Source organism: Sorghum bicolor, chromosome 9, assembly GCF_000003195.3.
Source record: "Sorghum bicolor cultivar BTx623 chromosome 9, Sorghum_bicolor_NCBIv3, whole genome shotgun sequence".
Taxonomy (NCBI): Eukaryota; Viridiplantae; Streptophyta; class Magnoliopsida; order Poales; family Poaceae; genus Sorghum; species Sorghum bicolor.
In genome coordinates, this window is record NC_012878.2 from 9,288,815 (window position 1) to 9,360,903 (window position 72,089).

General features: G+C 40.8%; 1 protein-coding gene and 1 long non-coding RNA gene across 23 annotated transcripts in view; both read left to right on the top strand.

Annotated features, from left to right (window-relative positions):
- LOC110430026 lies at positions 33,749 to 37,827 on the top strand. 22 transcript variants are annotated; one of them, XR_002447199.1, is made up of 8 exons: positions 33,749 to 34,345; positions 34,446 to 34,503; positions 35,409 to 35,481; positions 35,572 to 35,727; positions 35,809 to 35,889; positions 36,050 to 36,347; positions 36,641 to 36,924; positions 37,521 to 37,827. It is a non-coding gene; the product is annotated as an uncharacterized LOC110430026 (long non-coding RNA). The 22 variants fall into 22 exon arrangements; XR_002447207.1 differs by having other exon boundaries at positions 35,590 to 35,727; XR_002447212.1 differs by having other exon boundaries at positions 35,605 to 35,727.
- Positions 69,862 to 72,089, top strand: part of LOC8055723 (cytochrome P450 90D2) — a 4,942-nt gene continuing 2,714 nt past the window's right edge. The window contains exons 1-2 of the mRNA XM_002439382.2: positions 69,862 to 70,388; positions 70,509 to 70,872. Coding sequence (XP_002439427.1) covers positions 70,102 to 70,388; positions 70,509 to 70,872 — 651 coding nt within the window. The 5' untranslated portion in view covers positions 69,862 to 70,101. The remainder of the gene's footprint in view (positions 70,389 to 70,508; positions 70,873 to 72,089) is intronic.

Here is a 72,089-nt window from a genome sequence, read left to right on the forward strand (position 1 = left end):
AGTTCATAGGAGAGTTAATCAGCACTAGAGCAACCATTCCCCTCACCACCCTCTCCCACTCTCCCCCCTCTATAATCCAAGGAGTGGAGAGGGGCATGAAGAAGATGAAAGGGGAAGTAGGGAGAAGAAGCGCAATGCAAGACATGGGGAAAATAAAACCCTTCCTTAACCCCATCGTAGAGTGCGCTAAAGCACACATGTATATTTTATATTTCTAAAGCCCTTCATTAACATCTATATCACACTCACTAGATGACACATACATATTTTACATTTCTAGCAATCAAATAGAAGTAGCTAAAGCATTGTCATGCATTGACGAACTGTCATAAAATTATGCAATTAGCTATTGTTTTGTTCATTTGAACAGGAAGTTGTATAGTGTTATGTCTAGGTGCATAGTAAACATTATATATGTAAAAAATAAAAATGGCTTATAATTTGGAATTAAGGAAGTATAATTTTCTTCTATTATCTCATATAAGGTAATAGGTGATTGTGACCATCCGGATCTAAATGAATGGGTGGTCCAATTTATTCCAAATAGTGTAGAAAAGCCTTTAGTTCTATCTCTTGGAATCTACTTCTTCCTAGTCGCTATAGGAACTGTGCTGGTCAAAAATTTTTACTATATTTGTAGAAAATATGTGCAACATTTATATTTTCAAATAATGTAATACCCAATTTTAAGAACAAAATCAGATATGCACCATATGTGAATCTTAGAAGCCAAATCTCACATATAGCTACAAATAAGGGGTAATATCAAAAGACAATGCATAAATATATAACGTATTTAATATAAAAGAGATAACATTTAATAGCAAACAACGGATAGACAACTCCAACTTCGGGCATTAACTCCACTCTACAGGATCCAACTGACTGGTTGATCACAAGCCTAAACTCCTCCTGAGGTGTGGGGAAATAGCAAGAGTGAGTCCATGTCGAACTCCACAAGTATAGCAACTAGATTGTATAGATCCCACAATCTCATGATCAGTATGACATAAATAATATAGAGCATTAAACAATAAATAATGAGTATTTTAACACAACAAGGATCATCACTCTTAATGCAAGAATCTCCAAGGCCGCTCGTGATCATGAGCACGGCTAGTATACCAGTTTTTAATACTCTACAGAGGTTGTACATCTTTACCCATGAGTCATGATTTACCCTTTCGCCCGAGGTAATCAGCCTCTTAACCCACTACCAAGGAAGGTCGGCAGGGATCACTATGAAGTCTTTCAAAGGTTCGTCTAATAAGTTAGGGCCGCTTGGTTTCATTAGTCAGTCCGTGTGATCCACCCGCATGAATCCAAGGTCTGCTATTCCCCAATTGCGCCACATGGGTAACCGCTAACGAGCTAGAAAAATTACTCATACTTGACTAAAGCCAGAGCCATTATAGCCCTCATGGTTGCACTGTTGTCCCGATTATCACTTACAGATAAATCATCAAGTGGCTAAAAAGTCATTTTTATCATTTATTACTTAACATTAATCTAGTCACAAGATCATGGTCACAGAAATAAAACTCAAATGCTATACTTGCCTTGATCCAATTGCTCCTGCTAATCTTGTTGATTCTTCTGGTCTTACTTGTTACCAAGACTCTGATCTTGATCACCAAACTACTGCTCACCGTCTAATCCCGATCATCGATCAACAACACACAAACAATCGGAACCAACATACACGAAGCAAACAAAGCTACAATTAGAACAGTACACCAATCATATAAAAACGGTATGAAAAGTTTATAAAATGATTCTACACAGTGCTACTATCACACGGATATAAAGATCACGAAAATCGGAGCTAAAACAGAGAAGATATGAATTTTCTAAGATTTTATATAAAAAAGTAATTAATTAAATAATATCACGAAAATAAAAAGTTTCAAACTGAGTGGACAATATTACTAATATGTAGAGCTCGTGATTACAAAACCAACACAGTTTGAATGGGTCAATTCGAAGTTAAAATGAATGTTTTATGACCAAAAGAAAATCAGTGGCAAACTTGTAATTTGCTGAAAACGTATTTTGAACCAAATCCGAGGTGAATTACGTTTTTCAAGTCAGATAGCGTATTTTGGATTTAAACCGAACTGAGTTACGCTTTTAAAACCGAAAGGCGTATTTTAGAAAGGCGCCAAGGGACCGCGGGTTCTATATTTAAAAAGTTGAGGGGCTCTTTAACAAGATTGACACCGAACCGTTACCTTCTATTTCTGGCCGCTGGATCTCGATCTAACGGCTCCCAGCGCTCCAGGGTGTCATAGTGGGAGCCAGCCGCCGGAGCAGGCTCCTCCACGGCGGTGCGCCATGGCCAGAGGAGGGAGGAGCTCGCCGGAGAAGATGAACCTCGTGATTCCTAGCCTCTCTACACGAAGGGAAACCACCAGGGGAGAGAGGAGCTTACCCCGAACTCGCGTAGGCGATCTTCTTGGGCTGAGAAGGGGCAGAGAACGCACGCAACGACGACGACTTGGATTGAGTTTCGACGAGATCTAAAACCGAGGATGCTAGGACGCAAAAGGGGACCTGCTGGGCTGATTTGGGAGCTTTATAGGGCTCGGTTGGCACGTGGAAGGGAGAATCCCGAGGAAACCGGGATTGGGCTCGGTTCCGTCTAGGTGGGAGTCCTGCTTGGCCACGTCCAAGGAAGAAGAAAAGGAGAGGAGACTGGCTGGTGGGGTCACGGTGTCAGCCGAAAAAGAAAGAAAGGGAGGGAGGCGCACCGGCTTGGGCCGAGAACGGGGACTGGGCCAAGCTGCTGCTGCTACGCTGGGCTGTAGGAGCGGGCCTTCGGCTGCTGGGCCACCAGGCCGAGGGAGAAGAAAAGGGGAGGGGGAAGAGGGCCTCCGGGCCAAAAGCAGTGGTGGGAGAGTTTTTGTTTTTCTTTTGTTTTTTTATTCCAAGACCATTTTCACATCATTTCAAAACATTTCGAATCATTTGGATTTTTGACAAAGCCACATATCTCAATAAAATAAATGCACAAGCATGAATGCACAACAGTTTTGCTAAGTCTTATGATAAATTTTATTTTAATGAAAAATATTATTTCCTTATATTTTTATGAGCACAAAAATACCAAATTAAATTCAATTTTCATCTATTCCAAAAGGAGCAAATTTTTTTGGGTGTTACCAATAAGCTTTCTATAAAAATGTTCAATGATCTATCTAATGGTACTAATTATATATCATAAATATTAATATTTTGTTAAATATATTTGATCAAAGTTTAAAGTTGCTGACTTTTTGGAAGCTAGAATGACACTTTTTGGGGGGACTGAGGCAAGAGGGAGTTGAGGTGTAGTTGGTTGCATTGCACAATGTCTGTCTCTGTGTACTGGAAAATATGAGTCAGTATGTGTGCAATTGTGTACACCTAGTGGATCACAACGCACAAGACACATATCTTCGCATGTGTTCACTTGGCTAAAAAATCATAGCTGAAAGTACCTTGATTTGTTAAGACACATATGTTCAGATCTGTTCACTTGGCTAAAAAGCCATAGCTAAAAGTACCTTGATTTGTTATGAGAGAAAAATATAAACGAATGATTGACTGCTGAATGACTAACAGATTCCATAGATTCCTGTTCACTTTGAGTTTGACCATGCATGCATGTAACTAGTCTTGAGAACGTGTTTGTATAACCATTTCGCAAGTGAAAATAAATGAGGCCAAATTGGTTTCAGCTGATCACTCCAAAACATATAATAATTTCTTAATTTGACAAATAATCTACAGCATGTCATTCGAAGTACGCATATTTAATGATCTATTTAAGTACATTTTATTTCCGAGCAAGTGCACCAAGACGAAGAACACCGTACCGGCATTCCACTAATAACCAGAAGGTCGATGCGGAGGAAGGACGGAGCTGGTGGTGCTAGCAGTTTATGGAGGGCGGCAGCTCGGCCGCGGAGCACCGCCCTACCTCCTCGTCGATGCTATCCATGGGGAGGCGCAGCACGGCGTGGACCAAGACGAGCAGGAGCCCGACGGGGAGTGAGACGAGGACGCTCGCCGTGGCGCCGACGAGCACGAGCAACAAGAGCGTGAGCGCCAGTTGCACGAGGAAGGCCTTGGCACTGGCACGCACGGTGAAGAAGCAGGGGAGGACGATGGACAGGCGGAACCGCGGAAGGGCGGCCATAACAGAAGCGACACCGAGAGGACGGCGAGGAAGACGAGCTTGTAGTTGCCGGCGAAGTGCGCGAGGTTGGCCCGCGCGCGGTGGTAGGCATCGGTGAAACCCGCCGGGACGGAGAGCGCGCTCGGGTCCGCGAGCTCGCGCCACGGACGGCACCTGCTGGGCCTGGCTGCACACGAGCCGGGGAGGTCGTTGGCGCGGCAGGTGAAGGCGAGCGCTGTGGAGCCGCCGCCATCGGGTGTCGGGGCCGACGAGGAGGCGGCGGGGATAGTTTCCGTACTTGGACATGCCTGACTGGACCCTGGAGGCCTGGATCGGAGCTGAGGAGGCCGGCGAGGTGGTAGTGGTCGCGAGCGCCACGCGGTGGGGGGAGTCAACAACCTTGACGGTTCGACGGGGATTCGGATTCGTATACGCAGGTGCAGTTGCGTGAACCATTCGTGTTAAAAAAAGAAGAAGAAATGTTTGCGTGGCCCGTCAAGTATGACCAGAAATGGTTGACGCCATCGGTCCATCCCGACAGTGATTCGCTGATCGGTGGGTGTCATTGGGCTTGGGCTGGGGATTTCGTGGGGGTCGAATTGCAGACATGCACACCGGCCCGCTGGAGCTACTGGCTACTGCCCCATCTCCAACTCCAACGGAGTGCAGTAGCGACCCACACGGCCACACACCCAGCGAAGTTCACCAAGAGCCCAGGATGGCGCAAGCTTTCTTTTATATATATATATATATATATATATATATATATATATATATATATATACATACTACTCCCTCCATCTCAAATTGTAAGTCATTTCAACAATTTTGGAGAGTCAAACTTAAGAATCAAACTTTTGTAAGTTTGACCAAATTTATATGATAAAATAATTATTATTATGATACTAACTAAGTATCATTAGATTCTTCCTTAATTATATTTTCATAGTATACTCACTTTACGTTACAAATCTTAGTATTTTTTCTATAATTTTGGTCAAACGTGAAAATGCTTTGACTCTTCAAGATTCTTGGAATGACTTACAATTTGGGATGGAGGGAGTAGCAAATATGTCTCTATATTGCTATCACTAAATATTCATGTCAAACGATAACATAAATAGTACATATCTAGTTATGTTTTATGCTTTTATAATTTATTTTATGTTGACCGTCACATCCATAACATAAGTTATTGCTGACAATAATTCATAATGTCCTATTAAACCTGTATCGCATTAAAATACACTTTGGTATAATTTTCCTTGCACTGCAAAGTGCATAATTATTTACATATAAATATATCATTTCTTTGTAGCTTTTTTTATACTACCCATGTGTTTCTATGACTCAATGTCGATCTTTGTAGCTTTTTTAATGCATCATATCAAGCTCCATAACTTTTTTATCGATGTGTTAGGATTTGTCTGTCCGCCAATGATTATGACGAAAGATCTCTCTTGATTTTTCACATAGTAGTCTTGTAAATAAATACATTTGTTTAGATTTTGTTAGACACGGTTCACGAAATAATTTGTTGTACCATTAACTAATCCATATTTTGATAAAAATAAGTTTTGTTTTTTTACCAAAGCTACATTAGATAATGTAAATCTTTCCCTTCAAAACTTAATGTGCAAACAAACATAATAAGTGTCAAAAAGTAGGAATTATGTACCAGGGCGTGCCTTGGCAGGAACCAAACAACAGAGAGTTAGTGAAGGCTTCTGGAACACCGACGACAAGGACATCATCCATGTATTCTGTGTCTGCCTTTGACACATTCTCACATTCTCAGTCATCGCCGAACCTAGATGCATGCAGATTTAACACACCTATAGATAAAGTATACATAACATCTATGGATAGATTACATTTTTATGAAACTAAAACTGGTTTGGTATTTTTTTTATTTTTCTATTTTTTTGTGAATTTTGCAAGACCTTTGTTTTTATAGAAGAAGAGAGAAACAAAAGAAAAAGGAAAAAGATATATATAATATACAAAGATATAAGGTTTGTATTTAAATCATAAATATAAATAGTTTACAAAGATCCACACAGATTGTAGTTCTATTAAAAATGCTATAGTGTTACTTGTACAGTGGCATGTGAAGTGGTATGATTAATAGCCTAACATCAAACCAAACGAGGCGTGTTGATATCTGCCATTCTTGCTTGTCAGGCTAAGTATCTTGGAGCAACTTAAGCAGATTCACAAAAACAATCCAAAGTTTACCTAAAAACTGATATATAGGAAAATAAGATGACAAACTGCTCTAGCAGATCACCTTTCTTAATCCCCTTTTCTAACAGTTTTTCTTAATGTCTTAAAAACTCCCCTCTCAATCCCTTAAATAGAGGAAATATCAGCCACTACTTTTTTCTTAATCCGATTTCTTCCTCCTCTAGTCACTAACTTCTTAGGGCCACAAGTGGAGAGCCGTGCTCTAGGCATGCGAGCAAGCGGGCTGGCCCGTCGCTGTGCTGGACAGGTGAGTGCACAAGCTGCCAGCTACGCCCCTTGCTGGTCACAGGAGAGAAGAGCAAGGAGAGAGAAACATAGGAGAGACCGAGAGAGAAGAGAAACTAAAATGAATCCATATAGGTGGGCTCTGCATGTAAGGAAGTTTAAGTGGTTGTGATTTTTTTTATTCTGCTGAAGTAACCCTCTATTAAAATTAGAATCATGTTTTCTCAATCCCCTATAGCAACTTTTAATGGAAACGAGAAAGGAGATCTAGTGGAGCTGCTCTTACCTCTTGTTTGTACTCTTACCTCTTGTTTGTAGTTTTTTATCTTCATTCATCACCACATGTGGTATAGTTATATTGGTTTGTTGGAATTCATGCAGCACAGGCCGCAAGCTCCAATAAAATTTGACTAATGACTTCAATAGATTTTGTTCTATTTTTTTTAAAAAAGTTCAAAATTATGTTTCAAAAACTACTTTTAAAAATGAGTCCAACTTTCAAAAGTGTTTACAAATGAATTTTAAATAGGTTTCAGATTATGTTATTTAAAAATTGATTTAAATTTCCTCAAAAAATTGATTTAAATTCTCAAATAGTTTAAAACGTGTTTCAGAATAAAGCTTAAATAATGTTCGAAACTTACTTTTGAAAAATATAACTCAAAGATAGTTTATTTGGCTTCCGAAATGGCATCAAAATAATTTAAAATTGTTTCCAAAATATAGTTTAACAATTTTTAAAATAAGGCTCAAGAGTTTCTGAAATATGTTTGAAAAGTTTGAAAAGATAAAACCTTGTTCTATTTAAATCAAGTTTTGAGTTTTAGAGTTTTCAAATTTCAAACAATTTACATAAGTTTGAAAATAAAATTTGAAAAACTCAAAAGATTAAACATGTCATAGGCTAAAATCTTCCTTAAAATCAGCTAAAAATTTATTTGTTTGATGTATTTTTCTTTCCATTTTAACCTTCTTGGGCTGAATCTAGCCGAGCTCAGCACCTTCCCATGCCTCTCTCCTCCTTGATGGGTTGGCGTTCCATTCTGGCTCCACCAACCCATGTAACTCATATTCTCCACTAGAATGTCAGGCGCGCTTTGCGCGCCCTATCGTAAATGCAACAATAGAAATTTCTATGTATTTCAATAAACATGGCCACACTAGTACACAGATGCTCTAAGCCGGCGGGGGAAAAAAATTTTCACAGGCGGTTATACTTGTAACACGCCTGTGTTGTAAATTTGTACGGCAAGATTTAAAAACCGCCTGTGTAAACAGGTCTTTACAGGCGGTTCACATAAGAAAACCGCCTGTGTTAATGCTCCATTTACACAGGCGGTTTCCTTATGTGAACCGCCTGTGTTAATGGATTTGCACAGGCGGTTCACATAAAGAAACCGTCTGTGTAAATGGAGCATTAACACAGGCGGTTTTCTTATGTGAACCGCCTGTGTTAAAAGATTTACACAGGCGGTTTTCTAAGCAAACCGCCTGTGCTATTCTTTATATAAATACCCCACCCCTTCTTCCTCCTCGGGCAGAACTGTAGGTAGCAGCCACATTCCATTGGAGCACATCTTGGAGGTCCAGTTTTTCCAAAATACAAGGGGGAAGGTTTTGATCTTCATTTCTTGGAAGGAGGTGGCTAAGAAAGGTTAGTTGATGCCTCTAAAGGCTCTTTTTGTGCCCTCTTGCTCAATTAGAGCTACTTTTTGGATCTAGGGTTTCACCATGAGAGAGAGAGAGAGTAGAATAGGTAGGTATGGACTATATTTGCTCAAATGAGGTTGCTTAAGATGGTTAGATGATGTCTCTCCTCTCTTTTTTTCTATGTTTTCTTCTCTAATTAGTGAATCCAAGAAATATATATGTAGTGCTTTCCATGAATGGTGTTTACATGCTTGGGAAGAAAGAGAAAGATAAGTTTTCTATTGTTTAGGATGTTCATTTTTATGTAAATTTGATTTCATTATGCAATATGTATTTTTATATATTTCCATGTTTCCTTATCAAATTTATTATAGTGAATCAAGGTATATATTTAGTTGAATCTATCAATGGTGTTTTTCTACCTTGTCAATTTGATTTAGTTGTTAGTTTTTTATTATTACTTAGGGTTTTGTCTTTATTTTTAATGTTAGCTTCGAGGTTTTCATCTTCACAAGTTGTTGTTTGAAAGGTTAGATGACAATTTTCGTAAACTACTTGTTTTGCATTGAGATCAATTAATCCTCCTCGGGCAGAACTGTAGGTAGCAGCCACATTCCATTGGAGCACATCTTGGAGGTCCAGTTTTCCCAAAATATAAGGGGGGAGGTTTTGATCTTCATTTCTTGGAAGGAGGTGGCTAAGAAAGGTTAGTTGATGCCTCTTAAGGCTCTTTTTGTGCCCTCTTGCTCAATTAGAGCTACTTTTTGGATCTAGGGTTTCACCATGAGAGAGAGAGAGTAGAATAGCTAGGTATGGACTATATTTGCTCAAATGAGGTTGCTTAAGATGGTTAGATGAAGTCTCTCCTCTCTTTTTTTCTATGTTTTCTTCTCTAATTAGTGAATCCAAGAAATATATATGTAGTGCTTTCCATGAATGGTGTTTCCATGCTTGGGAAGAAAGAGAAAGATAAGTTTTCTATTGTTTAGGATGTTCATTTTTATGTAAATTTGATTTCATTATGCAATATGTATTTTTATATATTTCCATGTTTCCTTATCAAATTTATTATAGTGAATCAAGGTATATATTTAGTTGAATCCATCAATGGTGTTTTTCTACCTTGTCAATTTGATTTAGTTGTTAGTTTTTTATTATTAGTTAGGGTTTTGTCTTTATTTTTAATGTTAGCTCCGAGGTTTTCATCTTCACAAGTTGTTGTTTGAAAGGTTAGATGACAATTTTCCTAAACTACCTGTTTTGCATTGAGATCAATTAATTTACTAATTTTTGCACAGCTCATGATGGAGCGGTCCTTCTGGATGTATAACTTATCAAGACTAGATCCATCATACATACCTGAGGTCCATAGGTTTGTTGATGCTGCTAAGAACCATGCTTTGAGAACAAAGACGAAGCACATATATTGTCCATGCATCGACTGCAGAAATATTAATATTTTTGAAGATACTGAAGCAATCATTTCTCATCTGGTATGCCGAGGATTTATGAAGGATTACTTGATTTGGACAAAGCATGGAGAGGGTAGCTCGGCACCTTATACAATTGGGGACCCTGCGAATATTGATGTCGACGGTCCAGACATGCCTGATGAAGGATTTCAGTTTTTGCACGACACACACCGAAGTGAACATGTTGTGCCAAATGTCACTGCTGGTGGTTTTGCTGGGAGAAATGCTGATGACAGAACTCATGTCTTACCAAATGATACAGCCGCGGAAGATTTTAAATTCTTAGAGGCAATGTTGCATCGTCATACTGAACCATCAATGTTATTAATGAAAGGGATGGAGGCCTTGAAGAAGGTGGCTGAAGAGCCTCTGTATGATGAGTCCAAGGGTTGTACCAAAGAGTTCACGACGCTGAGATCTGTGCTAAAACTACTGATGACAAAAGCCAGGTATGGTCTGTCTGATGTTGGATTCGATACGTTCTTAAGTATTATCGGAGACATGCTTCCCAAGGAGAACAAATTGCCTGCTAACACGTACCATGCAAAGAAGCTGATCAGTCCGCTCACTATGGGTGTCGAGAAGATCCATGCGTGCAGGAATCATTGTATCCTATATCGCGATGATGAATACAAGGACTTGGATAAGTGTCCAAAGTGTGGTGCAAGTCGGTATAAGACAAATAAAGACTATCGACATGAGGATTGTGTTGCCTCCATGTGTACAGCAGGGAAGAAGCGAAAGAAGACCCAAAAGAAGACCCAGCAGAGTTCAAAACCCACCAGCAAAGATAAAGAAGAGGTTGATTATTATGCGCAGAAAAAGATTCCTGCTTTAGTGATGTGGTACCTTCCAGTGATAGATTGGCTGAGGAGTTTGTTTGCTAACCCTGACGATGCAAAACTAATGAGTTGGCATGCTTCGGATGAGCACAAAAATGATGGCAAGCTTCGCCATCCAGCCGATGGAAAGCAGTGGCAAGATTTTAATGAGAACCATCAAGACTTTGCCAGCGAACCAAGAAATGTTAGGTTTGCACTGAGTACCGACGGAATGAATCCATTTGCTGAGAGGAGCAGCAAACACAGCACATGGCCGGTGATTCTCACCATCTACAACCTTCCTCCATGGTTGATGCAGAAGCGAAAATACCTTTTGCTAACCATACTTATCTCTGGACCAGTCCAACCTGGAGTTGACATGGATGTTTTCTTGGAGCCCTTAATGGAGGAGATGAAAATGTTATGGATACAAGGTGTTTAAATGGTGGACGAGTATCGCAAAGATTCATTCACACTAAGAGCAATTATTTTTGTTACGATCAATGATTACCCTGCTCTCTTCACATTGTCAGGGCAATTCAAGGGAAAGGTTGGTTGTGTGGTGTGCATAGATGGAACCCATTATGTGTCCCTTAATGCATCTAAGAAAATAGTGTACATGAGGCATAGACGCTTCTTATCAAAAGGGCACAGGTACCGCCTAAAAAAGATGGATAAGTACTTCAACAATAATGATGAAAGGAACTCAGATGCACCATCAGGTAATAGCAAAGGCCAGAGAGTTTTCAAAATAGTGAGCAACATCAACTTTGTGTTCGGAAAGAAGACAAAGGATGGAAAACCAAGAAAGGATCTCAAACCAACTCCAGGGGCAACATTCAAGAAGAAGTCCATTTTCTTTGAGTATTTGCCATACTGGAAAGAATTGGACATACGACACGCGATCGATGGTATGCACGTCCAGAAGAACGTGTTTGAAAGCCTAATTGGCACATTGCTAGATATCAAGACAAAGACAAAGGAAGGACTCAATTCACGCTTCGACATGGTACAGTTAGGTATAAAAAAAGAGCTTCATCCTGTTCTTCAAGAAAATGGAAAGTACCATCTCCCAGCAGCAAGCTACACCCTCAGCATAGATGAGAAACATGTGATGTGTGAGTGGTTGAAGAATTTGAAAGTCCCCTCTGGATTCTGCTCTAGTATACGAAGTATTGTGTCAATGGAAGACCTTACACTCACCAACTACAACTCACATGATTGTCATTGTTGATATTTGGGAACGCAATAAGGTATTGATCCGCAAGCGCACGGATATCGGTGAGCACTTCACCCGGGAGATTATCCAGAGTATCGTATTTATTTTTTTTACCACTAGGAGAAAGAGTGCATCTGACTAACCGGTCTATTACTATTAACCTTTAGGCACAAAGAATGTCTTTCGATGTGAGTGATAAATAGAGAAGACTGCAACCGTAGTCTCCTTCTAACCTTGGTAAGGATGATCTACTGTTCTAATGGGGAGGCTAACGGAATCTAGACACCACAAAGGATGTTCAACCCGCACCTATAAACCCTATCCTTCCTGCTAACGAGATGTGATCTACAAAGGTAACTCGGAATTGTCACGTTCCTCGCTACTACCACGGTCCAGCTAGTCAGGGAATATCTATGAGTACCCCAGCCTAAACACCACGTTTACGCCAGTAATGATTACTCTAAACTCTACGCGAAGAGATTAAAGTAAACTCATAAACCATAAGAACAATAAAACAAGAACTTACTAGAATTTAGAAGTCGAAATACTGAAGAATCCTAGGAGCAAGCTTCGGGTTAGGAGAACTTGATCCCGCAGGTACAGGCTTGGAGTAGACACCGACAGGCCGGGCTTCCTCCACTCTACACCTCCACTCTATCTCTCTCAATCTAGTAGAAACTAAAAGATCTATTTCTACCTTACATTGATTGCTAAGCCTAAAAAGAAATATTAATTAGAGAAGAGGTTTTCCTTCGAGGGCACCCCTCAGTCTCTATGATAATTTCTTCATGTCTTCTCCAGAGGCCAGGGGGGCCTTGCTTATATAGTCCTCCCCTTCTATGCGTTTCTGGGTCGATAGGCGAGGTGGTACTATGTTTTTCTTGATCCAATAGGTCGGTGGAATATCCCGAGCGAAGGAGTCCTAAATTGGCTCCAACAGGGGGGCGGGCGCCCAGGCTACCAGGGCGGGCGCCCTGGGCCTGGCCCAGTTTTGCCTCCGCTTCGGTCTCGTGGCTTCTGGAGTCTTCTAGATGATGTAAAATCGTGCGGTGCGTTGATATCTCTATGTGATCCCGACATGTGGGCCTTTCTTCCTTATTTCCTGATAACCCCCTGCAGAAATAGATAAACAACAAAACTCGTGGAATTCTGTCAGATCAAACCCTAATTTTAGGTGTGAGTTGCATATTGGTCCTTTCTCTTGTTTATTTGATAATTAAAATTGATACTTAAGAACCGTCAACAAATACCCCCATACTTAGGCTTTTACTCGTCCTCGAGAAAAGGATGGTTAAGAACAATATCTGGGGTAAACATTTAAAACATTCTCTCTTTATATAATTGCAGGGTGTTAAAATTCCACTGTGTACCATAGTCAGGAAGTATATGGTTAAGAGTTAAGATCCTTTCTTCTCAATCCTGTCACTTGGAGTTTTTGTATATTTTTGAAAGAAAGTTAGCATACCTTTTTATCCTCATAGGTTCTCTCAGATCACTCATTATCTTTTATATATATATATATATATCTCACTAAGGCTGTTTTAATTTTGCAAAAATTCTCAAGCATACTTACTTTGCATTTATTGCCTGATCAGAACGGGATCTGAGGAGGGAAATGTCATACTCTTAGATCGAAGAGTTTGGAAATTAAAATCTTTGTCAACTCTTGCTGGCATATTGCTTATTAGAGGGACCATGGGCTATCATTTTTTTTTCTCTCTCTTTTTTTAAGTGGATACCGAGGTACCCCTAATTCTACTGCCGGACACTTGTCCATTTTTTCTGCGAGGTTGTCGAGCACTTGCTCCTTTTTATTTCCTCGAAATATTTCTATTTTTGCATAGCCCATGCCTCTAATGCAATAATACTTCGGAAGAGTGAATCTTACTGAAATAAATGTCTTGATCTTGGGAGCATGATAAATCTCTCAACAAGGGTCTAACTCATTTTGAACAAACTCGATACAGAGTAGATAGCTTTATAATCATAATTTATATTTTCAGTTTTATCAGGCATATAAAACACTGAGGATGGTAGCTAGAATTTTGAATATTTTGAAATAAATTCTCCAAGCAACAATGATATCAAGAATAAGAAACTCATACTCTACCATCACATATTCCATAATGACTTAAGTAACATAGGGTTTTAAAATGATTTTATAATAATTGCAAGTTTTCAGGAAATATCCAGAGTGAGATTAATCATGATTAGAAATGTTTTAATCTTTTTATTTTATCATGTCGGAAACAATATTCTGCATAATCCAAGATATATGTATGTGTAAAGTAAAGTGTGCAGAGTGTGTACCTGAATCGTGGAGTGGTGTAGTCGGAGTGTGTTTAGCATGTCGAGGGATCTCCCCCATACTTGTTTTCTGCTTTCTTGCACAAAAATAAAGTAGAGACACATGAGACATAATAATAATAATACTCTTTATTAATCTTGAGGCATTTATTACAAAAGACTAGTAGCAAACTGATAATAGCAAACTGATGATAATAGTAAACCTAAACACGAATTTAAGGATAGATAACTAAGATGTATTGCCTCAAGGTCTAATCTAGATAACTCAGCGGCGCTCTAATTCCCTAATCTTCTGGTTGGCACTGGCAAGATCCTGCCTAAGGCCTAGTATAATGGTGTTGTGGTTAGAGAGCTGCCTAGTGAGGGAATTAATCGAGGACTGGAGGTCTATGATAACTCTATCTAGCCTGTGAACTTCCTCATCAATATCCATTATAGTCTTGCGACGCTTGGGAGGTGTCTCAAAAGCATTGAGAGAGTGCTTCGGGGCTGCCTTTGGAGGGATGAAACGGACTTTGGCTGCTCTAATCCCTTCAAAGTAAGGCCTTTCCTCCTCTGTAGTGTAGCGTACACTGCTGATCTCGCCGCTCCGGTTGGTCTTGACTCCAACGACCCTCTCATTGGGTCTAGGTGGAAGGATTCTTGTGCCGATTGGCACCTTGATAGTGGTCTTCGTCTTGGATGATGATCCTTTGAGGAGTAGGGGTTGTGGTGGTGCGGTGAGAACTGGTTGAGCATGGTAAGATTGGGCGGAGCTGCGTTGGCGTAATGGTATGGCTTCTAGCTGTCTTTCTGTGTTGGCCGGGACGAGAGCACGGGCATCGGGGTCTTCTACTGGCTCCATGTTGAGGTTGAAGGGGACGACTTCCCAATCATCGTGGTACTTCTCGGCCATTAGAGTAGCAAGGAACTAATAAAATTTTAATTGAAGGAGAGCTAATCAAGCTCTAATTGAAGGAGAGGAGGCTTGGTGGCTTGGTGTTTGAAAACTGAGGTCAGGGGTCTGTTTATATAGGGGTCAAAAGGGTGCCTCTATGGGTTGTTCGGGTTACTCCCGTCGACGTGTGTGCGAAACTTTCCATCCGAGGAATTATTCGGATTACCCTAAGTGCATTTTCCATAATAGAGAAAGTCGGGACCGAGGGGGAACAGGGGCTGGGCGCCCGCCCTCTGTCTGGCCCCTCTGTGGGCCTACTTTTCCGAGCGCGTTTCTAGATGCGAAATTATTTAGAAAAATATATATATGACCCAAAACCATCAGACCAAAAGGGTCGGGCTCTAATTCTCTATGGGAAGGTAAAAATGGACTACGTCTATTTCTTCAAATTCCTCATCGGGCTCTAAAAATAATTTAAGACGTTGACCATTTACCTTGAATAACGTACCTTCGCTATTTTGAAGTGTGATAGCTCCGTGGGATGATGAATTAATTACCTTGAATGGTCCTTCCCATTTGCTCCGGAGTTTTCCATGCCCGAAAAGCTTTACCCTGGAATTAAAAAGTAATACCTTATCTCCGGGTGTGAACTCCTTCTTCTTGATTCTCTTGTCATGCCACCTCTTGACTCTTTCTTTGTAGATCTTTGAATTGTGATATGTCTTCTCTTGCCATTCTTCCAATTCTGATAGTTGCATTCTTCTATAATCTCCAGCAACATCTAGGTCCATATTCCACCTCTTTATGGCCCAGTGTGCTTTGAATTCTAATTCAACAGGTAGATGGCAAGTCTTCCCGTACACCAATTGGTATGGAGACATCCCAATTGGGGTCTTGTATGCTGTCCGGTATGCCCAGAGTGCATCAGGTAACTTGTCTTTCCATGCCGTTCCCATTTCATTTACTGTCTTCTAAAGAATATTCTTGATTTGTTTGTTGGAAGTCTCTGCTTGGCCACTTGTCTGAGGATGATAAGGAGTAGCGACGTTGTGACGGATTCCATGTCTTGATAGGTATTGCTTGAAGCGTTTGTCGATGAAGTGTGCTCCTCCATCACTTATCACTACTCTGGGGACTCCAAATCTTGGAAATATGATTTCTTCAAACATCCTCTTTGAACTGACGTTGTCGGCATGCTTGCAAGGTAATGCTTCTACCCACTTGGAGACATAGTCAACTGCCACCAAGATGTACTCACACTTCTTTGATGGAGGAAATGGACCCATGTAGTCTATTTCCCAGACATCAAAGAGCTCAATCTGAAGGTTGTTGGTGAGTGGCATTGCATCCCTTGTATTTATGTTTCCATGCCTTTGACATGGCCCACATCTTCTGATATATTGCTTCGTGTCTTCATACATAGTAGGCCAATAGAATCCACACTGCCAGATCTTTGAATGTGTACGGAATGCTCCATAGTGACCTCCATATGGTGATGAATGACATCTGTCGATGATCTTCCATCCTTCCTCAGTGGTCACACATCTCCTGAGTAAGCCATCAGAGCATACTCGGAAGAGGTATGGCTCATCCCATATATGTGAACGAATTTCTTGAATAAGCTTCTTCTTGCTTGCTCCTGGTGGTACATACCCTGAAACCATAAAATTAATAATATCTGCATACCAGGGGTCAGACCTGTTAATCCCATAGAGCATGTCGTCCCGGAGTGAATCATTGATGGGGGTTTCCTGTGGACTCTTAAAATACATTCTAGACAAGTGATCAACAACAGAATTTTCTACTCCTTTTTTATCTTTTATTTCTAAGTCAAATTCTTGGAGTAATAAGATCCATCTAATCAGACGAGGTTTAGCATCTTTTTTAGTGAGCAAATATTTTAATGCAGCATGATCAGTGTAAACAATTATTTTAGCTCCAACTAAATAAGATCTAAATTTATCAATGGCAAAAACAACTGCCAGAAGCTCTTTTTCAGTGGTTGCATAGTTAAGTTGAGCTCCTGTCAAAGTTTTACTGGCATAAGCAATTGCATGATGCTTCTTATCTTTAGTTTGTCCTAATACTGCCCCCACAGCATAATCACTAGCATCACACATAATTTCAAAAGGCAACGACCAATCAGGGGGTTGAATGATTGGTGCAGAGATGAGTGCTTTCTTTAATAAATTGAAAGATGTTAGACATGCATCATCAAATTCGAAAGGAGCATCCTTGGCTAGCAAAAGAGTAAGTGGTCTAGCAATAAATGAAAAATCTTTTATGAATCTACGATAAAAACCAGCATGGCCAAGAAAGCTTCGAATTCCTTTTATATTCACAGGTGGAGGTAGTTGTTCAATTACTTCAATTTTAGCTTTGTCTACCTCAATACCTCTTTCAGACACTAAGTGTCCTAGCACTATTCCTTCCCTAACCATAAAATGATATTTTTCCCAATTAAGGACTAAGTGTTTTTCTTCACATCTTTGCAAAACCTTATCTAAGTTTTCAAGACAACTATCAAAAGTTTTTCCATAAACAGAGAAATCATCCATGAAAACTTCCATAATCTCTTCAATCATATCAGAAAATATAGACATCATGCATCTTTGGAAAGAAGCTGGTGCATTACATAACCCAAAAGACATTCTACGGTAAGCATAAGTTCCATAAGGGCATGTAAAAGTGGTTTTGCTTTGATCATCGGGATGGATCGGGATTTGATGATACCCTGAATATCCATCTAAGAAACAGAAGAACGAATGGTTTGCTAACCGCTCTAGCATCTCATCTATAAAAGGTAAAGGAAAGTGATCCTTTCTCGTGGCTTTGTTTAGTTTTCTATAGTCTATGCACATCCGCCATCCTGTGACGGTGCGTTGCGGAATTAGCTCGTTCTTTTCATTCATAATAACAGTCATGCCTCCCTTTTTGGGCACAACTTGTACTAGGCTTACCCACTCACTGTGCGGCACGAGATATATGATCCCTGCATGCAGCAACTTGATAACTTCCTTTTTAACTACCTCTCTCATAGTGTTGTTAAGTCTACGTTGGGGTTCTCGAGAGGGTGTAACAGAAGGATCTGTTGGAATACGATGGGTACAAATCATAGGACTGATTCCTGTAAGATCTTGAAGTGAGTAGCCGAAAACTGAGTGATGTTTCTCAAGAATGGTCATTAATCGTAGAGTTTGACCCTGAGTGAGTTTTTCGCTAATGATCACAGGGAACTCTGGATTATTGTTTAGGAAAGCATAGGTAAGACCGGGTGGTAAAGTCTTGAGCTCTATAGGAGGTCTAGGTGTTTCTGCGAACTCGTCTAAGGGTTCAGGCTCAGAAGGTTCATCTTCTTCTTCTGTGAAGAAAGGAGTTTCGTCTTCTAAGTCTGGTTCATCTAAAAGCTCTAGAGATGCAGCCTTTACTTCCTCCATAGGATCAGGCAAAAGATATGACTCGGCCTTATTATTTAAGGAGTGTGAAATTGTTATTGAGAAGTTAAAGGTTTTTCCAAAAGAAATGTGTAGCTTTCCAGTATGACCTTCATAAAGGAGTCTTCTAAAAGGCTGTCCTATTAACAGGTCGAAGTCCCATGTATCGAAGATATAGAAGTTCAAATGAACCATGGAGCCTTCTACCGTAAGAGGTAGGACATTAATAATTCCAAGACTGGGGACTAATCATCCCGAAGATTCCTTTATGACCTTTGTTGTGGGGGTTAAGACAATATTTTTAAATAGTTTAAGTGCAAAAGATTCAGACATGATGTTGATCCCCACAACAGGATTATAAAGAGCATTAAATCGATCAGAATTATAAGCACAGCGTATAGTTATAGAGGGTGTGTCCAATCGGATCACATCAGAGGAAAGCTCTGATTCCTCCAACCATTCGCTACTCATTACTGAGATAAGCTCTCTCAATTGATATTCACTTGGTAAATAAATGCTAAACTGGCCGTTTTGGGGTTTATCAATAGAATGGTAGTTTGAAATATTTCCAAAATCGGCAAAAAGATCGGATTCTATATCCAGCATGAAGTCCTGTAGTGGAATTTCTTCCTCTCGTGGCTCAGAACTTGGGATAGCTAAAGTAGATGAAGAATTTGGCAGAGTGTCTACTTCAGCTTCGTAGGTTTCATCATGAAGGGTATTATCCATCTCAGCTTCTAGGATTCTATCTAGGATCACTCTAGCTTCATCAGCAGGGATGCGAAAGAAAGAACCTCTAGACATTGTGTGTAGCATTTGTTTGTGATTTTTCTGAAGACCTCGAAAAAAGTGAAATAAAAGAACAGGGTCTTCAAGATTAAGGTTTGGACCAGATTCTAAAAGATCAGAAAAACGTTTTCAGGATTTTCCCAAAGTTTCATTATCTTTTTGTTTAAAAGATAGGACTTCGAGTCTAAGGTCGGCTATACGGTCAAGGGAATAGAAATCTAGACAAAAATTGGCTCGTAAAACTCCCCATTCACCTTGTTGTTGACTTACCTTCTGACTGTACCATTGTCTAGCTTCTCCCCTTAAAGAAAAAGGAAAAAGCTTCCAACGTAAAGTCTTATCAGAAATGCCTTCAATGCGAAGACAATCACATGTTTGCTCAAAATCTCTAATATGAAGGTAAGGGTTTTCGTCTTCCTTTCCCAAAAAAGATAAGTTTTGAATCATGGCAATCAACCTAGAACTTAACTTATACTGGGATGTTTGGATAGGCTGTGATGATTCCCATGGTAAAAGGTCAGTTGCTAAAGGGATTGCAGACTCATGGATCAATTTAGAACTTTGGTTTTCCATAAGGTAACAATAAAATAAATAAAGGATATAAAAGATAAGAAAAGATAAAAGTATAGATACAAGCTAATAGTAAGACACAGGTTATCTCAGCAACCGTCTTTCTCCCCGGCAACGGCGCCAGAAATGCTTGTTGATATTTGGGAACGCAATAAGGAATTGATCCGCAAGCGCACGGATATCGGTGAGCACTTCACCCGGGAGATTATCCAGAGTATCGTATTTATTTTTTTTACCACTAGGAGAAAGAGTGCATCTGACTAATCGGTCTATTACTATTAACCTTTAGGCACAAAGAATGTCTTTCGATGTGAGTGATAAATAGAGAAGACTGCAACCGTAGTCTCCTTCTAACTTTGGTAAGGATGATCTACTGTTCTAATGGGGAGGCTAACGGAATCTAGACACCACAAAGGATGTTCAACCCGCACCTATAAACCCTATCCTTCCTGCTAACGAGATGTGATCTACAAAGGTAACTCGGAATTGTCACGTTCCTCGCTACTACCACAGTCCAGCTAGTCAGGGAATATCTATGAGTACCCCAGCCTAAACACCACGTTTACGTCAGTAATGATTACTCTAAACTCTACGCGAAGAGATTAAAGTAAACTCATAAACCATAAGAATAATAAAACAAGAACTTACTAGAATTTAGAAGTCGAAATACTGAAGAATCCTAGGAGCAAGCTTCGGGTTAGGAGAACTTGATCCCGCAGGTACAGGCTTGGAGTAGACACCGATAGGCCGGGCTTCCTCCACTCTACACCTCCACTCTATCTCTCTCAATCTAGTAGAAACTAGAAGATCTATTTCTACCTTACATTGATTGCTAAGCCTAAAAAGAAATATTAATTAGAGAAGAGGTTTTCCTTCGAGGGCACCCCTCAGTCTCTATGATAATTTCTTCATGTCTTCTCCAGAGGCCAGGGGGGCCTTGCTTATATAGTCCTCCCCTTCTATGCGTTTTTGGGTCGATAGGCGAGGTGGTACTATGTTTTTCTTGATCCAATAGGTCGGTGGAATATCCCGAGCGAAGGAGTCCTGAATTGGCTCCAACAGGGGGGCGGGCGCCCAGGCTACCAGGGCGGGCGCCCTGGGCCTGGCCCAGTTTTGCCTCCGCTTCGGTCTCTTGGCTTCTGGAGTCTTCTAGATGATGTAAAATCGTGCGGTGCGTTGATATCTCTATGTGATCCCGACATGTGGGCCTTTCTTCCTTATTTCCTGATAACCCCCTGCAGAAATAGATAAACAACAAAACTCGTGGAATTCTGTCAGATCAAACCCTAATTTTAGGTGTGAGTTGCATATTGGTCCTTTCTCTTGTTTATTTGATAATTAAAATTGATACTTAAGAACCGTCAACAGTCATGTAATGCTGACTACTTTCCTCCCTATTGCAATAAGGGCTATCAATCCAGTGTTCTTGAAGATGGCAGTCACACGATTGTGCTATTTTTTCAATAAGGTCACACAAAAGGTAATTGACCGTGACGAGTTAGAATCCCTTCAGCAATTCGCAGTGGAGACAGTGTCACAGTTTGAGATGTGTTTTCCCCCATCATTCTTTGATATCATGGTGCACCTTGTGGTGCACTTAGTTCCTCAAATACAAGCATTGGGTCCCATGTACCTGCATGAAATGTGGACGTACGAGCGTTTTATGGCAATACTAAATGGCTATGTGTCAACTCGTGCTCGTCCTGAGGCATCCATGATAGAGGGGTACTGTACTGAAGAGGCAATTGAGTCCGGAGGACCATTCTGCAATAGTGTCCTAAAAGACCAGGTCGCAATAGGTTTGCCTCCATCAAGGCATGAGGGTAGGCTGCATGGAAGTGGGAGGATTGGACGGAAATCATTCATCCCGCCAGATTACAATACAGTCCTTGAGGCACATCACAGCATCTTACATCAGCTCTCGATTATGGAGCATTTGCTCGGTCAACACTTGAATGAGCTTCGAGAACATAATCCTGGGCAAACGAATGATTGGATAATGAAGGAACACAAGAAACAATTGTACACATGGCTAAGGGAGCAGGATATTCCATCTGGGGAAACAATTGAGGAACAAACCATCAAGGCTTTGGCATCTGGACCATTACGCCAAGTGACAACATGGCAAACATATGACATAAGTGGATTCACATTTCATACCAAATCCAAGGATAAAAAGAGCATGACACAAAATAGTGGTGTTCGATGCGAGGCCATAGACGACGAAACTGGTGATATTATTACATACTTTGGCTTCATCGAGGACATATGGGAACTAGACTATGGTACATTTCAGATCCCCGTGTTTCTATGTCAATGGGTAGAAGATAAACATGTCACAGTGGATAATTATGGGGTCAGAGTTCTTGATCTAAGTAAAGTGGGATACAAAGATGACCCGTGGATCCTTGGTAACCGTGCTGCACAGGTGTTCTATGCTGAACAGATCCTTTCTAAGAATGAGAAGAAAACTACTGACAAGCTGAAGCATGTAGTTTTTCCAGGAAAGCAACAAGCAATAGGAGTTGATGGTGTAGCGGATCTGGAGGATTTTAACCAGTTCAGCGACATGTCCCTCTTTGTGGATGACTATCCTGCTAAGATAAGAAATGTTGAGCGAAGCATCTCACAAAGTTCTTTGCCTTGGGTGCGCGCTGATGGACAAGGAAGAATAGTAACTGCCTAGATTGTATTTGTCATTCATCATGTAAACTCTAGTCATCATGTAATCTCACTCAAATTTATGAAACTATATGTGAGACCTTTCGATTTCGATTTAGAACTACACTTTCGTAACGCTTTGTCAAATGCCACATAATTATGTTACAAATAATGTAGAAACAATATAATCATATTATAATATCAATATACAAAGAATATATAACACTAAAAATTAAAAAGAAATTTAGAAACAATATAATTATATTATAATATGAATACATAAATAATATATATAACACTAAAAATTAAAAAGAAATTTAGAAACAATATAATCATATTATAATATCAATATACAAAGAATATATAACACTAAAAATTAAAAAGAAATTTAGAAACAATATAATCATATTATAATATCAATATACAAAGAATATATAACACTAAAAATTAAAAAGAAATTTAGAAACAATATAATCATATTATAATATCAATATACAAAGAATATATAACACTAAAAATTAAAAAGAAATTTAGAAACAATATAATCATATTATAATATCAATATACAAAGAATATATAACACTAAAAATTAAAAAGAAATTTAGAAACAATATAATCATATTATAATATCAATATACAAAGAATATATAACACTAAAAATTAAAAAGAAATTTAGAAACAATATAATCATATTATAATCATATTATAATATACATTAAATATATGATACAAATATATTTTACATTAAAAATAATGTAGAAACAATATAATATACAAGTTATTTTACATTATGTTACAACAAATAATATACAAACAATATAATTGAAAAATATTTATACAGGCGGTTCACATAGCAAACCGCCTGTAGAAATGCATTTCTACAGGCGGTTCACATAGCCAGCCGCCTGTAGAAATCATTTCTACAGGCGGTGGTCAATGCCAACCGCCTGTAGAAATGCCGCGCATATAAAGGGCCGCGTCCAGCCTCTGAAATTTTCCAAGTCCCTGGCGCCACGAAGTTTCAATCCTACGCCGTCAGGCTGCCGATTTTCGCCACCGCCGCCGCCGAGCTCGCCGCCGCTCCGCCTCCGGTCTCCGCCGCCGTTGCTCCGCGCCCGACCCCAAGCCCAGCAGGTATGCCCGCCCCCCTCTCTTCTCCGACGTCCGCGCTCCGCCTCCGGTAACAGCCACCGCCGCCGCCCCGCCGCTGCGCCCCACGGCCTCCCCATCGCCGCCGCCGCCGCCCACCCCCACCTCCCTGTTCCCCACCCCCTCCCCTCCCCTGCGCACCACCGAGAAGGTCCCCCACCCTCCCCTACGCAGCACGGGCACAGAATCCCTCCCCTGCGCGAGGTTGAAGAAGACCCTGACGTGTGGGGCCCACACGTCAGTGACCATGTGATTTGTTTTTGGAATGATATTTGGAAAATCATAGTAAATGCTAGAAAAATCGTAAAATAGCAAATATAGACTTTTTGGAATCCTTGTAAAATTGTCTATCCAGTAGATCTATAATATGTCATATTTTAGTTTGAAATTTTAGCTTTCAAAATAGATTTAGGCAGTTAGGTTTTAATTGCTTATTGTATTTGTCTTTTTCATAACTGTAGTAGTAGTGCTCAAATAAATATGAAATTATTGTGATATGCTTTTCATATGATATTGGAGGTCTAGTAATTGTTTCATGAATTTAGGAATAATAGATTAAGAGATATAAAAATAACTAATGCCCTATGTTGCTTTGCTCTTATTCTCAGTAGATTTGCATGTTTATATTGTTTGACTCAGTTAAGATGTGTTGCTTTGCTCTTATTCTTAGTAGATTTGCATGTTTATATTGTTTGACTCAGTTAAGATGTGAATCTTGCCTTAAGGTAAATATATGAGTTGTAGTACTTTTCATAAGCTTTCCCAAAAGCTAAACAACACAATTTTTGGTTAAGCACATGTGTAGTTATAGTATTTTAAAGTAATGTTTAGAACAAAGTTCACAATTTAGTAAGCTTTCTAGAAAAGATGTAGCAAATATTCACTTTTAATTATTTATAAGTCAACTATTTATTAGTCAACGATTGACTTAGAGTATTATCTTCAATGTTCATACTATACTATATAACATTTCTGATAACATATATGCTTTAGAATCTTGCAATGACGACTTCTCCAAGTGAAAACACGGAGCAGGCACAAGGGTCCGGCCCTATGGAGCAAGCACCAGGGTCTGGCCCCACCGTGCAAGAAAAAGGGACAGACCACACCGAGAAGGCACCAGGGTCTGGCCCCACGGTGCAAGAAAAAGGGTCAGACTGCACCGAGAAGGCACCAGGGTCTAGCCCCACCGTGCAAGAAATGGGGTCCGACCGCACGGAGCAAGAAAAAAGGCCCGAGCACGCAGAGAAGGAACAAGGGTCCCACAACACGGAGCAGGCCGAAGGGTCACGTGAGTCAACTCCTTCGTACGAGACCTCGGTAAGCGACATTCCTGATCCTCGCATAGAGAGGAACGCCCTTCGTGAGTACGCACGTGACCCCGATTACAACCCAGAGATAGAAGAGGTGAATTACTCGTTCATAATTATATGTTTCTATACTTTTATGCGCCTCATTCATAATTACATGTCTTTATATGAATAGGAGGTGCTATCTCAATTGAAAGAAATGGAGGAAATCCTATCCCAAGAAGAAGTTGCACATGAAAGTGCACCTGAGCCGACGACGGAGACGACCACTGAGACCGGGAACAAAAGGAAACGAGGTGAAAGAGGATTGAATCAGTTCCCAAAAGTAACTTATAGAGTTACAGATGTCAGTGCGACTGGACAACCCTTAGCTCCAGCAGAGACCTTACCTAAGTGGCGTAACACACTCGGTTTCTTAGTTAGAGACCATCTTGACATCACAGTCAGGGAGTGGAAAAATGTGGACAACAATGACATCACAAGAATGTGGAACAGGCTGCTTACGAGGTTTGTTTTACCTCAGGGTTCAGAAGACCTCGTAAAAGAGCACACATTGAAGCAATGGGGGATCATGTTTAGGAATTACAAGTCTGAGTTGAATTCAAAGTGGGCAAAGAAAGGGTTGGACCCGACAAAGAGGTATAAAATCACGGCTGGTCAGTGGGCAGTGTTTCTAGAGCAGAGGAATTCTGATGAGTTCAAAGCTTTGAGCGAATCCAAATCTGAACTCGCAAAAAGGAACAAGTACCACCACCACCTAGGCACAGGTGGTTACCAGCGCAAGCTTGCCCAATGGGAGCAAGAGGATGAAGCGCAGAGGGCTCAGGGTTTGCCGGCGCTCCCTGACCAACTTGGTTGCAGGGGCTCGCGGTGGGTTCGTGCTCGGGTACCGGCAAAGAAAGCCAATTCTGGCTTGTCATTTGCTGACCCAATGGTCGAAGAGGCTGCGAAGAATATTTTCAAGGTGGCAGCTAAGCAGAAAGCAGGCGAATTTAAGCCACAAAGGGAGAAGGATGTTCTTACTGTTGCTCTGGGTAACCCAGAGCATCCCGGTCGTGTACGAGGTATCTCATCCAAGGAAGGATGGAAAGAAGGATTCGGACCAGAGTGGGAAGGAATGTATAGAAAACGCGATCGCTACAAGGAAGAATTGTCTAATTTTTTTAAGGAGGAGGCTAAGAAAGAAGTCGAACAGGTGATGAATAAAATGCTCTCCGATCCTCCTCCTGAGTTGATGCAGCGACTGGCGTCTGCAATGTCTAGCCAATTGAGTGGTCAGCCTCGCCAGATGCAGCTAGTGGTCGCCCCGACAACATCACAACAGGCTCCAGTTGTCCCAAGTAGTGTGGCTTCTACTGGAAACAAGGACCGGTATCCAGTTGACGAGATTGAAAGTCCTATTCGTTGCTCCCTAGTCATAAGGTACGGTCTTAACAATAATCATACAAGGAAAGTAGCCATAGGACTTGCAATCCCGGGGTGCCAGTTTCATGGTAGCGAAATTCTAGAGGACTATTGTAGGGTGGAAGTGCAGACAGTTGTCCAAGGATATGAGGATGACATGCTAGACATTCCTGGTCCTGAGGGTATTGAGAAGCTGGGACAAGCTATCAAGAATTTCATTCTTTGGCCTCGACGAGACGTCCTGTTGTCTGAGGTACCACAACCTTCATCCCAAGAAGTACCACTGACTCACGAGTCGTCCCTTCCAGATGTCGGTGGTAACATAACTCTTCCGAGTCTACCACCCTCTCCGATCTTCGCTCCACCATCCTCGCCTATAATGCCTCACCCACCATCCCCACCACCATCACCTAAACCACAACCTTCGCCAGCACCACCAGAATCTTCCACACCACCACCACCCAAAAATGCCGAGACACCACCACAACCAACCAAAGATGACGAGACGACACCACCGCCACCAAAAAAGTTAAAATTTTCGGTGCCCAAATTGATTTCTCCGTTCGAGCCAAAGAAGAGGAAGTCTGCTGGTACTGCCCTATTTTTGTCAGGAATTGCAATGAGCCGCACGACAAAATTAGTTGACTTGGCTGAGCACGAGAAGGCAGCGAAGAAGTCTGAACCAGCTTTTGTAAATATTAGGCCACCCACTAAAGATGATTATAAATATGTCCCTAGGAAATATGAGTTGGGTAGGCCTCTACTCACTTGGGATAAACTTAAAAAGGTCCCAGCTGGTGTAAAAAGGTTCCATGACTGGTATATGAGAGCAGCTTCTGTTGGCATTGACACGATCAGTGTAGATATACCAGCAGAGGCATTTAATAGTGATCATACAAGAGCAATTGTGACCTTCGAGGACATGTGGTTAATGATGAACCTACAAAGACTCGACGTGCAGCTCATAACTGTGTTTGCATTGTAAGTGTCACTTATACAATGCTTTAAATTTGTGAGTTATTATTTGTGAGATACATTAAATTTTAATACTAACATACAAGTGCACGTTACAGAATGCAATATGAACAGCAACAGATGCGGTACGGTCCAGATCCAAGCACTAATGCGAATAAAAGGGTCGCGTATATGAGCCCAATGAGGATATGTGAGGACGAGCACACTTTTAGGATCGGAAAAGATCATGACTCCTTAAAAGGTTTGGATCCAAAAAAAGCAAGAGGACGAAATAAAGAAAAGGGAAAAAAACAAATAGCTAGTTACGGCCTCTACCTAGCCATGACAATGCTAGAGTTTCAAGACAGGGAATTAATATTCGCACCATATCACTTTAGGTAAGTGTCAGTTTGCATGCATCGTATTAATAGTTAAAATGCGCACTTTGATCACAAAGTTCATTCTCTCAGGGACCACTGGATCTGCTTAATGATTAATCCCAAGCATGGACGTGTGCATGTCCTAGACTCCGCAGACTATGAACCAACAACTTATGCACCATTCATTTCTCTCTTAGAACGGTAAGCTAAGTAAAATATGCATACAAAATTTTATAAGAGTTTGACAATAACTTGCAGAATGTTTTTGATATCATAGGGCCTATAGGTATTATAAGATTAAAGGGGGAAAGTGCGAGTCAGGAATACAGGGGCAGCCTTTGAGGTTCTTTTATAAGTGGCCGGTACGTATGAAAGTTTACCAAGTTATTCTCGCTAGCTATATACATAGAATACGCATCATGTTGCAACTCACAAATATGCTCTTTTTCTTTATATAGTGTCACAAGCAACCACTAGGATCGGTCCACTGTGGATTCTACGTATGTGAGTTCATGAGAGAGGGTGGAAGATATATGACTAACCCTTATAAGGTAATTAATGCTCTAAGTAATTAAGGTTGTTAATTATGTATTATGAACATTAAATATATGATGTTTTCTAACTTCCTGTGCAGCAAAAAGACTTTGAAAAGGCGAAGAGCATGAGTGAAGCCACTTTATACAACATAGTTGAGGACCTCTGCAAATTCATGTTGCGAGAAGTCATTCCCAGCGAAGGGAAATATCACGATCGGACCAGCGCCCTAGCAAAGCCTGAATACGGAGCGCTAAGGGAGATTAGTAGGCTTAAGCTAACTTGATCCGGTTATTAGAGCAGAGGTTTCAGAGGTGAAACCTCTAATGCATGTAACAGAAAAAACTTGATGTGTGATCATGTTTGTAATTAATGTAACCTTATGTAAAGTAACAGTATATATAAATGAATTGCATGTTGCAATGGTTTACATGATCTCTAGGCTTCAGTAGTTTGAATATTACGTGTATATATATATATATATGTTGTATGTACATATTAAAATATAAAATGAAAAAAGGTTCTGGTGGGAAAATTTAGAATTGGGCGGGAGATTTAAAATTTTTAACACAGGCGGTTATATAATGAGAACCGCCTGTAGAAAGTTCATTTCTACAGGCGGGTTGCATAGCTGAACTGCCTGTAGAAATCTATTTCTACAGACGGTTCTAGGTTACCCGCCTGTGGAAACTCTTGATTTCCACAGGCACCCAGCGCAGGCGGTTCTCCAAACCGCCTGTGAAAAGGGGTTGGGAACCGCCTGTATAGTGCTTCTGTGTACTAGTGCCAAACAGTCACACAACCATGAAATTGTAAAGCCTCAAGCGCATGATGGTACCAAGATCTAGGCATATGAACTGATACAAAAGAACTCATTCCATTTTAGGGGCATGATAAACTTCAGCAAACTGCTCAATTACAAAGCATATAAGTGAAGTTAACCCTCAAGTACACAAAATCCTCTCAAATTCAACTACCAAGCACAAAATCATAGCTTAAGCTTATACACATTTAGGATGGTAAGGACGTCATCTCCCCCATGTAACTACAAGTTGTAAGTCATTTGCGCTACCAAGAGACAAAGTCGACCAGCACTGTGTTGTGCTGCAACACAAAAGCACAAAGCTTGCATACTCCTGAGATGGAGACATGGAGCTAGAATGAAACAAATGAGTGTCTAAAATAAGATTAGATTATGTTGATCCAAGGGAACGATTGTATCTGCAGATGATCCTGTTATGCTAATATACAAAAATATAACGTTATAATACCAAACTATTATAACTAACAACAACATCAAGATATCAAAATTACAAGTAAGCAGATTAGCACAAAAAAAGATAATAAAGTCTGATTATCAAAACTGCCTATCAGGTTCACGATAACATGGAATTCGTAGTAAGAACATGGCAAATTATGGACATAAAAAATTTAGCACACGTTTGTCAATTCAGATTTTTATGTGAAGATAAACCATCATAAATTGAGTAGAAAAGCAGGGCACAATACCATTGAAAATCTCTTCATAAGATGGAAAACTATGTTTTCCTACTAAGAGCCCATGAGTGGTTTAATTTAGAAACAAAATTGCTAAATTCACTAATTCGGAACACAAGCATAGCCTTGGCACATTACAAAACACTAATACTGTGATTAAATTTTCTAAACAAACTGGTAAAAATAAAAATAGTGGAAGCACAAGCAGCTAAAAACAAAACATTGGCATACTCATTTGTTTATCACCTCACACAACCTTCAGCTTTAGTTCACAAAGATAAGTATAAAGTGTTTTTGTATATGTTATCATTGAGGTACACCTATTTTGCAACCACAATTGTTCATGGTAACATATATATATATATATATATATATATATATATATATATATATATATAACATTTTGATCAAAGCAGGTTAAAGAGCACAAAGGCAAAGCACGAGCAGGCTGTGGCTGGTCGCTTCCTTTGAGCATCACATGAGGATTTTCCAAAATCAAAATCCACCGAAGCTTCTAGTTTTGTCGTGCACAAATGAACATACTCTTCATCAAATAATTTCCCATAGTAAGCAAAAGTTATATGAGTCAAGTAAAAATCTAGAATATAACTTGGTGGCAAAGGAGGCATGTAAATATGTAATACAACGAACAGAGGCAGAAAAAGGCTCAAATGAACAACAATGCTGCTTATAATAGTTATGAACAAAGAGATCAGAGAATCCCACTATTTTTAGATCAGAACAAAGCACAAGAATTTCACTACATATGAAGTAACTTATAAATCTCAGTGTATCGCAATCCTACTTATAAGTTCTGAACAGAGAAATCAGAGGAGCAGGAGGTCACCGTTTCAAGATAAGAATGGAGAGACGACAATGGGCCTACCGAAGACCTCATAGCCAACAGCTTGGAAGTGCTCTATTTTTGGACAAGCTTTGCCGCCTCCCTCTCATGTTCCTAGTAATTTTTGAGCAAACAAAAACTGAAGTATTTTATTCATAAACAAGGAATCATCATCACATGTTAGATATTACAAACAAAATAAATAAGCAGAAAATTGAAATGTAAAATTATGCCTTGGCTCTATAGGTACAGGGAAACTTGGAATATCTAGCACGAACGTTGTGAACTAAAAATCAAGTTATATACCCCTTATACAGAAGTAAGGAAATATTACTAAAAGAATGTTTCATTCTGCTATTGAGTGATGTAGAAGGCTATGTGTAGGCGTGCAGCTCTTAGGATGCAATTACCTGATGAGTGATGTTCTTGTTCTTGGAGTTGCAGTGCTTAGGTATTTGATATCCAATCATGCTTAAGGTAGCTGCAAATTGGTGGCAAATCTGAACGTCTGGTTGAGAGCACTTCGTTGGGGATGAATGACAGGTATTCATAGAATCGGTGGCTCCTCAGTGCGCTTAAGGTAGTAGAATGACCAGCCCAACCAAACCCTAGGACCTGAAATCCCCAATAGTACTCACCTTGAGCCTCTTCGGGGGAGGCAAGGTGGACGACAACGGGGTCCTCCTCCACTGACCATGGCTGCTGCGGGGACTGGCGAGGTCCATCTAATCTATGTGTTGCTAGATCTTGCGTAGCACCGGTTGCTCCCCGCCTTCCCCGCACCACAGGAGCCACACGGCTTCCCATGCTAGAGTGACGATGCTCATGCTGGTATAGAGGCAGTGGGGGAAGGAGAGGACAGGGAGGGGCTATCGCTTCTTCCTCCATCAACCATGGCTGCCATAGGTACCGAGGAGGTCCTCCTAATTAGTGCACTACAGATCTCGCGTGGCTCCATCGTCCCCCCATGCTGTAGAAGTCAGGGAGAGCAGAAGGCTTGGTGGGGGTGGTAGCGGTGGTTATGGGGAGATGAGGGAAACAAGATACTGCACGCTTTAGCGACGGTGGCGAGCAGGGAGGCGCGCGGTGACACTATGGTGTGGCGGTGGTGGCGGGGGGAGAGAGAGAGAGAGAGAGAAATATGAGACGAGGCCTTGCGCTAGGATTGGAAACTTGGGGGCACGCTACTTCATAGGGGGGTTCTGTGCAAAATATCAAGGGAATTTCTGCAGGTGATAGGGTGGATGGCGGGTTGATTTCCCAAAAGCTAAAGGGCTTCTCGAAAAAATGTACAAAGACACATATTGATCTGCGAAGGAGCCACCAATGCCTCAAATTATCTGGTTTGAGCAAAAATGAGCAGTCTTTAATCAGCTCCGATATGCCAAAGAAAGATGGGGACGGGGACCATGTGTTATCGACTTATCTCCTACAACAAATCTAGCCACTCCTTCCGTCTGTCCTTTTTCTTGGCCGAGCTTGAGCTCCCATCATCACACCTATCAGTTTCTCCCTATCGATTTATTGCACAAATCACACGTCCAAGCTCTGCAATAACTCCCTCCTTCTGCAATATCTGAAATTGTAGGATCAAAATTATTATAATATTCTTCCTATGGTCTAAAATATAAGGTATTGAAGCATTCAAAATTTACATCACTTAGAAACTCCAAGTGAAACAAGGTCACTCACAATACAAGAAACTATTAACAATTTCTATAGCATAGTACATTGAACTAAGAAAATAAGTAGAGATAGAAACTATGTTTGCTCTCCCAACTTAGTTGGAATAGTTTCTTGTCCATCGATAACTGTGAATACTCAATTCTTAGTTAGACTTGGTTTCTTGAATTTTTTTCTTTATTTCCTCATTAAATCACTTCTCATGTCAGTAAATTGCCTACGTGACAACACAATTAATATCTATAGAAATTGTTTTAAAAAAATATCTATACAAACTACCATAGTTTCTGTATTGTGATTGTCTTAAGTCTTTAGCCTCATTTATGTCGTCATTAATATTTATCGTCAACCTTACTGTCAAGCCGAAAATACAGTAAGCCCATGACTAAGGGAGCGCTACATGTGTTGTTTACTTTTCCTCATAATTTTATCCTTAAATTCACATAGGATATCTTATATTTCAAAATAGTGTGAGTACAACCTACTAAACTGAATAACTCCAGAACAGAGTGAGTATAATCTACTAAACTGAATAACTGATCAGTCTGATCCGATAAATCTAGTATACATAACTACGTACAATCAAAACTTCAAAAACTGTGGCAACCAGATAGCTTCCTTTTAACAAAGTTAAAATGGTCAAGATTCTCCATCACATCGAATCTTGCGACACATACATAGAGCATTAAATATAGATAAAAAACTAATTGCACAATTCTTTGCGAGACAAATCTTTTAAGCCTAATTAGTCAATAATTAGATAATAATTACCAAATACAAACGAAAGTACTACAGTGGTTATTTTGCAAATTTTTCGCAACTAAACAAGAACAACAAGTAGCACTACCCCACTAAGAGAGACGAGAGTGTTGTCAAAGCATCAAGTGCTGGCCAATAAATACTATTCCAAAAGCTGCAGTCGCTCATGATTTCATCACTAGGTGCTCCATAATAGAATCATATCTAAAGCTCCTTTTATTGTGTTAGACCTAACCAGTTCTTTGACCACTCTGCCTAATTATATCTTCGATCCAAAGCAAGAACAGAAGCATGCAAGCTGCAAGCTAATTAAGGGCCAAAGCCATCCCGGTAAACTTTAACTCCGATCACATCGAACGTTTGACACATATAGAGTACTAAATATAGACTATTTACGAAACTAAAAACATAGCTAAAGAATAATTTATGAGACGAATCTCTTAAACCTAATTTGTCTATGATTAAACATTAATTGTCAAATAAAACGAAAATACTATAATATCTGTTAAACTTTTACAGCTCCAACCAAACAGACTTTTATACGGTCAGAAGCACTAAAGGAGGTGTTCTCCCCTAAACCATCCGACAGCTTCCAAGAGGAAAAGCAGGGTCCACGTCACCCAAAATTACCGCGGCCGTCCGATCTAGAATCGTGTGGCTATGATCGTTTGAAGCCGCTTCGGTTCGAATCCGCTTCTTGCAGATCCTCGTCGCTCTCCGTTGATTTCGCTAGCTTCTGCAGCTTCTCAACTGAATCCGGTCCATCAAATATATACAAGAGCTTCTGCTTCTACTTCAGGACTTCAGGAAACTTCTCTCCCCATCCTCTCTAACCTCTTCGCTCCCTCCGTCTCTTCCCACGCGACCGAGGCGATGGGGCGAGGCGACCTCGGTGGTGGCCAGTTCTCGGTGCGGCGGCGGCCACCCTCATCCTCCTCCACACCCCTCCCTCCTCGCACTGCAAGGGCAGGGCGATGGCGGCCCTCGCCGGGTCTTGCGCCGGTGCATCGGTTCGTCGCCCCCGGCCACGTTGCTGAAACCCTACCTGCCACTTCCAGACCCACGCCGCCGCCCCGTCCTTCACCGTCGCCTCCTCTACTCGCCCGGTCCCGGCAGCCGCTCTCCCCCTGGAACTCTCTTCTCTTCTCTTCCCCACTGTTTCCACTTCTCCTTCCTCTCCCTCCCCCTCCACGTGGGTGAATCCTAGCAACGGGCGCTTGCCCTAGCACCCGGCAGCTGGCACACCAGAGGTTCGGCGCCTTGCTGACGCTGGGTCGTACGTGCTATGCAGCCCACGCTTGGACCGTGCACAAGCACGGGACCCCCTGGTGCCGTCAGCTTGCTCCGACCCCTCCTATTCCTACTCAACGCCTCTCCAGGTTTGGAATCCTTGCAGTGCGGTGATTACTCTTTTTCCCCTCATGCTATGCAACTTACTTTGAATGGCTGAATTGAAATAGAAGATTTATGAAACAATTGCTAATTCACATATACCTGTAGGTCAGTTTTCTTTAAAGGTATAGGCATCAATGGCGACAAAATTCTCCTTCTCAAAGCGGTACTGACGATGATGACAATCATAGGATATTTATTTGCCAATTTGCTTTGTTGCAGGAGCTACATATTATTGATTATTGAGACAAAAATATCACTGCTACAGAATCAGTAAATTATGTATATTACTATGTAGAAAGGTTGTATAATTATCTGGTTACAGTATGTTAGCAAGCATTCATTGAGTGGTAATCAAATCACACATGTTTTAATTTACAAACTTTGAATACCCCTCCCAGTTTAAAAAAGCTATATATTCGGTTCAAAACACCACTGGTAACTAAGATAGTCTTTGCTATTTCCATGGTAAAGCTATATACTCAGATACAAAGTTCAAATTGTCGGTTATTATTTAACGACTGTGACCAACAAATAAAACCTAACTCTAAAGAGAGTTGGATGATAAATTATAACATAGATAGGGAAAGGAGCAAGACTCTGGAGCAAATCTGCAAAAGACTATGATACTCTTAGTCTGAGAATTTGTACCACTGTGGACATTTATGTTGTAATTAGTATTGCATAACTGAAAATAGTAAAAGTATATATATAAACAAAGAGTACAGTAGTGCTCTAGAAAAGGCCCCAAATTAGACATGCTGTGTTTAGGAAGCCAACACATCAGAATGACATTATATAATTTTGTGGATTCTTAGCTGTTGTCATGTGTTTACCTAAGCACTGATGCATTCAAATTGCTTTATTAAGTATCCTGTGGGCCACAAAGCAACATACTCCAACATATGAGCTAGAATACCCTTTATATAGAAAATGCCTGTATAAAAAACTATATCTTGGAAAACTATGAATCATTATGACAGTCACATATGCACTTTCAGCCAAAATTACTGCAGTACAAGCTAAAGAGGTGTCTCTAGATTTTGTGCTGATAATTTTGGCTATGATCAGGTTCCATGCGCTCTCCCAATTTTGGCTACCACCAGTTTGAGGATAGAAACCTCACAGAGATACACAATTTCAGGTACAGTTGTATGTTTTCTGAAATTGCTCTCGAGGCAACCTTGTCTCAAAGATCACTACTTTTTTCCTGTTGTCATGTGATGGAAAAAAGAGGCTATTGCTAAAGTAGATGGTTACAATGGAGGTTGTTCAATGGACCAGCTTGTGGGGATTTTTCAAGAACAAGTATGAAACAGAGAAGAATCTGTTGGGAGGAGCTTTAGGTGCCAAAGCCGCGGGAGATTTGAAGCTTAGCATCACTGACCATGTATTGCTTTATGTTTGGTCTATAGTTATAGTTATTTTGCTCTATATGTGTCCATCGAATCTGAATTTTTGCTCTGTTCAGGATATCTCTTGGTTGTCTCCAAGTACTATGTGAGGGTTACACTCAGTAGGCTTGCAGAATCTTCTTTCCCTGAGTTTGTAGGTTTGTATTTTTCACCTTTGTATGATATTGTATTTTCTTTGTGATGCCAGTTGTGGCATCCTTTGTGTTTAAACCACTACATGCCAACCACCTGCATTTTATAGCTGCAGCTAGAGTTGCAGCTAAGATCTTTAACTGTCCCTACACATTACTCTTTCAGGAGGCAGAGAAGCATCTTGCAGTCATGGTGAACTAGACCATTTTATGTTCCGCCAAAATGTAACCGGTGTCTAATCTCCAAGCATTTCCAATGTTATCAAAAGGTCCCATATTTTGCATTGCAAAGGAGCACTGTTCCCTTCTATAAATTCTACATTGTTCAAATATATGTGTATCTAAAATATTCTCTGTTTAGCAATCGGGTGTCATCTTTTCAGGTTTCCCCTCCTAGGTCATAGGATCAGGATGACAATAAATAAATTAGAAACTGCATGCTACACTCTACCAACATGACAAAGGTAAGAGGTTAGCATTTAGGTTATTTTTTAGATGCTTTGTGTTCGTGCCTCTGAGTGACGATGACATAAATATTGTTGGCTATATAATATTCTTATTTGGAAGATATATTTATCCTACTGCCTGCTAAAAAAATGTAGAATGCAACTTTTTCCTTTTCTTGACTTTCTGTTCCAATGTTTATATACAGAAAGTTGAAAGTACTAAAACTTTAGGGTTATGAAAATGGCATACAGTGACAAAAAAACTTGGTTTGCTAAAATTTATTATGTCTTCAAATAAATATTTCTATTAGGCAGCAACTTCGATTTGGTGTGTTCCTGTGAGCCATCCATGGTGACGCTGCCCTATACTTTAGAGAGTAAGGTCTTCAATAACGATGCTCTCGTATTCTCAAATCTGGATTCAGTTTATTATATGGCCCTAATTCTTGTTCCTTCGATTGATATTGTGCTTGCTGAGGGTGCTGCTCGACAAAATGGTGTGACATTGGAAATCTCCTTGGAGGAGATTAGCTGCACACTGCATGTAGAAGTAGTCAACTGCTGGTTGCTCCTGGTTGCTCATTGCAGGATTCAGGTTAGATGTTTGACATCCTGGGTAAGGAAAGATTAGGAAAGATTGTAACCTATTTCTATGGAACAACACAAGATGCATCAGCAGTGCAATATCATGAATAGGTAATGCAGTATAAGATTATGTTGTTGGAGGACATATGCTGTAAGCTGCATGAATATAGCAGTTTCTGCTTTTCCTTTTGCCTTATACCAATGAAATTTAGTTGACTCACGCTGTCAATTAGGGTGGATTAGATTCTTTTTGGTTCATATACCTAGGATCAGTGTTTGTGGTTATTGCTCTCTGATCCTAAACAATACATGTTTTATTGATTGAAATTTTCTTTATTTAGACATGCATATTAAAACACAACAATTCCTATTTCTTATTACATGATAGTATTTATTTTGTACTATTGCTTGTGGCATTGTTAGTTTACTCTTAAATTACATAAACATACTGGTTTAATGTGTAGAGAGGGTCTGCATTTTACATGAAAGTTTGTCATTTCAGGTATGGAATCTATGTATCATCCTTGGTTTTGTAATGGACAACCTGCATATAAACCTAAATTTGCTCACTCACCCGTCCGCGCGATGGCGCGCGGGTTCCACTAGTACATGTACAAGAGCGAACACGTACAAGAGGCCCGGTGGTACGGGCGATCGAGAGGCCAGCAGCAGCAACATCGGGCAAAAGCTCGGCCAAGAAGCTGATCGAACTGGGTTCGGCTGGCCGTGATTGCGAATCTGCAAGACAAGCGAACGAAGCAGAGATCGACGTCGGTCACCTGGTGAGCTACTGGGCTATATATATAGGCCTGGAGGCTCATTAGCATTTAGCAAGGGTCAAGGCCTCAAGGGGACATATGAAGGACTTTGATGAAGAATAAGAAAACAAAAATTAAACAAGTTATTCTACTACTATCAGAAAACAAAGTGCTACAGTATGAATAATGCAAGCAAAAACCATATCATATTAACTTGCAAACAAAATAAAACGAATTAATAAATCTTGAAAAAAAATAGAAAAAAACATTAAGTAGTTTTTTTATTTATTGTCTGGAGATCCAAGCTAATATCATATCGTCGCCATGTAGGATGAAACAACCTTCCCAACAAATAAATAATATAAAGGCGTCCCCAATAGTGCTCAAAAGTCTATGCTCTCTGCTCCTCCTTTGTTTATTGTTTTTAGATTTCAAATCGATTGGCGATTTGCTCATCCCATTTGGGACGCTCTAAGTGGCTTATTTGGAAATTTAATACTCCCTCCGTCCACGAAAGAGTCAATTTCTAGAGTTGTCCTAAGTCAAACTTTTTAAACTTTGACCAAATTTCTAGAAAAAAATACTAAAATTTATAGTATCAAATTAGTATTATTAGATTCATCATAGAATATTTTTTTTATATAATGTGTATTTTATATTATAGATGTTGTTACTTTTTTTTATAAAGTTAGTCAAACTTTAAAAAGTTTGACTGGCACGGATCTTAGGAATTGATTCTTTTAAGGACGGAGGGAGTAACCTAATGGCACATCCATATAAGTTTAAGGGCCTTTATACATTTATTATTATAGTATGTTTGGATTGCGTCATGGATTGGCTTTAGAGAAATCCGAACCTAAGTCCGAACCTATCAACCTATTTGGTTTGGGGTGTGGAACGATGTCATCCGTTGGTCTGGCAACAAAAAAAAAAATTGTCATCCGGCACTTCGTAGTTAAGGCTGCAGTTGATTTATCTGGAATTAATTCGCTGGAAAAATAGAGCCAGCTCGTCCGAAGCGTGGACGGCTTTATCCAGCAAACCAAACAGCTTGTTAACTCGGACACCAATATGGTCTCAGGCCTTGTTTAGGCCTTGTTTAGTTCCTAGAAAATTTTGCAAAATTTTTCAGATTCCCCATCACATTAAATCTTTAGACGCATACATAGAGTATTAAATATAGACGAAAATAAAAACTAATTACACAATTTGGTCGAAATTGACGAGACGAATCTTTTGAGTCTAATTAGTCCATGATTGGACAATATTTGTCAAATACAAACGAAAGTGCTACAGTGTCGATTTTACAAATTTTTTTGGAACTAAACAAGGCCTAGTTCACCCCAAAATCTAAAAACTTTTCAAGATTCTCCGTCACATCAAATCTTGCGGCACATGCATGGAGAACTAAATATAGACGAAAATAAAAACTAATTGAACAGTTTACCTGTAAATCGCGAGATGAATCTTTTAAGTCTAGTTACTTTATGATTAGACAATATTTGTTAAATAAAAACGAAAGTACTATAGTTCCGAAAACCAAAAAATTTTCACAACTAAACATGGCGTCACATGATAACACATTGACTGCTACTGTGTATAAAAAGGAATATTCTCGACAACGAATATCCTAGTGCCAATCCAGTGTTGTCATTTGTCAATGTAAAACAAACAAAAATTTAGGTATCAAATGGCAAAGGTAAAAAGTTTGTATTGGGATAAACGTAGACAAACATATATTATTTATAGCCTAACTGCATCCTTATAAATGGAGGACCATATGAGTCCATTTCCTCAATCTATAATTAATTTGTTTTAAAAAATAAACAAAATCCTTATAAACAAAATCCTATATTTATGATAGCATAGAAATGATGAACTTACAACATTCCTTTATGTCTTATAGGCTAAATTATATCATAGTACTTTTGGAGAGACAGACTATAGATCATTCACTAGTACAGGGAAGGGCTTTAGCCCCGGGCCGTAAGCGCCTTTAGTCCCGGCTACGGAACTGGGGCTAAGGTTTCGGGACTAAATGTCCCACCTTTAGTCCCGGTTGGTAACAGCAACCGGGACTAAAAGGTGCGCCAGGGTGTGCCACCTGGCCTCCACTTTTAGTCCCGGTTGTTGCTACCAACCGGGACTAAAGACTTTTTTCTTTTTTCTTTTTCTTTTCATTTGGTTTTCCATTTAGGGTTTACAATTATGTTATTGTTATTTTCGAATGCGTATTGTTTGCTGGTAGTTTATGGAACGCGCACCTATAATTTATATAATTTAAAGGATTACATATAAATATACTATAAAACACTATATATATATATATAAATAATATGTATCTATAGGTCCATAATAAAATATTTACACATATGCTTCACGGACAAAGTATTTACAACACAATTTATCTCCACCACTCAAGCATCGTACAAATGATCATCGTTATTTGGTTTCATCTGCTCCTGAGGGTTGAAGTAGCACTCGCCGCCGGAATCCAGGACTTGGTCGTTAAGAAATCCTGCGATTGTCTCCTGAATTCCTTTTAGGCGCACCGCATCCAACACCTGCTCCTTCAGCCACATCTCCTATAATAGACATTAAAGAAAAAAGTTAGAGGTATGAATAGGATTTATTAAATAGCAACAAATAAATGAAATATACTTATTGTATATACATGTTACATACTTTTAGGTGCTCAAGATTAGTTCTTTTGGCATACACCGTCATAAACTCGCACACATAGTAGCCACACAAATTGTTGCCCGGTGTCTGCCGTAGAACCCACTGAAGTAAGATGGGCTTTGAAAGTGATGCATTCAACTCTGGACGGTGTTTCTGCACGAACCCAGCCCAAACCCTAGCAATAAAATGATCATTATTAATTATCCATTACCAAGTTAAAAGAGCAGAATTTAATATATAGAGATCGGAGTTACCCTTGGATAATATCTATCATTTCTTGGTAATCATCCTGTGGTTTTCTCAATGAGTCATAGATTACCAATTGACATTGCCAGAGATCAATGACAATTAGTATCCAATGAAAGCTGCATTTGTGTGCATATGTAGGCAAAATTAGTATATATCTTCATATTGATCTGATTAATTAGTTAAATAGAATGTACACACCATAACGACACTTACTTAAAGTTGTAGGGAAAGAGTATATATCTTTTATCTTTTTGGTTGATCAAGAACCTCCGTAGATTTCTCTCCGTTTGAGTTCTCCATAAAACATACGGGGTCTTGTGGTCTTTGAATACAACATTTGGATCCACAAATCCAATCTCCTTGTCATTTCTAACTCTGTGGTCCCTCATCATGTTTCTGCATATGTATAGCGGGTTTCTATAATTAGTTATATATATACATGATAAGTTACAGAGACATTATTGAAAGGAAGAATCACTTACAGACAGAAGCAACTCATTAGAGATTTGTCAAGAGCGTCCATGTGGCATAGTTGGTGTAGCTCATTAAATTGAACATAAATAATATCATCACCACGGAAGTAATGATAGTTTCTAATTCGGACACAAATATAGTCATCTGCTTTTCTGGCACACGCTTTCATGTACCATTTGTTTAGCATGTACATTTGTGTTCCAAGCTTGCTGAGGGCCGCAGGGTTGTATAAACTCTTGCCATATGTATATTCCTTCTGCCAATGATCAATTTGTGGAGCACTTTCAATTGGTGCCCCCGCTATCATTTGGGCTAAGCTAAGACCAGTTTCCGCAAAAAAAATTTCAAGCTCTTCAATTTTTAAATCTGTCGGTATCTGCTGGTCTAGCACGTCAATGTTTGAACCATATTCATTTCCAATGACTAGCGGGGGCACTGATTGCTTTGATTGTTCCCCGAGCTGTGCTACACCCTTGCGTGCTCTTTTCTCTTTCTTCTTCTCTTCTTCTATGAATTTTCTTAAAGTGCGATCATAGTCTGATAAAGATGATGATTCTTTCTGAGCTTCACGCCTCTTTTTTTGTTCAGCCTCAACCCTTTGTCGTAGATCTTCTGGCCATAGTAAGAGGTACGGCTTCTCAGGGTTTCACTTGGCTTCTCTTTCAGTCTTAAGTTTCTTGAAGAAACTATCCACATCTGATTTTACAGAAGCATTTAGTTCTGCATCTATCTGTCTTCTCATAGGACAGCTTCTTAGGAATGATAGCTTGTTTCTTTTCGGAGGCTTTCTTTTTTGGCGGCGGGGCGGCCGACACATTTGATTGTGTGGCCGGCCTCTTCTTTCGTGCTGGAGCCAAGTGTGGAGGCGATGGGGCGGCCGATGGCGGTGTTGGAGCTCGAGGAGGCGGCGTTGGAGCCCTAGGTGGCGTTGGAGCCCTAGGTGGCGGTGTTGGAGCCTGAGGTGGCGGTGTTGGAGCCCGAGGTGGCGGTGTTGGAGCCCTAGGTGGTGGCGTTGGAGACCGAGGCGATGCAGCCGTGTCTTGCACTCCCTCGTCATCACCCGCAGCACTATGACATGTCGGTGACCACCTGTGAAAATAAAAGGTATATGAGTAAACCGCTAACTAAGAGAATGCAAAATAAATTTAGTGAACAAATGTATAGTCAATTTTCATCCGCACCTAGGATTAGATTCATGACGAGGAGGTGGTGGTAGACTACTAGGTGATGCCCCAGGAATAATGATGTAGCGCTTGCGCCAACAAATAAAAGTCTTCTCTGCTTCTCCTAGAGTCTTCTCTCCATCACCTCCTTCTATCTCAAGCTGCACATTACTGAAGCCTTTGACAACTCTATCCACCGAGACACTAGCATATCCAGGTGGAATTATCGCCCCATGGATTCTTGGTGTCCTCGTAGGGTCGACAGGAGTTACAACAGCGACAGCAACCATGACTGTGGCAGTCCCCTGTGGAATGTGCAGCTCACATGTTGTCAGAGGCTCAGTGATGTCATCCACCGGAAAGTGCAGCCCCACGTCGTCTTGAATAGTTGGCATCTCTGTGGAAGCGCAACTACTTTTCAACTAACCGGGGGGGCTAATGTTGACTCTAGGCTCTGATGTAGTTTGCCCTTGTATAGAACTTACTGTAATCTGCACTTGTCTTTTGATCTCCTCGTTCATTCTCTGTTCAAGCGCTTTCTCTCGCGCTATCACTTCACGAGCTGCTTCGCGTGACTCAATCACCATTGCCTCCAACCTATGCAACCGCTCTGCTTCCTCTTCCTTCTTTCGTTGGCGGCTTCTATAAGTCGGTCTATCTTTAGGGAAGCCATGCTCCCATGATATCTCCCCATAGCCTCTGGTTCGCCCACCATGTTCAGCAGTCTCCAGGGCGTATGTCAGCTCATCCTTTTCTCTATTTGGCTGCCAGGTGCCGCTTTCAACTAATCCTCTAGCATAGGCCATTCTCTGTCCTACTCTCTCGAGCTTTTCGCCGTACACTATCTTTCCGGTCTCTAGGTCTATGGTTCCCCCATGACCAAAGAACCAATACTTGGCGCGCTCGGGCCAGTGCATTGATTCTGGTTCGATCCCTCTCCCAAGAATCTCCTGTTCCAGCTTTTGCCACTTAGGAATAGCAGTCCTGTAGCCACCTGAACCCAAGTGATGGTGGTATTGCTTTTGTTTAGCATTTTCTTGATTCTTGATCATCCGTGCCTGACCCTCTTCTGAGTTCTTAAACTCTACGAACTCATCCCAAAAAGGCCTCAACTTGACGTAGGCCTTGTTGGTGAAATCTGGTGTCCGGCCTTATGCAACAAAAGTCTTGTATAATGTCTTCTTACAAGCCTAAAATTGTTTGGCCATCTGCATAGCCCAGATTTTAACCTTCTCCTTCAAAGCTTCATCCTGTGTATCGAGCGTGAAATGTTGAAGGATATCTTGCCAAATCAATTCCTTGTCACGATCTGAGACAAAACTAATATTAGGGTTATCTTTCCGTTGCCTCCATTCACGAGCACTGACCGGGAGCCTGTCCCTTATAAGGTAGCCACAGTGCGCAACAAATTTTTTAGAATTAGCTCCAAGTACTTGTCCTGTACCCTCATCGAATTCCGACAGAATGTACCGACCCTCCAACGGCTTCTTCGGGCCGCGCACTTTTCTACTCTTCTCAGAAGTTGTCACCGATTTAGAGGGCTACACAAACAAGTATAAATATATTAGTATAAATGTCATTTATTTTAATTTCATATATATACATATATACTAGATTGTAGATAGACCTGATCAGGATTGTCTCCCATAAGTTCTTCATAATCAACAAAGTACTGACTCCCATCATCTTCGCCTTGGGGATCTGGATTGGCACCGCTGTTGATTAGGTCCATCATTGCATCATCCATGTTGTCATTCGGATTGGCCATTTCTGCAAATTTAATCAAGTGTTAAAACTTAGACAATATTCGATACAACAACTAAGATAAATTATATCATATAAATTATATAATACAAAAGATAAATTATAAAATACAAATTATACATCTCATCTCAATATCTATCCCTACTAACTAATTACAACATAGGATAAATTATATCATATAAATTATATAATACAAAAGATAAATTATAAAATACAAATTATACATCTCATCTCAATATCTATCCCCACAAACTAATTACAACACATGATAAATTATATCATATAAATTATATAATACAAAAGATAAACTATAAAATAAAAATTATACATCTCATCTCAATATCTATCCCCACAAACTAATTACAACACATGATAAATTATATCATATAAATTATATAATACAAAAGATAAATTATAAAATAGAAATTATACATCTCATCTCAATATCTATCCCCACAAACTAATTACAACACATGATAAATTATATTATATAAATTATATAATACAAAAGATAAATTATAAAATAGAAATTATACATCTCATCTCAATATCTATCCCTACTAACTAATTACAACACATGATAAATTATATCATATAAATTATATAATACAAAAGATAAATTATAAAATAGAAATTATACATCTCATCTCAATATCTATCCCCACAAACTAATTACAACACATGATAAATTATATCATATAAATTATATAATACAAAAGATAAATTATAAAATAGAAATTATACATCTCATCTCAATATCTATCCCCACAAACTAATTACAACACATGATAAATTATATCATATAAATTATATAATACAAAAGATAAATTATAAAATAGAAATTATACATCTCATCTCAATATCTATCCCCACAAACTAATTACAACATAGGATAAATTATATCATATAAATTATATAATACAAAAGATAAATTATAAAATAGAAATTATACATCTCATCTCAATATCTATCCCCACAAACTAATTACAACACATGATAAATTATATCATATAAATTATATAATACAAAAAATAAATTATAAAATAGAAATTATACATCTCATCTCAATATCTATCCCTACTAACTAATTACAACATAGGATAAATTATATCATATAAATTATATAATACAAAAGATAAATTATAAAATAGAAATTATACATCTCATCTGAATATCTATCCCTACTAACTAATTACAACATAGGATAAATTATATCATATAAATTATATAATACAAAAGATAAATTATAAAATAGAAATTATACATCTCATCTCAATATCTATCCCTACTAACTAATTACAACACTGGATATTCAAGTTCAACTATACACAACAAGGTTTTTAATTGTCTCAAGTAAATTTATAGTATAAAAATATATAAATAATTAATCTAATAATATTTATATCTTTTATAGAAATGTCATAAAAATTTTGAATTGTTTGATTTTTAAAAAGTGTACGTTTCGTGAGCGCATGTGGTTCGTTGATCGGCTTACAACAACTGTAGATGTAGGAGTACGTTTTGGCGAGAGGTACGTATTTCTCGTGGGCCTGCGTTTGGGAACCGATTCATAGTTTTGATTCAAATAAAATTCACTGAAATGATTTTTATCATGCATTTGGGCCACAACAGATTCATAGTTTAAATTATAGTTTTGATTCAAATAAAATTCACTAAAATGATTTTTGTCATGCGTTTGGGAACAGATTCTTTTCATTCAAATAAAATCATCTCATTCATACAACATATCACATCTCATTCATACAACAAATCAATAATTCATACAACACATCATCAATAATCATTTTTTTCTCTGTGTACGTGCTCACCCTCGACGACGGCGGCGCGAGTTCTCTGGCCGGGGAGGAGAGCGACGGCCGGGGGCGCTCTGACGAGGGCGAGGAGGCGGCCGTGGGGGCGCTCTGACGAGGGCGAGGAGGTGGCCGCGGGGGCGATGAGGGCGAGGAGGAAGAAGCGTCGGCGCCGGTACAGTCGCCGGAGAAAGAAGCGTCGGCGCCGGAGAAGAAGTGGTGGTGGGGGCGCTCCTCGGCTCGGTGGCGGTGGCGGTGGGGGCGCTCCTCGGCTGCAGTGGCGGCGGCGACGCTCCTGGGCTCCAGACGACGGCGCTCGGCCGGGGACGAGGGCGAGGCGACGGCGGGGAGGAGCGGCGCGCGGCGGATGAAGAATTAGGGCAACGAGATCCAGGAGGAAGACGACTGCTCGGTTAAATACCCAGGGGGACCTTTAGTCCCGGTGCGTAGCACCAACCGGGACTAAAGGGTCTTTAGTCCCGGTTGGTGCTACGCACCGGGACTAAAGGTTCACCCTTTAGTCCCGGTTCCTTGCTAGAACCGGGACTAAAGGATACCTTTAGTCCCGGTTCTAGCCAGGAACCGGGAACTAAATGTATTTTTCAGTTTCTTATTTATTTATGCATACAATAATTAGATTAATGTTGTTAACTGCATAGTAAATAGAATAATAGGTATTAATTTGTTAAAAAATAATAGTTTCATTTCATTTTGTCTAATTGGTTACATAATAAATTTGGAAACATAAAATCTTTTCATCACTTATATTAACAAACTTAAATATGAAAAATAATTAGTATTTTGTTAATGCAAAAATGTATTATTTAATTTTAATATCTTAAAGCAGATGTTTTTGATACAAAAATTTGTTTGTGCAATATTTAAACGTAAATTTTGTTTATTTATCATCATTTATCTCCAAAATCATAATATACGTGATATTCACCATTACATCGAATTATTTTTTAAAACTTTTTCTCTATTTCTTATTTATTTATGCTTACAACAATATTGACCATTACATCAAATTATCTCTAACAACTCTGTATTCAAATTTTTTTCATTTCAAGTCATCAAATGGGTCATTTGACCAAGTTTGACCAAAGTCAAAGCATTGGTTTTTAGAAACACACACTTTGACCGAACCCTATATGGTCCCAAATGGAAAAGTAATGAATACAAAGTTTGTTGCACACATCAAGTTCTACATTTTGTCTAATGGTCAACTTTTCTTTTGGAAAAGTTTGAACCACTCAATTTTGAATTTTGATAGAATTCATAGCCACGCATGGGTTTTCGGAACCCTAGATGGTCTCGAACGGAAAAGTCATGAATACCAATATTGTTCCACTCATCAAAATCTACATTTAATATATAGACCATTTTTGCATTTGACAAAGTGTTGCGAAGGTGTAGTTCAAAATCCACAATTGACACATGTAGTTTCATATAGTTTGTGTGAGATTCAAGAATTGGTGGGTATTGTGAACTTAAACTTTCTCAAATAGAAAAGTTGTATATATAAAAAGTTTAGATCTTGATGATATCTAACAAATTGGTATTCAAAATTTTTTCATTTTAAGTAATTTAGTTTGTCATTTGACCAAGTTTGACCAATACCCGTCTTGGATTTTGAACAAATGTGCTTAGGATTGGCTCAAATTTATCCAAATGTGTTGACACCGTTTTTGTGTACGTGTCTAGGATGGCAGGATAAGGTGGCAGTACGATGTTTACAAGGTGAGTTGCCGATGAGGATGGTTGCCGATGAAGGAGAAGTTGAACGTGACTAAGTCTACAGGCAGTGATATGACTGTGCCGATGACTGGATAAGAAAGTCTGCCGATGACTATGGCAAAAGATCTGCCGATGATGCAAAGAGGGAGTCCGGAAGCTGCCGGTCGTTGTGTGGAGGAGTTTCAGTTTGTCACGGGGGATAGTTTTGTTATTTCCTTAATTATTTATATCGTTTTGTATACGGATTCCGTGTAGTTTGGAATTCGAATTCTAATCGTGTCTGGTTGTAGCTCTTTGAGCAGGGTATAAATATAGACCCTAGGGCCTTGTAATGAGATATCTATCAATCAATCAAACACACGTTTTTACTCATATTCTAGCATCTACTTTTTCGACGACTTCGTCATACTTTTTCCTTTTTATTACGAGTTCTTAGGAATTCGTCGACTTAAGCTCGGCGTGTTCTCAAGTTCCGCGTGAGTACCTCTTAGCCGTGACATCCGGGCGCATCGCTGTTGTCAGGACTAAAGTATTCGAGTTATCACCTTTGCCGATAGTAAGGTCAAATCGGCTGGCACGCCTTAACGTTTGAATCGGGTATTAGCCCTTTGTGTTTGCAGATCAGTTTTGCATCAACACATCTTTTGGCACGCCCAGTGGGACCAGATTCAAGATCAAGATCAACATGTCGATCTCTGACCTCGATCAGGAGAACGTCATCCCCGTGACGGAGGCCAATCTCAAGGATGAGCAGAAGCAAGCTATTGCCCAAGCCATGGAAGAGTTCAAGCAGCAATGCCTGAGGTCTTTCAGCATAAACAGGAGCGGCGAAGTGGTCCAGAAAGATGCACTGCCGGCACCACGACAGGTTACCTTCGACGCCAATCCTGGCAAGCTTCAAGATATGGTTGACAATGCTATCAACCGAGCTTTGATCAACCAAGCCGGTGTACTGTCTAATACGGTTTTCAATGCCGTGGCAAGAACTTTCAAGGAAGGACAAATCCCACCAGATTATGTGGGCCCCTCTCATCATCAGCCAACGGCACCAGAGGTTACGGCTCCGTCGGATGCTTTGACGGCTGCAAGTGCACAATCTGCCGTCCCTCCAAATACATCGGGAGCTACTGGTGCACTATCTATGCCGATGACAACCAACCCACAGACTTCAATTGGGCAGCATAAACTGACAACAGATATGTTGGCATCGGCAATGTCAGGGTTGACTCCTCCTCCCAACTGGTGGGGTTACGGTATGCCTCCAGAGTTGACACCAGGAACATCACAAATAACTGACATGAGGGGCAAGACTCCTATCACATCGGCGCCTCCCAATGCGCCGGTGAACCAGAGTCCTCGGTATACCACAACTACCACTGCAAGGCCTCACACTGGAAATCCTCAAGATTCAATGTTCCAAATGCCTAATGCATCGGCAGATTCAATGCTGATGCAACAGAGGTCTATGGCACAGTCGGGGTATGTCAATTCAATGATGATACCCAATTACCAATCATCGGCAGCACCTATGCCGATGAACGCTAATAATGGATGGTTTGGACAGCAAGTCTTTCCACAATCGCCCCAGCAGAGTTATCAGACTACAGGGTTCCAGCAAGGACAGGTCTATCCCGGGTTCCAAGGTCAGGGGATTCCCAACCAGCCAATGAATTTCGGACAGCAACTCGGGGGACAGCAAATCGGTGGGCAGCAGTTTGGTGGTCCGCAGATTGGAGGGCAGGTAATCAATCCAATGTTCCATGTAGATCACGTCCCGAACAGACATGTGGAGGTTCGCCACCAAGCGCCAGATCCGCAGCCACCTCATCGGCAGGATGCCGATGCATATTGGGCCGATAAGATTGCTGAAGTAATGAGGGAACAATTTGGGATAAAACCCAAAGTCAACACTTACTCTTATCGGACACCGTATCCTCCCGTGTATGATTTGATCCCGCTTCCACATCGGTACAAGGTACCGGATTTTACCAAGTTTTCCGGGCAGGACGACACGTCAACCATGGAGCATGTCAACAGGTTCATCATTCAATGTGGAGAGGCTGGTAACAGGGACGAATTGAGGGTTCGTCGATTTTCATCATCATTGTCTGGATCGGCCTTTACTTGGTTCATATCATTACCTCCCAACTCAGTAATTACTTGGGCCGATCTGGAGAAACAATTCCACAAATACTTCTTTTCGGGGGTTCATGAGAAGAAGATCACCGACTTGGTCAAGTTGAGGCAACGTAATGATGAGTCGGTTGAGGGTTTTGTGCAGAGGATACGAGAGGTCAAGAATAAATGCTATAGCTTGGTTCTGGATGATCGGCAGCTAGCCGATTTGGCTTTCCAGGGTTTGTTGCCACATATCAGGGATAAGTATGCCTCTCAGGAGTTCGAAAGTTTGAGTCATTTGGTGCAGAGGATTTCTGATCAAAACATCAAGCCTTTCGAGCCCAAAAGAGCATGGAATAAGAAAGTGTCATTTGTCGATGAAGCAACAAGCTCAGATTCTGATGAAGAACCAGTAATCGGCTTGGCAGAGTGGGTAAAAAACAAGAAGCCGATGTCTTGCCCTTTTGGGCAGAAGGAACCAGAGAAGTTTGCTTTTGACACCGCTAAAGCCGATAGGATATTTGACTTTCTACTTCAGGAAGGTCAGATCAAACTGTCACCTAATCATGTGATCCCATCGGCAGAGGAGTTAAAGAGGATGAGATATTGCAAGTGGCATAATGCAACTTCCCATGATACCAACGAGTGCAAAGTATTCAGACAGCAGCTGCAATCGGCTATAGAGTCTGGGAGAATCAAGTTTGACAGTTCCAAGGCCCAGAAGCCGATGAAGATAGACCAACATCCTTTCCCGACAAACATGTTGGATGCTAAGGGGAAGGCTAAGGTCTTAACATTAGAAACAGCTGAGAAGAGTGCATCGGTAGATCCTCAGCATCAAGTTACTACTGCCGATGCAAGAAGTAAGGGCTTGGTTCAGGAAGGAACTAGCTCAGGAAGGCCTCCTCGGTCCGGTATCGTTATAACTCATAGAAGGCCTCGAGAAAATTGGCAACAACGAGAGGATCGGTATCGGCGCCAGCAAGAAGATTATCGACGGGAAGAAGAAAGACGCCGACAGGAGTGGAATCGACACAGAGATCATTGGAATTGTTCGTTCTTCATCCATTGTTGGGAGGAGAATATCAAGCTACCTACTGTCAGAGACTGCCCTGAGTGCAACGGTTATGATCGGTACGATAGGACCGATCGGCGTTATCATGATGATGATCGGCGATTTAATGGGCCAATCAGAGGAAGGGCGTCAGTTCATGATCGGCTTGGGGGCAGGCTTATCGTGCACGATAGGCTTGGTGACCGTGTCCAGTATTTTCCCAGGAACCAGGAAGAGCTCGAGGAGATGGCTAATGCGCGGGTTCCCGATGAGTTCATATTTTGCAGAGATGCTAACACGTATCGTATGGAGTCAAGGGAGAACCAACGCCCGGCAGCAAGGCAAAAGCCGCTTCCTCCATGGTGTCCTGAAGGATTAACCAAGACACAGAAAAGGAGATTGCAACGTGAAAGGCAAGAGGAGCTAAGCAAGGGCGAGAACTCTGGGAGTCAGCAGCCATCAGACACTAAGAGGGAAGGTTCATCGGCAGGAGTCAACATGGTCTTTATGTTGCCGATGGAGTTTCTTGCACCATCCGGTGATGATGAGTTGGAATTTTCTGATCAGATAGCTCAGCTGGCTCTGGATCCGATGACGGCTATCTTTGAGAAACCTGCCGATGATGAGAGACAGCATCTCAAAGCTCTGTTCGTCAAAGGAAAGGTTGATGGGCAGCCGATGACCAAGATCCTGGTTGATGGTGGAGCTGCTATTAATATTATGCCGTATGCAGTATATCGGAAGCTTGGGAAAGGGGATCAGGATTTGACCAAGACCGATATGATGCTCAAAGACTTTGAAGGAAACGTGTCTCCGGTCAAGGGGGCAATATGTGTGGAGTTGACCATCGGCAGTAAAACCTTGCCGACAACTTTCTTCGTGATCAGTGGAAAGGGTGCTTACAACTTATTGTTGGGAAGAGATTGGATTCATGCTAATTGTTGCATTCCATCTACAATGCACCAATGCTTGGTTCAGTGGGTAGGTGACAAGATTGAGATTGTCCCGGGAGATTCTTCTTATGTCATTGCATCGGCAGAAGCGGATACTTATGAGCGGACCAGGTGCATTTCAGGAGAAGTTTGGGAGAAAGATTTTCTCAAAGTTGCCGATTACGAGATTCCACCGATCCAAGCAGTCGGTTCTGACGACGGTTTTTAATGGATAGATTCACCGATGATGGAAAATTAGGCCAGGGATTCACATCGGCTGATAATTTGGTAGAAGTAGATATAGGTAGTGGTGATAAGCCTAGGCCTACTTTTATTAGTGCTAAATTAGATCCTGAGTGTAAGCAACAATTGACCAGTTTGTTAAAGGAATATAAAGATTGCTTTGCCTGGGATTATACCGAGATGCCTGGTTTAGACCGATCAATTGTTGAACATCGGTTACCCATCAAGTCTGGATTTTGGCCACATCAGCAACCAGCTCGCCGATGTAATCCTAACATTCTACCTGATATTAAGGCCGAAATCACCAAACTTATTGAAGCTAAGTTTATTCGGCAGTGTCGGTATGCCGAATGGATTTCCAATGTTGTTCCGGTTTACAAGAAGAACGGGAAGCTTCGAGTGTGCATTGATTTCAGGAATCTCAATAAAGCTACGCCGATGGATGGATACCCAATGCCTGTCGCCGATCTGCTGGTTGATGCTGCGGCTGGTCATCGGGTCATCAGCTTTATGGATGGTAATGCAGGATACAATCAAATATTTATGGCAGAGGAGGATATTCCAAAAACCGCATTCAGGTGTCCTGGTCATGTTGGGTTATTTGAATGGATAGTCATGACCTTTGGGTTGAAGAATGCTGGTGCTACTTATCAAAGGGCTATGAATTTTATATTTCATGAATTCATCGGCAAGCTCGTAGAGATTTATATTGATGATGTGGTGGTCAAGTCTGGAGATTTCTCAAAGCATCTTGCCGATTTACAAAAAGTGTTAGAGTGCACAAGGAAGCATGGATTAAAGATGAATCCCAACAAGTGTGCATTTGGTGTATCGGCAGGGCAGTTTCTTGGTTTCATGGTACATCAAAGGGGTATTGAAATTAGTCGAAGATCCATTGATGCCATCAATAAAATAGTGGCCCCTACCAACAAGACAGAGCTCCAGTCCTTGATCGGCAAGGTAAACTTTATCAGGAGATTTATATCTAATCTGTCTGGTAAGATTCGTGCTTTCAGTCCTCTTCTTAAATTGAAAGCCGATCAAGAATTTATTTGGGGAGAAGAACAGCAGTTGGCTCTGGATGAAATAAAGAAATATCTAGTAAATCCTCCAGTTCTGGTTCCACCTCAACAAGGAAAGCCCTTCAGATTGTATTTGTCTGCCGATGGATCGGTTATCGGTTCAGCTTTAGTTCAAGAATTTGAAGGAAAAGAAAGGGTAATTTACTACTTGAGTAGGAGGTTGATTGATGCTGAAACCAGGTATTCGGCCATTGAGAAACTATGCCTATGCTTATATTTTTCATGTATCAAGCTGAGACATTACCTGTTATCGGCCGAATGCACTGTTGTTTGCAAAGATAAAGTGGTCCCGTACATGCTATCTATGCCGATTATGAGTGGTAGGATCAGTAAATGGATTTTAGCGCTGTCGGAGTTCGATTTGCGTTACGAATCGGCCAAGGCAGTCAAAGGGCAGATTATGGCCGATTTTGTGACTCAGCATTGCGGTGTGGTGGAAACCTTGGAAATTGTACCCTGGACACTCTTCTTTGATGGATCTACCTGTGACCGGGGGGCAGGAATCAGCATTGTATTAGTTTTCCCTAAGGGGAGGAAGTATGAGTTTTCCTTGCCGATTGTTGCCACATCAACAAATAATCAGGCTGAGTATCAGGCTCTGATCAAGGGATTGGAGTTGTTAAGAGAAGTTTGTGCTGATGCTGTTCAGATCTTTGGGGATTCTATGTTGGTTATAAATCAATTGGCCGGGAGCTATGAATGCCGAAGTGAAGTTCTCATAACTTATTTCGAGAGAAGTATGCAACTGTTAAAGGAATTCAAGGATTTCCGATTAGAGCATGTTCCCCGATTGCATAATGAAGACGCCAATCGGTTAGCTCACCATGCTTCGGGATATCAGCCAATGATTAATGCAATATCGGCAATCGGTGCCGATGATTGGAGGAAAGAAATTATTGATTATCTAAAAGATCCATCCAAAAAAGTTGAAAGACGGGTTCGATTTTAAGCAACCAAGTATGTGCTTCTTGAAGATGAATTGTATTATCGAACTATCGACGGAATTCTTCTCCAATGCTTGGGTGATGATGAAGCTAGAAGTTTGATGGGGGAAATCCATGAAGGAGTGTGTGGAGCGCATCAGTCAGCTTTTAAGATGAAGTGGATGATTCGAAGGAATGGATATTTTTGGCCGACCATACTTGAGGATTGTTTTAAATATTTCAAGGGATGTCAAGGTTGTCAAAAGTTTGGTAATATCCAGAGAGCACCCGCATCGGCTATGAATCCTATAATAAAGCCTTGGCCGTTCCGGGGATGGGCCATCGATCTGATCGGCCAGATTTATCCACCATCTAGCAAAGGGCATAAGTTCATTCTAGTTGCCACTGATTATTTCACTAAGTGGGTTGAAGTTATTCCTTTGAAGAAAGTCACATCGGCCAATATGATTGATTTTGTGAAGGAGCATATTATTTACCGATTTGGGATTCCCCAAACGATTACTACCGATCAGGGCACCATGTTCACATCGGGGGAGTTCGATGAATTCGCAGTCGGTATGGGGATTAAAGTGTTGAATTCTTCTCCTTATTATGCTCAAGCCAATGGGCAGGCTGAAGCGTCTAACAAAGGAATTATCAAGCTTATTAAACGAAAGATTGAAGAAAATCCTAAGCGGTGGCATACATTATTAAATGAAGCATTGTGGTCTTATCGGATGGCTTGTCATGGATCAACCAAGGTGTCACCCTATCAATTGGTGTATGGACAAGATGCGGTGTTGCCTTGGGAAATTAAGGCTGGATCTAGGCGATTATCTTTTCAAGATCAATTAACTGCCGACGATTATGCCACTTTAATGACCGATGAATTGGATGATCTAGCAGGGCATCGGTTAAAAGCTTTAATGAGTATAGAAGAAAATAAGAAGAGAGTTGCTAGATGGTATGATAAGAAAGTGAAGGCTAAAGAGTTTGCCGATGGGGATTTGGTATGGAAATTAATTCTACCAATTGGGACTAAAGGTTCGAAGTTTGGAAAGTGGTCTCCTAATTGGGAGGGTCCTTATCGGATAAGTCGATCGGCTCCTGGTAATGCCTACATTCTAGAAACCCTCGAAGGAGTTGAATTTCCCAGAGCATTAAACGGCAAATATTTAAAGAAGTACTACCCCAGTATATGGGTCGATGCATAGAAGTTTAAGTGCCGATAACACTCCTATCGGCTGGATCCAAATGTTTGGGGACAAGACTTGGTGTTTCAAAAGTTTAGGTGCCGATAACAGTCCTATCGGCTAGACTAAAAGCTGAGGAAGCAGGAAAGCACGAATATAAAGCCAATGGAAACTCTATGTATTAAGCAGCGCCTGGATTGCCGATATAGCGCGTAGCCGAATTTGGTTGGCTGCTTCTATTTCCTTGATGTCATCATCGGCAGAACCTTCTATCGGCTTCAGCTTCTTCTTCAGTTGAAGTGCCTTGCGACCATGAGCGTTTCGCTCATGCTCAAGAAGCCTGATGGTCTCTGGCAATTGGCTCTCTTCCTGTTGGGCTTGGGATAGGGCGTTCTCCACTTCCTTGAGCTCCGCCAACAGGGATTCTCTTCTTGCCGACAGATCGGATATTTTCTTCTTCAGCGCGTCTCCAGAAGATCTCAGGATACCGATGTTCTTGTGCTTCTCATCGGTCAAGAGCTTCTCTTTCCTCATTTCATTGAAGAGTTGAGTCTGAGCGGCTCTATCGGCAAGACGCCGAGAAGCTCTCTGGTACTGTAGCTGGCGACTCTCCAGATGAGCGGCTTGGAACAGGATTTCTTCGACATCGGCTGGGATTTGGCCTCTGAGAGTTCTGAACAGGGTCTTGGTAGGGTCGGAGTCATCAACCAATTGCATTGTGTCCTGGTGAAGGAGAGCTGACAATTCTTCCAGCCTGACCCTGATCTCTGCCGATGTAATGCCGACTGCCTGAGAAGAGCTTGCTTCTTCACCTTCTTCTTCAGAGAGATCGATGGCGAAGGAGAACAGGCTGTCGGGAGAATCTTGTTCCTGGGAGGGAAAGCAAAGTTAGCTCATATTCAGAGAATCGGCAAATAATGCTAACGGTAAACGGTGACTTACTTGCTTCAAGGCGATCTCTTGTCTTTGACTGAGAAGTGCTGACGGAGCTGCAGGCTGATCGGCCAAAGATGCCGATGGAACTACAGGTTGATCGGCTGAGGTTGCCGATGGAACGATATCAACTGAAAGAAGATAAGAGGGGTTATGAGACTAAATGAGAATAAGTTCATCAGCAGTGGTATTGTTAAAGTATGTTACCTGGAGGTGGAATAACGGTTGTCTGAATCGGGAGAACCGCCGATGGTGTAATTGGACCCTCCGGGCCAGTTGTTTGTCCACCCACATCAGCTGATGTACCTTCTGTTTGAGATCCTTCCTGCTGGGGTTCTTCTATCTGTGGTGCTTCCTGCATAGGTTGGGGAGACGGTGCTTGCTGTGGCTGGGCTTCTGGAGAAGAAGGAGAAGACTCCACCGGAATTGGAGACACCGGAGGAGGAGGGGGAGTTGCTACCTTCTAGCGCTTTGTTCCAGTCTTAGCACCTGTGGTGCCTTTTCTCTTTGGTTGGCTAGACTGGGGGGCATCGGCAGTTTCACGCCTGGCTTTCGCCGATACGCCGGTTTGCTGCAATAACGAACAAGAGTTTATAAGCATAAATATAGCCGATATAAAGATAGTCAGCATAAAGGAAAAGATTTGACAAATTGCCTTGAAAGCCCGCGCCAGAGTGGGAGCAGCTACCGTTGGTGATGTCTGGGTTCTCCTGGTGGTGACTTTCCTGAGACGCACACCCCGAAGCACGATGGAAGCCAGGGTGGGAGCATTGTGGCCGATGGAGGAAATCGGGCCTGATGGAAACAAGTCGATCGGCTTGCCGCTCCTGCTAACCGATGGGGGGATGTTGTCAACCTGCGAAAGGAATACAAGGGTAAGCTATCGATGGAAATAGTATTCAGAAAATGTAACATCGGTTTGAGTTACTTACAGTGTCATCGGGAACTTCATATTCGGAGTCGATCATGCCGCGGTATGAAAGGGCCGATCTGCAGAATAGATGTTCTTTCCACTCTGCCCACCATAACTTGTATGCCTGAGTGATAAAAGCAGCCGGAACCCATTCTGATAGATCTACATCTGTATCGGTGTTTGGTGGTAGTTGGGCTACTCGAATCCACTCAAGGAGGTTGTTGATGGTTTCTCTGGGTTTTATCACATCGGCATAAGGAAGTGCAATCGGCAACTGGCCGAAAGCTAACTGGCGAGCTAATGCCGATGGATTGTAAAATTCATAAGTCTGAGGAGAGGTTTTTGTGCTACCAAAGAAATTCACTGGAATGATTCTGGGAGTCACAATTGCCATCATCGCCTCATTGTCCCTGTCGAGAGCTTCATCAAATGGATTGAAGGACAGAGGGAGCATGCTATCTGGGTCATCATAAGCCAACCATGGTCGTTCATCTCTGGCCAAACCCTCATACAGAACCTGGAAGAATCGGCCGATCTGATCCGGATTACTCCCTGAACCAGGTAGAACGATGACAGCTTCGCCAAAGTTCAAGGGGGCACGCGTTGCCGATTCCTCTTCACCCAACACATGGTTTTCGACTATATCTCTTGGGAAGTGCTGTGTGAACAAGTTGAAATCAAGGCGCTTATGCAGGTGCAGATTGAGCCACATATTAATAAACCACCAGGGGCCTCCCAGGTTGCCGATGGACTGGCCGAGCAGGAATTTCTGGGCTACCTAATGGAGAAGGTGGTAAACAACGCCAAGCAAGTATCGGCCGAGAGGAAATTGGCCACCGTTAGCCAGTCTCTCCGCTGCCGATAGATAAACGGAAGTTGGTCCTGCCGATCGACCACAGAATACAAACTTGTCCAGCCACATGTTCAGAAAGGTGGTTTGTTCCTTTATGGTGACAGATCCTTTCCCACGGTACTTCTGAATGTACCCTGACCAACCGCCGATAGCGCGAGTCTCCACTTTGGCACTAGGGGCAGTATCAAAAAAGTGGGTACTATCGGCAGAAGATATATCTAGACCAGTAAGCATGGCTACATCGGCAAGGGTAGGAGAAGCAGGGCCGTGGCCAAAGGCGAAAGCATTGAGGGTGTCTGACCAAAAGTAGGATGCAGCTATCAGCAATGACTCGTTCCTATGCATATCGGCAATGGACAATCTAATGCATTGGGCTAGCTTCCTTTCGCCCCACTGGACTTCATAAGAATTGCTGACTCTCAAGAACCAGTCTTTCCACCCTACGGTAGGGCTAGGCCAAGAACGGAAGGTATCTTTCCACAGATCTAAAGAAAAATTTTCAGTTCTGAAGGGGATCCTGTTGGTTTCTGCATTAATAAGGTCGGTTGGATCTGGATCTCCTAGAGGACCGAGACATTGGAGGTGTGGTTGATCAGTGGGGATGACAATTTTATTGGACAATTCCTAGTGATCTTTGGGATAAAAAGAAATACAAAGAGAAAAGAAAAGGAAGATATTCAGTAAAATGAATTGCGAGTGAACAGGGATATGAAGAAAAATACAGGAGACGGGGTGGAGATTTGACCTCAGGAACGACGAAGCCGACGGCCATCTTGCTGCGAAGGAAGTGTTCGAAGACACCGGGGTTGATGAGGAAGAATGCTTGTTGGAGGTCTTGGGAGCTTCGGATGGCGCCGCCGCTGGAAAAGTAAACTTGGGTGGTGGAATGATGTGATAGGGAAGGAGTACCCGAGAAGGAACTATTTATAGGACGAAATGGGCAAGGGCAAATCTGACTTTTCTCTTTGCCGCTTCCGAGAGATCCGAGGGTACTCAGGAAGATATGGTAACTGTTCGCACGATAATCCAGGGATTGTGCAGGTGATTTGACGGGAAGCGGTCATTATCTGAAGATATTTTACTGTGCAAGATCTCCTGGTTGGTCCATCGGCAGCATTCTATAACGGTCATATTGCCGATGGGCGGATAAAGGGGAAGTAACCGTTTGTGCGAATATCCTGGTCAGAACATCGGCAAATCTTTGTAACGGTATTATTGCCGACGTACGGCTGAGAAGAAATGCCCGTTTAGGAAGTTGGGGATTTCGAGGAATCTGCGGAGGAATAGGATCAGAGTTGTTCAGATTGAGGTTGTCGGTTACCAGATTAGGAGCATGAATTGCGGGAAAAGGCATCATTACTGCAGAGAATTTCGGAGCATTAATAGTTTTATACTCCGAAACTGGGGGGCATGTGTTGACACCGTTTTTGTGTACGTGTCTAGGATGGCAGGATAAGGTGGCAGTACGACGTTTACAAGGTGAGTTGCCGATGAGGATGGTTGCCGATGAAGGAGAAGTTGAACGTGACTAAGTCTACAGGCAGTGATATGACTGTGCCGATGACTGGATAAGAAAGTCTGCCGATGACTATGGCAAAAGATGTGCCGATGATGCAAAGAGGGAGTCCGGAAGCTGCCGGTCGTTGTGTGGAGGAGTTTCAGTTTGTCACGGGGGATAGTTTTGTTATTTCCTTAATTATTTACATCGTTTTGTATACGGATTCCGTGTAGTTTGGAATTCGAATTCTAATCGTGTCTGGTTGTAGCTCTTTGAGCAGGGTATAAATATAGACCCTAGGGCCTTGTAATGAGATATCTATCAATCAATCAAACACACGTTTTTACTCATATTCCAGCATCTACTTTTTCGACGACTTCGTCATACTTTTTCCTTTTTATTACGAGTTCTTAGGAATTCGTCGACTTAAGCTCGGCGTGTTCTCAAGTTCCGCGTGAGTACCTCTTAGCCGTGACATCCGGGCGCATCGCTGTTGTCAGGACTAAAGTATTCGAGTTATCACCTTTGCCGATAGTAAGGTCAAATCGGCTGGCACGCCTTAACGTTTGAATCGGGTATTAGCCCTTTGTGTTTGCAGATCAGTTTTGCATCAACAAAATGGAAAAATGGACAATATATCAAATGTAGATCTTGATGATCTCTAACAACTTTGTATTCAAAGTTTTTTTCATTTCAAGTCATCAAATGGGTCATTTGACCAAGTTTGACCAAAGTCAAATCATTGGTTTTTAGAAACACACACTTTGACCAAACCCTATATGGTCCCAAATGGAAAAGTAATGAATACAAAGTTTGTTGCACTCATCAAGTTCTACATTTTGTCTAATGGTCAACTTTTCTTTTGGAAAAGTTTGAACCACTCAATTTTGAATTTTGATAGAATTCATAGCCACGCATGGGTTTTCGGAACCCTAGATGGTCTCGAACGGAAAAGTCATGAATACCAATATTGTTCCACTCATCAAAATCTACATTTAATATATAGACCATTTTTGCATTTGACAAAGTGTTGCGAAGGTGTAGTTCAAAATCCACAATTGACACAAGTAGTTTCATATAGTTTGTGTGAGATTCAAGAATTGGTGGGTATTGTGAACTTAAACTTTCTCAAATAGAAAAGTTGTGTATATAAAAAGTTTAGATCTTGATGATATCTAACAAATTGGTATTCAAAATTTTTTCATTTTAAGTAATTTAGTTTGTCATTTGACCAAGTTTGACCAATACCAGTCTTGGATTTTGAACAAATGTGCTTAGGATTGGCTCAAATTTATCCAAATGGAAAAATGGACAATATATCAAATGTAGATCTTGATGATCTCTAACAACTTTGTATTCAAAGTTTTTTCATTTCAAGTCATCAAATGGGTCATTTGACCAAGTTTGACCAAAGTCAAAGCATTGGTTTTTAGAAACACACACTTTGACCGAACCCTATATGGTCCCAAATGGAAAAGTAATGAATACAAAGTTTGTTGCACTCATCAAGTTCTACATTTTGTCTAATGGTCAACTTTTCTTTTGGAAAAGTTTGGACCACTCAATTTTGAATTTTGATAGAATTCATAGCCACGCATGGGTTTTCGGAACCCTAGATGGTCTCGAACGGAAAAGTCATGAATACCAATATTGTTCCACTCATCAAAATCTACATTTAATATATAGACCATTTTTGCATTTGACAAAGTGTTGCGAAGGTGTAGTTCAAAATCCACAATTGACACATGTAGTTTCATATAGTTTGTGTGAGATTCAAGAATTGGTGGGTATTGTGAACTTAAACTTTCTCAAATAGAAAAGTTGTGTATATAAAAAGTTTAGATCTTGATGATATCTAACAAATTGGTATTCAAATTTTTTTCATTTTCAGTAATTTAGTTTGTCATTTGACCAAGTTTGACTATTTTTGCATTTGACAAATAATTGACACATCTATTATAATAGCAAACTTAAATGTCATTTCATTATTTGAAATGATATAAAATAAGAAAAACTTATATAAACATCTTAAGTTACAATTGTCACATACACATACTATATTGCAATCTATTTATTAGGCGGGCACAATAGTGATCTTCTTTTTGACGTATGTTCCTTGGTCATGATCTTGACGTAACCATGGTGTGTCCTCTGCATTTATCAGTATGCTCGGATCTTTGGTCACATTGAAAGGCGTGATTCGGTCATCCCTTTCATAATCTTCTAAAATATCTGACTTGTCCTCAATTCCCACAATGTTTCTTTTCCCTGAGAGAACTATATGGCGTTTTGGCTCGTTTGTTGATTTGTTGTCATTTTTCCCTCTCTTCTGTTTTGTAGACATGTCTTTCACATAGAACACCTGATTCACATCAGCAGCAAGGACGAATGGTTCATCTTTGTAACCAACATTGTTGAGGTCCACTGTTGTCATTCCATAGTCTTTGTCAACTGTCACCCCGCCTTCGGTAACCTTCACCCATTGGCACCGGAACAAAGGGATTTTAAAATTAGGTGCGTAGTCTAGTTCCCAAATCTCCTCTATACGACCATAATATGTTTGTCTGTTTCCATTCGGGTCTATGGCGTCTACGCGAACTCCACTATTTTGGTTCGTGCTTCTTTTATCTTGGCCTAGGGTGTAAAATGTATTTCCATTTATCTCGTACCCTTTGTACGTGAGGATGTGCCATGATGGTTGCCTAGCCAACAAATACAGTTGCTCATCAATCTGGTCATTACCCTGACATTCTTTTCGTAACCAATCACTGAAAGTGTCTATGTGCTGACGCATAAGCCAACCTTCATTCTTCTCTAGGAATTGCGATCGTAGGAAGTCCTTGTGTTTCGTGACATACGGCTCCACCACGGATGAGTTTTGAAGAACTGTGTAGTGTGCTTTATTGAAAGAATCGTCCCCCGTACCGATGTATGTTTTCTTTCCTAGTGTTCCCTTTCCACTCAGTCTCCCCTCGTGGCGCGATTCAGGAACACCAATTGGGTCAAGTTCAGGAATGAATTCAACACAGAACTCAATGACCTCCTCTGTCCCATAGCCCTCGGCGATGCTTTCTTCTGGCCGAGCACGTTGGTGAACATATTTCTTCAGAACTCCCATAAACCTCTCAAAGGGAAACATATTATGTAGGAACACAGGACCCAGAATATTGATCTCCTTGACCAGATGAACTAGGAGGTGTGTCATGATATCAAAGAAGGATGGTGGGAACACTAACTCAAAGCTGACAAGACATTGAACCACATCATTCTGTAGAGCAGCTAGTTCTAGTGGATTGATTGCCTTCTGAGAAATTGCATTGAGGAATGCACATAGCTTTACGGTGGCCAGACGTACATGTGGAGGTAGAATTCCTCTTAATGCAACTGGAAGCAATTGCGTCATAAGCACATGGCAGTCATGCGACTTTAAGTTCAGAAATTTCTTCTCAGGCACATTAATTATACCTTTTATATTAGAGGAGAATCCAGATGGGACCTTGATGCTGCTTAAGCATTCAAACATGATTTCTTTCTCTTCATTGCTAAGAGTGTAGCTAGCAGGTCTTAAATATTGGCGTCCATCATCTGTCTTCTCTGGATGCAGGTTGTCTCGTTCTTCCATGCGTTGCAAGTCTTGTCGTGCTTCAAGTGAATCCTTAGGCTTACCATATACACCCATGAATCCTAGAAGGTTCACACAAAGATTCTTTGTTAGGTGCATGACGTCGATCGCATTCCGGACCTCTAGGACTTGCCAATAGGGTAGCTCCCAAAATATTGACTTCTTCTTCCACATGGGTGCATGACCCGCTGCATCTTTTGGAACTGGTTGGCTGCCTTGTCCCTTACCAAAAACTACTTTCACATCCTTAACCATCTCAAATACATCTTCTCCAGTTCTATTGCGAGGCTTGCATCGGTGGTCTGCCTTACCGTTAAAATGCTTTCCTTTCTTTCTAACTGGGTGATTCATAGAAAGAAATCGATGATACCCAAGGTACACGACCTTTCTGCATTTTTTCAAATATATACTATCAAGGTCATCAAAACAATGTGTGCATGCATTATATCCCTTGTTTGTCTGCCCTGAAAGATTACTTAGAGCAGGCCAATCATTGATTGTCACAAACAACAGTGCTCGTAGGTCGAAGTGTTCCTGTTTGTACTCATCCCACACACGAACACCTGTTTCACTCCATAAAAGAAGGAGTTCTTCAATTAATGGCCTTAGATAGACATCAATGTCATTGCCCGGTTGCTTCGGGCCTTGGATGAGCACCGGCATCATAATGAACTTTCGCTTCATGCATAACCATGGAGGAAGGTTGTAGATACATAGTGTAACAGGCCAAGTGCTATGACTACTGCTTTGCTCACCAAAAGGATTCATACCGTCCGTACTTAAAGCGAACCTTAAGTTTCTTGCGTCTTTTGTAAACTCTGGAAATTCCCTGTCTATTGCTCTCCACTGGGACCCATCAGCAGGGTGTCTCAACATGTTGTCTACTTTACGGTCTTCTTTGTGCCACCGCAATAATTTTGCATGGTCCTTATTTCTAAAAAGACGTTTCAGACGTGGTATTATAGGAGCATACCACATAACCTTTGCAGGGATTTTTTTTCTGGGACGTTCTTCCCCCTCAACATCGCCAGGGTCATCTCGCCTGATCTTATACCGTGATGCTTTACATACGGGGCATTCATCTAAATTCTCGTAGTCCTTGCCACGGTATAGGATGCAGTCGTTAGGACATGCATGTATCTTCTTGATTTCTAATCCCAAAGGACAGACGATCTGTTTTGCTTCGTACGTAGTAGTGGGCAGTTCATTAGGCTTTGGCAGCATTTTTTTTGGATCTTCAGTAATTGCCCAAATGCCTTATCGGATACACCATTCTGTGCCTTCCATTTTAACAGTTCTAGTGTTGTACCCAGTTTTTTTGCCCATCCTGGGCAGATGGGTATAATAATTTCTTGTGATCTTCTAACATGTGGTCAAACTTTGTCTTCTCTTTTTCACTTTTGCAATCTTTTTGTGCCTCACGAATGACATCACCAAGAGCATCATCTTCAACAGGTGCGCCTTCTGCATCTGCCTCATCTTCAGCTTCTCCCATTGCTGTATCACCGAAGTCACCGTATTGAGCAATAATGTCGTCAGGCTCCAACTGTTCTTCTTCACCTTCTTCCATCATTATCCCGTTTTCTGCATGCTTGGTCCAACAAATATAGTTTGGCATAAAACCCGACTTCAACAAATGTGAGTGAATATTTCTAGAGCTAGAATATTCCTTCAAATTCTGACACAAGGCACATGGGCAACATATGAATCCATCCCGCTTGTTTTCCTCGGCCAGAAATAATGCACACCATCAATGAATTCTTTGGAGCGGCGATCGGCATTGTACATCCAATGACGTGTCATTGTCTGCATTGCAATGTAAAGTATTATAAGTTTCTAATTTTTTATAAAGAAATTAAAGTAACAAATAACCTAAAATTCTCTATTTCTGGTTTTTCTAAACCAACAAAATTAAAAAGACATAAAAGTTCTCTATTTTCTAACTAATCATGAAATGTGGCATGCATACTAGTTATAATTAACTAATTAACCATGTCATAAAGTGCAAATTAAAGTATTATAAGTTTCTAATTTTTAATAGAGAAATTAAAGTAACAAAAAACCTAAAACTCTCTATTTCTAATTTTTCTAAACAAGCTAAATTAAAAAAGCACAAAAATTCTCTATTTTCCTAAATAATCATGAAATGTGGTATGTATACTAGTTATAATTAAATAACTAAATCGGTCAAAAATTGCAAATTAAAGTATTATATGTTTTTATTTTTACTAGAGAAATTAAAGTAACAAAAAACCTAAAATTCTATATTTCTATTTTTTCTAAACAAGCTAAATTAAAAAAGCACAAAAATACTCTATTTTCTTAAATAATCATAAAATGTGGTATGTATACTAGTTATAATTAACTAACTAAATCGGTCAAAAATTGCAAATTAAAGTATTATATGTTTTTATTTTTTTCTAAACTAATTAAAATAAAAAAACATATTACCACTATTTCTCTAAAAAAACGCGTCGCTTTTGAAATGGCGATGAAGCTAATAACCTCTTAAAAAACCATAAAATAAAAATTAATATACATAACACTAGGAAATGACATACGCCGCTTCTAAATGTTGAGAAGATGAAGCTAGTGACCTCTTAACAAGTCGATGACGGTGTAGAAACGATGAAATGAATCAATAGCCGGAGATGAGAGCAAGCTAGAACAAGCAACTCCAAATGAAGAACACAGCAAAAGAGTGAAGATCGATGGACTCGGCCACGGGAAGAAGAGTTCAAATATGGGGAGGGACATTTAATCCCGGTTCCTTTTAAAAACCGGGACTAAATTCCAACACTAGTCTCGGCCGGTGGGACGGGCCGGGACAAAAGCTTTTAATCCCGGTTGGTGGTACCAACCGGGACTAAAGGCTAGGCTTTTGTCCCGGTTGGTGAGACCAACCGGGACAAAAAGTCCCCTCTGCCGATGTCTGACATAATAGCCGTTGGGCAGGGGACTTTTAGTCCCGGTTGGTCTCACCAACCGGGACTAAATATGTTTTTGTCCCGGACTCTGTTTTGGCCGAGATTATTGTTCATTTTGGGCAAGTGACCAAAGGCCTGTTCTGTAGTAGTGATTACCAAGCCTTTTAAAGCAGGACGACGCATGTACACACATGCAAAAAACCTTAGGCCAGTCTCAATGAGATTTCGTCGAAGTTTCATGGACATTAAATATACTGATGTGGAACTATATTAATGAGAAGAGAGATGATAAGAGTTTCATGAAAGCAGATAGAGTTTCATGGAGATGAAAATAGAATAGGTTGAAAATTAGAACCTGAAACCCTCCATTGAGACTGGTCTTATACTCCCTTATTTCAAAATATGCATATGGGCCATTTTAGCTTTGTTTTAAGTTAATAAACTTGTCCAAAATTAAGTTTATATAAGAAGATATATTAACATTTATATGCCAAATAAACAGAATTTCAAGGGCATATATGTTTCATGGTAGGTTTAATTGACCTAATGGGGCTGTCGATGATCTTGTCAATATCAAAGAAATTTGACTTAGAACAAAACCAAGAGTGATATACATAGATACACCTACACATTTAATTAAGAACTTGTTTGGCTACACTTGTAACTACTACTATCTTGCGTCTAAAAAAATATTTATTGCGTCTAAAAAATCTGCCGCTATCTATAAATATTTGAGTGGATTGAGGAGCAAAATTAACTAACTTTTATCTTTTTTTCACTCTAACATATATATAAATTGAGGTAGATACGAATGTAACCAAACAAACCAAGTGAATGGGGAAGTCCATGCATACGTCGTGTGAGCACACACACCGATCAAATAATTGCAGGGTAGGAAAACGCAGTCTCAACCGCCAGCATTGAACTTTTTTAAGCATGTGCACATCTCTAGTTCGAAGGACGTCACGTACAGTTGCATACGACGTTAGCTATATTGGGTCGTGCCGGCACGGGCATGGCTAAAAAAAAAAAATCTTGGCTACTAGTACAGAGCATGCAAAGTCCGTTTTCTACTAGAGCGAAGACTTGAAACCAAGAATTGTTTTTATGTGGCGCTACAATGTACTCCCTTTGTTCCATAATAATAAATAGGTTTCTAAAAATTTTCAGATAAATTAAAGACATTGGCAAAAGTTATATATATATCCTTATCGAGGGAACTACTACAGAACTGCCCTTTGCTACCAGCTTATTAGTGTCAGTTTCTTACACACCGATAGTGATAACCACTCAATGTCAATTCTTAAGTTAAAAATTTAAAAATAATTGGAGGTCCTAATGAACCAATAGTGAAGATCCTTATCACTGCTCGCTCAAGCCATGAACTGCAGTAGCATATCACTGTTGGCTCGAGTTACAAACATATTGTGACTATCACTGTCGTTTGGTGGCTAGAACTAGTAGTGATATGTCACTGTCGATTCATGGCTTGAGCTAACAGTAATAACTGTATACTTGTCCTGAGCACACACTCATCCAAGGATGTGTCTTTTCCCACTTCTCCCTCCATTGTTACAGCCATTTTTCACCAAAATACTCAGGAAAGGTCTTAGATTTTGAAGTGCGAGCACGATTTTCTTTCTTTAAGGTTAGTTACAAGCATCACACCCTCTACTATCATCTCTTCTATGTTATTCTCTCTAGTGGTAGATGTTTTGGTAGTAAAGTTCCAATCGGCATCCCATCGTATGGGAAAAAATCATTCTACCAACCACCGGGGATGAATTGAATTATTTTCACTTCCCTCTCTATGACACTCCTTTGAACTTGTAGTTTTTTTAATTGTTTTGATGGCTAGATTGCTTGATTCTCGTGTTAGTTATTTCTCCATTTTTAAAGAGCACTTTTCAATTAGATCTTGAGGAAGACATTCAAATTATGGTGAACCCATCTTCGAAAAGGTCGGTGTCTATGAACCTATTTAATTTTCAGCAAATTCATTGTGGTTTTGATGATTGTTAGTATGTGATGGTTTAGTTCCATTATGTCCTCGTAGATGTCAAACTTGTAGAATTATGTGTGGAGGTGTGGGACCCAAAGAGAAGAGAACTATCTCAGATCAATGATCTACTCATCATGCTAAATGAGTAAGTGAAGGATATTATTTATTTTGGAAAAAAGTTAAACCTAAGAGTATATCCAAGAGTTTCCAAAAACCACTCCCAATCTTGAATTTTTTGGCAATATTGAAAAAATTGCTCTTCAACAACTCCCTATCCCAACTTCCAATCTTTCTACGCATGAAAAAATCAAGGGATCGTACCGATATATATGCATGTACGTGTATCCATCAGCCCATATAAAGGTGAAAGGGCATGACAAATAATAAAGATTAGGAAATAGTTTCTGATACAGATGTACAAGAGATAAATAATACATAAAAGTAGTTAGGTTAATTTAGAAATAGTATATAATTCTTGATGTAAAATTATCGTCTATATTTTAGAAGTGAATTAAACTATTGGAGATGGTCTTACCTCCAAATATTTTTTGACGAGTTGGAAAACTCCATTGTTTTGGGAAGAAATTCTTGAGCTTGAAGATGCTTTTACAAATAAAGTTATTTATTTTAGGACGAAGACATTATTTTTTACATTTTATTTGGAACCCATATATTAGGAGATATTGCCATATATCTATGTGCCAGCCACGTGAGGAATCTTTCTCTCCTGAAGATGGTTGTGAATTTTCCTGATGTCAAAACAAAAATCTCCCGCCATAGCCTATCTCTCTATCCACTCGAAAAGAAGGTGCATGTCCGGGTTCAAGGTCGAATTAATATGTGATGCTCCATGACATGCGTGCCTAGGTAATCGAGGAAGAGCACTTGGCCCGATATATGCTTTGGTGTGTCATTTGAGTGGCATTTGTATATATGCATCGTGCATGGTAGCGATGGCCAACCACCCTGGTCGTCGTCTCATCTAGGCCTTGTTTAGTTTGCAAAAATTTTCAAGATTTTCCGTCATATCGAATCTTTGGTCGTATGCATTGAGCATTAAATATAGACGAAAATAAAAACTATTTGCACAATTTATCTATAATTTGTGAGATAAATCTTTTGAGTCTAGTTACTCCGTAATTGGATAATGTTTGTCAAATAAAAACGAAAATGCTACAATAGCCAAAAACTAATTTTTTTTGAACTAAACAAGGCTCTAATCATGCATATCATACGGCGCACACACAACACAATGCATTACGTGCACATTCACAACGAGTGGAAGGCATGATTGCTGCCAAAATGTGGTCCCATCACCTTATATTCCTTTGGTATATTATCACGGTCGAAAACGAGCTGTGCTAGCTCTTCTCTAACGACCCAATCATAGCGCCACAACGCTGGATCAACATGCCGACTGAGCTACTACACAACTTGAAATGGTATCTTTTTAACCCAACAACAACAAGAAGACAGCCTAACAAATTCCATGAGAGCCACACACAATTTTATTTGGAGACATATGGCCAAAGATCCCACAAATTCTCCATGACTCTAGCCCATATATAGGTGATTGATATCTTTTAGCAATTGCAGATCTGAAAAAAAAAGTTAGAAGTCCCTAGTTTTAGGCCTTGTTTAGTTCACCCCGAAAACCAAAAAATTTTCAAAATTTCCTGTCACATCGAATCTTTCGGCACATGCATGAAGCATTAAATATAGACATAAATAAAAATTAATTGCACAGTTTAACTGTAAATCGTGAGACGAATCTTTTGATCCTAGTTAGTCTATGATTGGACAATATTTGCCAAAAAAACGAAAATGTTACAGTAGCGAAATCTAAATTTTTTTGTATACATAGTCCGTCTATTGACATGTTTGTTTGTTTGGATCTATTAGTATTAAATTTTTAGCGGCTACGCATTAGTACTTGTGGATCAAATATAGAGACGCTTGATTATCATTAAAAATAATAAAAATATATAAAAATTGAAGCAAGACTATGATCAGTTTCAAATATATCTGGCCGGTACGCCACTCTATCCCGGCCTGCGGCCGTTCCAGGGCTCCTTTCCATTAGAAGCACTTTTCTAATTCCCACAGGCCAGGGCTTCATATTCTCTACAATTATAGAGGCTCACAGGCCTCACGGCACCCTCTGGTCACTCGTCTTGCAATTTGCAACGACACACAGCGCCGAGATCGACGATCAGAACGCCACCAATCCCCACCATCCGGATCGGAACGCGCAAGATGTGGCCCATCATCATCAGGGGCGGTTCTTGGCCACCGTCGTCCGTCGACGTCGGCTCTGTCACGGCGGCGCTGCTCCTCGCCGCCGCCGTCATCTTCATCCCCCGTGTCTGGTCTTCATCAAGAACTAGAAGGCCGCAGGTACCGGCGAGCGGCGGCAGTACTGCCGGAGGAGCACGGCTCCCTGCCGGCTCGCTCGGGTGGCCGCTCCTCGGCGAGACGCTGGCCTTCATCCGGGCTGCGTATTCTCCTCGCCCGGAGTCCTTCGTCGAGAAACGCCGCCTCTGGTGAGTGTAGATATCATATAATCACGAGCTTAAATCTTTTCTAATCATGAATTTCCTTCCTTTAATTAACTTTTTTTCTGGCAAGAATTGAGTGCGTACGACGATTATTCTCATGTGCAGGTACGGCAAGGTGTTCAAGTCGCACCTGTGGGGTTCCCCGGCGGTGGTGAGCTCGGACCCGGAGGTGAGCCGCGCGGTGCTGCAGGCCGACGCGTCGGCGTTCGTGCCGTGGTACCCGCGGTCGCTCATGGAGCTGATGGGGCAGTCGTCCATCCTGGTGCTCGGCGGCGGCCTCCAGCGCCGGGTGCACGGCCTCGCCGGCGCCTTCTTCAAGTCGCCACAGCTCAAGGCGCAGGTCACCGCCGACATGCAGCGCCGCGTCGGCCGCGCCATGGACGTCTGGAGCAGGCGCCATCACCGGAGCATGAGCAGCAACGGCTGCGGCGGCGCACCGCCCGTGCGGGTACAGGACGAGGCCAAGTCGGTACGTGACGCGAGCACCGTCGTCCTCCTCTCCTTGTCGTACGTGCTTCCATGCTTGTTGACTACAATTAGTGCCAAAAACTGCTGATGCAGTACTTGTGTCCATACTACATGCACGTATCGTAGATAGTAGACTACTAGCTGCGTCAGTTTTTCCTTGGGTCGTCGATCGCCACCGCCACCGCCACCACACGTGTGCCGATTCTCGTGCACGCGTGCGCGCCCCGTCCCATGTCGGCATGCATGTCGCTACCATAGGGGAGGAGGTCCGGGCCTCGGAATCCATGGGCGCCGTGCGTGCGTCTGGATGCGACATGCGCAGGTCAGTATTGATGTTTCGTGGCTTTGGGAGTTAGCATTTTGTCCATATGTACACGTGGAGGCATGGACAGTATTGCGGTCGCAAAATATTACCCACACAGTTTGTTTGGAAACGACATATATATCATATATCCTCACCCCATAGACATGCATGTTTGGATGGAGAGATATTATATATAATATTGAAGAGGTGGGATATCTTATGTTATAGAGATAGAGATAACGATAGAGATGTATTTTGTTTGGATAATAGAATTGACGAAAATCACAAGATTTTTATGACATTTTAAGGAAGACGAGAGAAAAGTGGCATGTATGATGTACCTCTCCTTATTAAGGCTGTCTCAATGGAAGTTTTATAGAAGTTTTGTGCATATTAAATATGCTGACGTGACACTATATTAATAAAGAGAGATGATGAGAGTTTCATGAGAGTAGAGATAAATTTATGGAGATAAAACTCTTCTACACTATTTCCAAAATACAAGTGCTTTAGAAACTGGGCTATGAAAACCCCATTGAGACTGACCTAAAGAAAATACATACTTTGATTTGCGCTAGAATTCATGAAATTAATTGGTTGTACTAAAAAAACAATGCCCAGTATTATCCAAACAAAATCCATACCTTAAATTTATAGAGTACAAATTTTAATACCAGATGAATCCCTAATATTGGAGGAAGGAGGATAGTCTTCAATGTTTACATCTTTTTCACGTTTTCAAGGCAATTAATTGTTACTATACTTTGTTTTAATTAGTTCTTGTTTGAATGTAATCGGATTCGCATCAATTCACATGTGTTGAGATGAATTAGAGTTGAACTTGAACTAAATTTCACACTAATGCAAACAAATACATGTGGATCGAGATAAATCCAACAACATTCAAACATGAC